Source organism: Lolium perenne, unplaced genomic scaffold (assembly GCF_019359855.2).
Source record: "Lolium perenne isolate Kyuss_39 unplaced genomic scaffold, Kyuss_2.0 unplaced28, whole genome shotgun sequence".
NCBI lineage: Eukaryota > Viridiplantae > Streptophyta > Magnoliopsida > Poales > Poaceae > Lolium > Lolium perenne.
In genome coordinates, this window is record NW_027248986.1 from 139,334 (window position 1) to 211,422 (window position 72,089).

At 43.0% G+C, this 72,089-nt stretch overlaps 1 protein-coding gene across 1 annotated transcript; it reads right to left on the reverse strand.

The window, feature by feature from the left end:
- Positions 1–40,927: 40,927 nt before the first annotated feature.
- Positions 40,928–59,786, reverse strand: LOC139834313 (uncharacterized). Its single transcript, XM_071824799.1, has 4 exons — positions 59,765–59,786; positions 59,403–59,651; positions 41,539–41,592; positions 40,928–41,452 (listed from the first exon to the last, which is right to left on the reverse strand). Exons 1-4 carry the CDS (start codon positions 59,784–59,786, stop codon positions 41,106–41,108), a joined length of 672 nt encoding a protein of 223 aa, XP_071680900.1. The 3' UTR covers positions 40,928–41,105.
- Between the last annotated feature and the right edge of the window lie 12,303 nt (positions 59,787–72,089).

The window sequence follows — 72,089 nt, forward strand, 5'->3', positions numbered from 1 at the left end:
GATTTGTCCTCGATCAATTTGTTCATTTGCGTGGGCATATAGAGTCAGTTCTGCACTCGATCCGTTAATTTGCTGAAATGCCATGGCAGAGATTTGTACACGATCTGTTTGCTAAAATGTCGATGGGCATTTTTTGTTTTGTACTCGACATGATTGCTAAAATGCATAATCATGTACTAGTATAGTTTTGTACTCGATGGATATACATTTCCTACTTCGCCTTAAATTAATCACCAACCATTGTATCTCATAATTCAACAGATGGACAAAACTTGGATACTGCATGGACACTTATGTTCCCCTTCATATATAAATGGTGTTCAACCCTTTATGGGGTTTATTAGAGCTCATGAAGGTCACGACCTGGACGTGTATTGCCCGCGCTGCACATGTATGAATGGTGAGAAGAGGCCTCACCATGTAGTGGAAGATCATTTACACATTTTTGGGATGGACCACACATATGTTAGGTGGGTTTATCATGGTGAACCACATAATGATCCTTCAGCGGGAGAAGCAGATCTTGCTCACACTGTATGTGTGCTGGCATATGTAGTTAATTATTTATATTGATGCTGCCGCTGTTTCGATCAATAGTTTGCATTGCTGTGCAAGTTCTGTACTCAAATTTAACTTGTTGCAGATGGATGGACGGGAAGGAGAGAAAAAGCGCTTGCTTCAGGAACCGGGTTTCAGCTCTGGGACATGTGATGTGCCAGATGAGAAGGTAAATATGTAAAACGACATTTGTTCAGGTTGCATCCCTTAGATGTTTGTCTAATCTGTTGATGTACTAATTGCAGAAGCATAGAGTTGAAGAGGTCTCTCAGTTTGATGGGAGATTTGAAGATGAATCTCAGTTTGATGCACCTGTGGATGGTACTGATGACGGGCCTTTCATAGACGAAGGTCCTGCACCTGAGATTATCCAACCTACAGAAGGAGGCCGTGGACCGAGTACACAGCTTTGCGTTGAAGTGGATGCATGCCCAGAGATCATCAGTTGCGTCCGGGTAGTCTCAAGACCACCCAGCCCTGATGCACTTGTGGATGGTACTGATGACGAGCCTTTCATAGACGAAGGTCCTGCACCTGAGATTATCCAGCCTACAGAAGGAGGCCGTGGACCGAGTACACAGCTTTGCGTTGAAGTGGATGCACGCCCGGAGATCATCAGGGGCCTCCCGGTAGTCTCAGGACCACCTAGCCCTGATGCAAAATGTTGAGCTACTTTATGATTCGTACTTTTATGTTCTGGTGCTGTAGTATGTACTATCTTTGTTATGATTTGTACGCCTTTGGCGCTAGAACTATAATTAAGTACTCAGTGGATGATCGCGTTGCAAAATTTGACACCCACACAATCAGTTCATCGTATGAGTAGTAGCACAATTACTTCTACAAACAGTCCCCGCCAGCATTAATTGGTAGCATGAAACACTTTCAGGCACTCCCCTCTGATTCATATTAATTGACTCAATTTTGTCTAGATATGGATGTATCTAGATGCATTTGTTAACTAGACTAACAAACTTGAGTCAGTTAATATGAATCGGTGTAAACCGCCCAAGTCCTCCAGCAGCTAGTTTATTGACTCTGGACTCCAAGCCTCTCGCAGCAAGCCATCGATGAAGCTTTGACCAGATCTTGGAACGCTTTTTTTTTGGCGAATAGCAAAGCTTTGACCAGTTCCTCTCGGGATACAGCACGCCGGTGAGCTTGCACGGTTGCCATGAGCACTTTCCGGTGGAACTTCCTCTGCAGCGCCCTCAAGCCGCCGCTGCGAGACAGCACGCAGTGCCTCGAGGTGGACAGAACAGACGAACTCGGGATCTCAGGGCAGGGGGTCCGCCTCGTCCGGGAACGATCTCCAGCGGGTTAACGAGGACATGCATGGCGGCCAGGGGATTTGGTTTTTTTTTTGTTGTTGTTTGAGCTTGGGATTTGGGGTTTTCTCGGATAGGGGAGGAGGAACCGAGGAAGAGGAAGGAACAACCCGCGTGCTTGGCGCGTGGCAGTGTGCTTGAATTTTGATTTTTTGTGAAATGTTTCATTTCCCCGCTACAATTCGGGGGTTTTCTTGACGCGCCAATGCGTCCCGCCGTGCAGGTTCAAGTGAATTTGGGGTGCCACACTATGGGCCCCAGTTTCAGTGAGACATGTAATGACTAGTCACAGCAGTAAGTTCACTGTGTAATAAAATATGTTACCCCTCCCCTTTATGTAGCCCCCTTTGTCTCTCCCGATCGAGTGCCGACAGCCGACGGATGCAAGCCGCTAGCTCGATCCCCTCCTTTCGCCTCTACCGTCCAGGCATCCAGCTTGGAGGGGCAAGCTGCATCTAGACCAAGCGGATTAGGTAGTACTAGTAATGCTCTTTCCTTTCTCGAGATCGGTTCTTTTTTCCTCACCTCGATATCTTGCGCATCTACTATTTCCTATTCTGGGCGAAGGGGTGTCTTTCTGGTCACCCTCGCGCTGGGAGTGATTGATGGGGGTGGGGGGCGGGGGCTACCTTTGCTTGGATTGGGGTGTTCTTCCTTTATTTGTCGACATTTGCAACCTTTGTAGTTTCTGCAGATCCTCAATGTATCTTTTGTCAGCTTGTACAGGAAAGGAAATACCTCGGTGGTGGTGGTGGGGGCAATGGAGCGTAAGGCCACCACGCATGTGGGCGATTGGCTGAGCCTCGAGCTGCGTCCCCACCTGCAAAGCGGTACTCCGTTTGCTTATCCACTATGTCCGTCTGCATCCTCAATCTGCTCCTGTTCGGAAGATGCTTAAATTAGCACATGTCTTCAGCTGTTTGTGCATAAAGCCTCTGTGACACCATGCTCTATATTCTCTGTATCAGGTTGGTACCTCCAGGTTCCGTGCTGAGGCTATGGGGAATGAGAATAGCGCCCCACCTGCTGCAGGAGCATGGCCCGATCTGCAGCACAAGAAGCGAAATGCCACTGCCGAGCTGGGCATGGACCGCCGAGGGGTAATTTTTTTTAACCAACTTACCATGATGTAGTCTGAATCTGATACTCCCTCAGATCCAAATTAATTGACTCAACTATCTGTAGATACGGATGTATCTAGATGTGTTTTTAGCTCTAGATACTACTACCTCCATCCCAAAGCTTAGGGATTATATTATTTTTAGAAAGTCAAACTATATCATGTTTGACTAAGCTTTTACCAAAAATCATTAACATGCAAAATACAAAATTAATATCATTAAATAGGTTGTGAAATATATTTTCCTACGGTATCTACACAATATTATATTTGTTGATAGAATGTTCTAAAATTTTGGTCAAACTTTACTTGTTTTGATTTATCAAAAATAAATAAGCCTTAAGCTTTGGGATGGAGGTATCTAGACAAAGCTGAGTCAACTGGAGTAGTTTTTTTTGTCTGTCCATAGCTAGTGTTCATGGTGCAAAAGGCTAAGAGCATCCACTATATGCATCAGTCTATCTCATACAGTAATTCAATATCACTGCTGAGGTCTGCCTTTTGTTTTGCTATTCATATGCAGATCGAAACTTTAGGGCCTTTACTCAAAAGGAAGATCAAAATCGCGGCTGATCAAAGCCGGTATGTTGATGCCGCCCCCATCTTCTAAATGCCTCCACAAGCACAAGGCCACGCGCCCGCTGGGTGGTGATCTTTTAATGAATATGGTATATTTTCTTAATCCACAAAACATGCCTTGATATTTGTCTGTTTATTGTCGGTTTTTTCTAATGCTTGCCAAAAGTTTACAACAACAACAACAACCAAGCCCTTTCAGTCCCAAACAAGTTGGGGTAGGCTATAGTTGAAGCCCATAAGATCTCGAAGCCAAAAGTTTAGAAACACCAAATTCGTTTGCTTACAATCATCATACAGTAATGTTCATCTACTCTCCAGTTCCCCTAACCCAACAAAAAATGATGTTAATTACGATTTTTAGATTAAAAGAGCACCATTAGGCATTGTTAATTACGATTTTGAGATTAAATGTCATTTGCAATTGCTAATTACAATTTTGAGGCAAATGATTAGTTTAACCTTGATCTGTTCCGCTCTCCATTTTTCCCAACCGAAAAAATGTAACCATTCCATTCCTCTGAAATGGAACCATTCCATTCCATTCCACGCTGTTTCAGAACTGAACACACCCTTGCATTGTTGTGAACTGTTGTCCATACACAGCCATACCCTTCCACTTACATCCAGCACTATATGCATCAGTCTGTCTCAGAGTCATTCAATATCACTGCTGAGATCTGTTCCCATTCTTATGCAGGCTAAAACTGCTGCGCCTTTACTCAAGTGGATGCAAAATGAGGCTGATGAGGCTGCTGTGAGGACGATGGTGCCGGCACCATCATCCGAAAACCTCTACAAGCACGAGGCCATGGGCCAGCTGGGTGGTGACCTTTTAATGAATCTGGTATATTTTCTTAATCCACATACATGATTTTATTATTATCTGTTTAATTACTGTTGGCTTTGCCTAATGCTTACCAAAAGTTCAGAAACACTGCGTTTGCTTACAATCATCATACACTAATTTTTCACTTTTCATTGTCTCATCCAAAGATATAAACCGTTGAGTTCCGTTGGCTTCTTTTGTAATCATTTGCATTGTTGTCAACTCGTTGTCTATGCACAACCCTATTCTTCCACTTACATCCCGCACTTTTTGCATCAGTCCATCTCATAGATTTATTAAATATCAATGATGAGTTCTGTTGCTATTCATATGCAGGATGAAGCTTCGTGCCTCTACTCAAATGGATAAAAAATGATCCCGATGAGGCTGCCGTGAAGATGATGGTGCCGCCACCATCTTCGAAAACCTCCTCAAGCACAAGGCCACGGGCCACTGGGTGGTATCCTTTTTAAGCAGGTATATTTTCTTAATCCTCATACATGATTTGATTTGTCTGCTTATTGCCGGCTTTGTCTAATTATGCTTACCAATAGTTCGTAAACACACACAAGCCTATTCTTCCACTTACATCCAGCACTATATGCATCGTTGTCTCATAGATTCATTTTATATATCATCATGATGTCTGTTGCTCATCAATTTTCATATGCAGATCGAAACCGCTAAGCCTTCATTGGTCAAAAGGATTGCAATCGCTGCCGATGAGGCATCTACAGAGGCTGCCACCAAGTTACCGCCAGCCCCACCTTCCTGGATGCTTATATAAGCTCAAGTCCAAGGACCAGCCGGGCCGTAACCATCCAAGGGTTCGGGTATATTTTCTTAAGCCACATATACATGCCATGATTTATTTCTCGATATTATCACCGGCTCTGTCTCATCGCTTCTTGGAATTCGGAAACGCCAAATTAGCATGCTTATATTCATCATACACTAAATTTTGACTGCTCAGCTTTGTAACATAGTGTTATGCACTCGCTTGTCAACATTTGCATTGCTCTGAACTATGCACTTTACACAACCTAATTCTTCCACTTACATTCAGCGCTGCGCACCAGTAGTACCTCCCATGTTTCCTTCACCATCCCGATGCCGAGCTTGCGGGAATATGGCGGGCCCATGTACATACCCCGCATATAACACCTCCTATGGCTCTATCTACCTTTCTAATAACTACTTCACGTAGTTACAGGTATGTATTCTCAGTGGTTTAGCATGAATTGGCATATAGTAAAGTCTTGTTTTTAGTCTTCCCGCTTCTTACATTAGTATCAATTTTCACCGCAGACCGTACCTTGTGAACTTCGTCCAATGATTAACCAGATGTGTCCGCATGAAGGGTCTTTCACTATGCAAGGCAAAGGCAAATTGATTAACACCTAAACGGTCTATGAGGTGTATGTCAACAAGACGCACGCCAACAAATAATTGTATCAACAAGATTGGAGAAAGTTTGCTTTTGACTACGGTCTGAAGAAGGGCGACGAGCCGAGGATCGAAACTCAAACGGGCAGATATACGTAATCGCTGCGTAGTTGGAGACACTTCCAAATATATAATATGTAACTCTTTTGTACTCATATCCTTTGATTACCGCATTCTCGAGCAGCTTGTTCTAAACCATTCCCTCTGTTCTAGCTTGCTGGGTTTAACATGATCAAAGCTGCAGATCCCCGATGGAACAGAGCGGATGTCACAAAGGGCACCCACACCAAGACCGGCACCGGCTTCCCACTCTCCTGCATCAGCACCGGTTCCTGTACCAGCACCGTTTATTGCATCTACCCAGAAGGCCCCTACATCAGCATTGGTTCCTGTAGAGGCCCCATATACTACACCTGCCCAGCAGGCTCCTGCATTAGCACTGGTTCCTCTAGCTGCACCGTTTACTGCACCTGCCCAACAATCTCCTGCATCAGCACCGGTTCCTCTAGAGGCACCGTTTATTGCACCTGCCCAGCAGTCTCCTGCATCAGCACCAGCTCGTGTACCAGCCTGTGCTCCCGCACCTGCCCCACCGGATCACCGAGGTCTCAGCTCATTGCCGTGGCCACCCGTGTGGTGACCAGGACGCATTTGAAGGCTATGTTCGTGAGTATATGACAGCATAACCGCTCTTATCTTGATGTCTTCTCTGCTCAAAGTCTCACATGGTTCAGTCTTCAGTGCATTGGTGCCATTGACTAATTTTTGTTGGTATCTCTTGCTTTGAATCAGAAATTGCCTAAAAGTATCGCCAAGGATCTCAATGCTGGCTGAAGGGGCAAGATTTCCCTCGTCATGGAGAGTGAAGGTCTCACCGTGGAGGGACGGTACTCCATCAGTCCCACAGATGGCCGCTTGGCTGTTACTTCCAGGTGGAAAAAGTTCATTGACGGTGCCAAACTTCGCATTGTATCAAAGTTGAAGGTCAAGATCTTTCGATGCCACTGTGACATGCTGGTCATCAAGTTTGCGGTTGTCTAGTTCTATTGTCCCATGAGCCCTTAGCAAATGCATTTGTAGTTATACTTATATAAGGTTATCTTATCTCGAATCGCTAATTAATTGTATGGGTGGTAAAACTCGGCAAGCTTTTGCTCTTAGCAAGTATGTATGTATGATCAGCTATTATGATAACTAATGTTTGTGTTCATCTTAATTTGCATTTCCGTTTTAGAAAAAAACTTAATTTCTATTTTGGCTGACCTGTTAGAGAACTATCAGATTGAATCCACAACATGATTCAAATAGATTCATTACACCAAGCCACATGTCTTGACCTTGCTATACACTAGTTCCATTAATCAGTGCAAGAAGGCTTACCTGAGCTACCTGAACCACGGCAGATTCGAATCCACCTTAGCTATCTAGCTAGAAATACAACCTTTGCAGAAAGAGGATTTGCAGTACGGGGAGGCTGACATTGGGGACCCATGAGCCAGAAATCGTCAACGTTTTAAAGGCGGCAGGAGATCGAAACAAAAAAATCCAAAAATCAGTTGGTAAACAAAATCCAAGAAATGAAACTTTTACCTTTCTCGAGAGGATGACATGCGGGACCCATGAGGCAAAGATCCTCAACTATTCCAAGGCGGCAGGGATCAAAATAAAAATAGGAAATAGCCAGAAATTAATTAGGGTAAAAAATAAATCTATCAAAGGAAACCTTTATTGTTCATAGAGGATGACATGTGGGACCGACCTGCCACCGCGTCGTCATGGTTTCAAAGGGGGCAGTGGGATCAAAAGAAAAAGGCAAATAACCAGAAATTAGGGGTAAAAAATAAATCCAACAAAGGAAACTTTTATTGTTCATAGAGGATGACATGCGGGACCCATGAGCCACAGCTTCCTCAACGTTTCAAAGTCGGCATGAGATTGAAAGAAAAAGGCAAGTGACCAAATATCGAGCCAAAAATAATCCAAGAAAAGAAATTTTATTGTACATAGAGGATGACATGCGGGTCCCATTTTGCAGCAGCGGTCTCAACATTTCCAAGGCGGCACAGACCAAAAGAAAAATGAAGTAGCCGTAAATCAGGGGTGAAAAAATCCAAGAAAAGAAAGATTTCAATTGGGCTGCATCTGGACATCTGGGCCTTCGAACTATCCCGCCGGGCCTTTTGACTCGTACAATTTCAGCCCACTCCAAAACAGGAAAGTTCGGATTTTTCTAAAAAACAGAAAGTCCTATGCTTCGCAAAAACATAAAACAAGGAGATTCAACATATAAGTTTGTTTATGTAAAAATAAAGATTTAATTTATCCGTTTGCGTAGCTCGCAGCGAAATACACTGTTTATTGTCTGCAAAATAATCAAGATATCATATGTTTCTTGTTCGGGGAGGCTGACATCGGGGACCCATGAGCCAGCAGCGTCGTCAACGTTTTAAAGGCGGCAGGGATGGAAAGAAAAAATAAACCAAAAATCTGTTGGTAAAAAATACAAGAAAAGAAACATTTTCGTTCTGAGAGGATGACATGCGGGACCCATGAGGCGAAAGCATCCTCGGCGTTTATTGTTCATAGAGGTTGACATGTGGGACCCGTGAGCCAGCCGCCACTGAACGTTTTAAAGGCTGCAGGAGATCGAAAGAAAAAATAAGCCAAAAATCGTTTGGTCAACAAAATCCAAGAAAAGAAACATTTACCGTTCTGAGAGGATGACATGCGGGACCCATGAGGCAGCAGCATCCTCAACGATTCCAAGGCGGCAGGGGATCAAAGGAAAAAAGGAAATATCCCGAAATTAATTAGGGGTTCAAAATAAATCCATCAAAGGAAACTTTTATTGTTCACAGAGGATGACATGTGGGACCGACCTGCCAGCTGCGTCGTCATCGTTTCAAAGGGGGCAGGAGATCAAAAGAAAAAGGCAAATAGCCAGAAATTAGGGGTCAAAAATAACTCCAAGAAAGGAAACTTTTATTGTTCGTAGAGGATGACATGCGGGACCCATGAGCCAGCAGCTTACTCAACGTTTCAAAGGCGGCATGAGATCGAAAGAAAAAGGCAAGTGACAAAATATCAGGAGCCAAAGATAATCCAAGAAAAAAACTTTATTGTACATAGAGGATGACATGCGGGTCCCAATTAGCAGCAGCGGTCTCAACGTTTCAAATGCGGCTTGAGATCAAAAGAAAAAGAAACTTGATTGTACATAGAGGATGACATGCGGGTCCCATGAGTCAGCAGCTTACTCAACGTTTCCAAGGCGGCAGGGGATCAAAAGAAAAAGGAAATAGCCAAAAATCAGAGGGTGAAAAAACCCCAAGAAAATAAATTTTTATAGCACATAGAGGATGACATGCGGGTCCCATGAGCCAGCAGGTTCCTCAACGTTTCAAACGTGGCATGAGATCGAAAGAAAAAGGCAAGTGACCAAATATCCGGAGCCAAAAATAATTCAAGAAAAGAAACTTGAGTGTACGTAGAGGATGACATGCGGGTCCCATTTAGCAGCAGTGGTATCACCGTTTGAGAGGCTGCACGGGATCGAAAGAAAAAGGCAAGTGACCAAATATCAGGAGCCAAAAATAATCCAAGAAAAGAAATTTTATTGTACATAGAGGATGACATGCGGGTCCCATTTTGCAGCAGCGGTCTCAACGTTTCCAAGGCGGCACAGGACCAAAAGAAAAATGAAGTAGCCAGAAATCAGGGGGTGAAAAAAAATCCAAGAAGAAAGATTTCAATTGGGTTGCATCTGGACATCTTGGCCTTCGAACTATCCTGCTTGGCCTTTTGACTCGTACAATTTCAGCCCACTCCAAAACAGGAAAGTTCGGAATTTTCTAAAAAAAACAGGAAAGTCCTATGCTTCGCAAAAACAAAAAAAACAAGGAGATTCAACATATAAGTTTGTTTATGTAAAAATAAAGATTTATTTTATTCGTTTGAAATAGCTCAGAGCGCAATACACTGTTTATTGTCTGCAAAATAATCAAGATATCACATGTTTGTTGTACGGGGAGGCTGACATCGGGGACCCATGAGCTAGCAGCGTCGTCAACGTTTTAAAGGCGGCAGGGGATGGAAAGAAAAAATAAACCAAAAATCTGTTGGTAAAAAATCCAAGAAAAGAAAAAAATTCGTTCTAAGAGGATGACATGCGGGGCCCATGAGGCAGCAGCATCCTCAGCGTTTATTGTTCATAGAGGCTGACATATGGGACCCGTGAGCCAGCAGCGTCCTCAACGTTTTAAAGGCTGCAGGAGATCGAAAGAAAAAATAAGCCAAAAATTGTTTGGTCAACAAAATCCAAGAAAAGAAAACATTTACCGTTCTGAGAGGATGACATGCGGGACCCATGAGGCAGCAGCATCCTCAGCGATTTCAAGGCGGCAGGGGATCAAAAGAAAAAAAGGAAATATCCAGAAATTGATTAGGGGTTCAAAATAAATCCATCAAAGGAAACTTTTATTGTTCATAGAGGATGATATGTGGGACCGACCTGCCAACAGCGTCCTCATCGTTGCAGAGGGGGCAGGAGATCAAAAGAAAAAGGCAAATAGCCAGAAATTAGGGGTAAAAAATAACTCCAAGAAAGAAAACTTTTATTGTCGTAGAACATGACATGCGGGACCCATGAGCTAGCAGCTTAGTCAACGTTTCAAAGGCGGCATGAGATCGGAAGAAAAAGGCAAGTGACCAAATATGAGGTGCAAAAAAGAATCCAAGAAAAGAAAGTTTTATAGTACATAGAGGATGACATGCGGGTCCCATGAGCCTGCAGGGTCCTCAACGTGGCATGAGATCGAAAGAAAAATGCAAGTGACCAAATATCAGGAGCCAAAAATAATTCAAGAAAAGAAACTTGATTGTACATAGAGGATGACATGCGGGCCCCATTTAGCAGCAGCGGTATCACCGTTTGAGAGGCTGCACGGGATCGAAAGAAAAAGGCAAGTGACCAAATATGAGGTTCCAAAAAAATTCCAAGAAAAGAAAGTTTTATAGTACATAGAGGATGACATGCGGGTCCCATTTAGCAGCAGCGGTATCACCGTTTGAGAGGCTGCACGGGATCGAAAGAAAAAGGCAAGTGACCAAATATGAGGTGCCAAAAAAAAATCCAAGAAAAGAAAGTTTTATAGTACATAGAGGATGACATGCGGGTCCCATTTAGCAGCAGCGGTATCACCGTTTGAGAGGCGGCAGGGGATCGAAAGAAAAAGGCAAGTGACCAAATATGAGGTGCAAAAAAAAACTCCAAGAAAAGAAAGTTGATTGCACATAGAGGATGACATGCGGGTCCCATTTAGCAGCAGCGGTGTCAACGTTTCCAAGGCGGCAAGGGATCAAAAGAAAAAGGAAGTAGCCGTAAATCGTGGTGTCAAAAATCCAAGAATAGAAAGAATTTTGGTTCATAGAGGATGACATGCGGGACCCATGATCCTGCATCGTAAACGGCTCGATCGGAGAGCGTTGAACGAGATGGCGCGATCGAGAAAAAAAACAATGCCAGAGAGGCTGCCATCTGGGCCCTACATCCCTCGGCGGTGCGGATTTGCGTTGACTCGGCCGGCGAACCCGAGAATTCGAGATGCACCACGTCCCGGGCCACCATACGCAACGTTTTGGCCGGTTTCGTCGGGCTAGGTGGCCTCAAAAACGAGAAAAAAAACATTTTGACATGCACAACGGACAGACCCAAAATCGTTGGCCATGGTACACCAGCAACCACGGCGCGACTTCAACTTCGTCGGCGATGGCAACTTTTCTTGTAGTGACATTCGATGTTCGTATTTAAATAACCTTAGAGTGCATGATAGACCAACGCAATTATACCAAGTACTAACATAGCATGCACACTGTTACCATCATACTATGAAAGGAGGAATAGATCACATCAATACCATCATAGTAATAGTTAACTTCATAATCTACAAGAGATCACAATCATAGCTTATACCAAGTACTTCATGATGCACACACTGTCAACATTACATCATGGAGGAGGAATAGACTACTTTAATAACATCACTAGAGTAGCACATAGATGATATTCAACTAGATCACAAAGAGAGAGAGAGATGAACCACATAGCTACAGCGGAGCCCTCAGCCCCGGGGGTGAATTACTCCCTCCTCATCATGGAGACAGCGATGGCGGTGAAGATAGCGGTGGAGACGGCGGTGGAGATGACTTCGGGGGCAATTCCCCGTCCCGGCGGGGTGCCGGAACAGAGACTTTTGTCCCCCGAATTGGAGTTTCGTGATGGCGGCGGCTCTGGAAGGTTTTCTCGGGTTTCGTCAATGGGTTAGTTCCGGAAAACGCATAAAAACGATATAAAGTGTGAACAAAACATGTAGGTATTGTCATAAAACAAGCATGGAACATCAGAAATTATAGATACGTTGGAGACGTATCAGCATCCCCAAGCTTAGTTCCTACTCGTCCTCGAGTAGGTAAATGATAAAAGAATAATTTCTGAAGTGACATGCTACCAACATAATCTTGATCATACTATTGTAAAGCATATAAGATGAATGCAGCGATTCAAAGCAATGGTAAATACAATGGTTAAACAATTGAATCATATAGCAAAGACTTTTCATGAATAGTACTTTCAAGACAAGCATCAATAAGTCTTGCATAAGAGTTAACTCATAAAGCAATAGATTCAAGGTAAAGGCATTGAAACAACACAAAGGAAGATATAAGTTTCAGCGGTTGCTTTCAACTTCAACATATTTATCTCATGGATAGTTGTCAATGCAAAGCAATATAACAAGTGCAATAAGCAAGCATGTAAGAATCAATGCACAGTTAACACAAGTGTTTGCTTCTAAGATAGAGAGAAATGGGTAAACTGACTCAACATAAAAGTAAAAGAATGGCCCTTCAAAGAGGGAAGCATCGATTGCTATATTTGTGCTAGAGCTTTTATTTTGAAAGCATAAAGAGAACATAAAAGTGAATTTTGAGAGGTGTTTGTTGTTGTCAACGAATGGTAGCGGGTACTCTACCCCCCTTGCCAGACAAACCTTCAAAGAGCGGCTCCCATGAAACATTTTTATTTTTGGGTGGCACTCCTTCCAACCTTTGCTTTCACAAACCATGGCTAACCGAATCCTCGGGTGCCTGCCAACAATCTCATACCATGAAGGAGTGCCCTTTTATTTTAGATTTATTTAGATGACACTCCTCCCCACCTTTGCTTTCTCAAGCCATGGCTAACCGAATCCTCTGGTGCCGTCCAACAATGACATACCATGGAGGAGTGTCTATTTTTGTAAAATTATGAAGGTTAATTAATTTGGGACTGGGAATCCCATTGCCAGCTCTTTTTGCAAAATTATTGGATAAGCGGATGAAGCCACTAGTCCATTGGTGAAAGTTGCCCAACAAGATTGAAAGATAAACACCACATACTTCCTCATGAGCTATAAAACATTGACACAAATAAGAGGTAATAACTTTTGAAGTGTTTAATGATAGCACTCAAGCAATTTACTTTGGAATGGCAGAGAAATACCATGTAGTAGGTAGGTATGGTGGACACAAATGGCATAGGTTTTGGCTCAAGGTTTTTGGATGCATGAGAAGTAATCCCTCTCAATACAAGGCTTAGGCTAGCAAGGTTGTTTGAAGCAAACACAAGTATGAACCGGTACAGCAAAACTCACATAAAAACATATTGCAAGCATTATAAGACTCTACACTGTCTTCCTTATTGTTCAAACCCTTACTAGAAAATATCTAGACCTTAGAGAGACCAATCATGCAAACCAAATTTTAGAAAGCTCTATGTATTTCTTCACTAATAGGTGTAAAGTATATGATGCAAGGGCTTAAACATGATCTATATGAGCACAACAATTGCCAAGTATCAAATTATTCAAGACATCATACCAATTACCACATGTAGCATTTTCTGTTTCCAACCACATAACAACTAACGAAGCAGTTTTCAATCTTCGCCATGAACATTAAAAGCTAAGAACACATGTGTTCATATGAACCAGCAGAGCGTGTCTCTCTCCCACACAAGGATGCTAGGATCCAACTTTATTCAAACAAAACAAAAACAAAAACAAACAGACGCTCCAAGTAAAGCACATAAGATGTGACGGAATAAAAATATAGTTTCACTAGAGGAACCTGATAATGTTGTCGATGAAGAAGGGGATGCCTTGGGCATCCCCAAGATTAGATGCTTGAGTCTTCTTGAAATATGCAGGGATGAACCACCGGGGCATCCCCAAGCTTAGAGCTTTCACTCTCCTTGATCATATTGTATCATCCTCCTCTCTTGATCCTTGAAAACTTCCTCCACACCAAACTCAAAACAACTCATTAGAGGGTTAGTGCATAATCAAAATTCACATGTTCAGAGGTGACATAATCATTCTTAACACTTCTGGACATTGCACAAAGCTACTGAAAGTTAATGGAACAAAGAAATCCATCAAGCATAGCAAAACAGGCAATGTGAAATAAAAGGCAGAATCTGTCAAAACAGAACAGTCCGTAAAGACGAATTTTTAAGAGGCACCAGACTTGCTCAGATGAAAATGCTCAAATTGAATGAAAGTTGCGTACATATCTGAGGATCACTCACGTAAATTGGCAGAATTTTATGAGTTAACTACAGAGAATTCAACCCAGATTCGTGACAGCAAGAAATCTGTTTCTGTGCAGTAATCCAAATCTAGTATGAACCTTACTATCAAAGACTTCACTTGGCACAACGATGCAATAAAGTAAGATAAGGAGTGGTTGCTACAGTAGTAACAACTTACAAGACACAAATATAAAACAAAAGTACTGTAGCAAAATAAACACATGGGTTATCTCCCAAGAAGTGCTTTCTTTATAGCCATTAAGATGGGCTCAGTAATTTCAATGATGCACTCCCAAGAAGTAAGAGTTGAAGCAAAAGAGAGCATCAAGAAGCAAATTCAAAACAAATTTAAGTCTAACCCACTTCCTACGCAAAGGAATCTTGTACACAAATGAATTCATGAAGAACAAAGTGACAAGCATAGGAAGATAAAACACAAGTAACTTCAAGATTTTCAACATAAAGAGGGGAAACTTAATATTATTAAGATGCATATAACCATGTTTCCCTCTCTCATAATAACTTTCAGTAACATCATTGATGAAATCCACAATATACCCATCACTTAAAACATTCTTATCATGGTTCATATGCATAGAAGTATCATTAATTTTGGCATAAGAAGAGTTCTTCTCATTAATAGTAACTGGAGCAAGATTATTATCAAGAATTTGAACATGGTAAACAAGTTGCATATTAAGGGAATTGTTTTTGGCAATCCAGTCATAACTATGACATGTTTCATAAGGATAGTTATAACCTATATCATAGCATTCTTTATAATAATCATCAAAGGTCGGAGGCATAGTGTCATCATAAGAAATAGAATAGTTATCTTTCACAGTCGGTTTATCTGTGACCATACCATCATTGTTATTAGAAGGAGATGTATCAAACACATAATGATCAGTAGCAAAAGGATTTTCAAACACCTCTTCCCCAAGCTTAGAGCTTTCTATATCATTATGGGAGGAAGCATGGATAATACTGATACTATGGCAATTATTAACATCATCATTTTCAGAATTAGTTTCCCAGAGATTTGCAATATCAAAAGTAGTGTGCTCTTTCAAATCATGATCACTAATGTAGGTAAAGGGCATAGGAAGATCATTGTACTCAGATTCATTATCATAATAATCATTAGGAGCAACATACTTACGGTTACCTAGCGTTATCTCATTCACGCGGGGATATGCCGTTACCCCTTTCTCTTTATTCTCCTTCTTCTTCTTCGTTCCCTTCTTCTTCTTCTTCTCTTCCTTCTCCTCGTTCCCTTCTTTAGGAGGAAGAGGCTTGAAGGGAGGCTTGTCCACATAACCTGATTTACTTTCAGAAACAATAGAAGAAACTTGGGAGGATTCCTCCTTTTCATTAATAAGTTCAAAACACACAGCGGTCCTATCATATTTTGGCAAGGTGTCATCTTCTAAAATATTTTGTATGTAAGTATTTGTATGGCTATTATCAATGCAATAAGAAAAACACCCATGCAGGACATCATCAATATCAAGATCACTCATATGTAACAAAGAGATTTTTCTTGATAGCTCTTCACACCATAAAAATAAAGTAAGTTCATCATGCTGATTAAGAGTAATTTCATCATCACAATGCAAATTTGCAGCACTCATGGGGTTCAAATTATCATTGGAGGAGCATTGAAAATTAAAATGACCCACTCTATGGCAAACTTCACAAATAAAAGGATAGAGGGCACAAACTTTTTTACCAAGATCATCTAGAGCCCTAGACCACTTTCTAGTTTTTTCATTAATATGATGGATACAATATTCATTTTCGATTTGATTAATTCCACAAGGTCTATGCATTCCACAAAAATTAACATGCTTATAGGAAATAGCAGTCTTAGGAGTTTGAGCATGTTTATTGCAATCATTAACAAAAATTTCATCCTTCATGCAAGCATCTTTAAAAGGTTCATTATACTTATCAAAATTCTTCTTAGGCAATTCAAAATGAGAGGCAAAAGCTTTATAAAGATTTGCAGCAACTTGAGAGTCAAGACCATAAGTAGCACTCATATTTCGAAATTTACCAGTATCCATAAAAGTTTCAATGCATTCATAATCATAATTTATACCTGACTCTTTACCTTCGTTGTTCTCCCATCCTTCAGCGTTCTCCTCAATCCGATCAAGAAGATCCCACCTAGCTTCAACCTCCTTGCTTGTGAAAGATCCCTCTGAACAGGCATCTAGATAGTCCTTGTGATGTCCTGAAAGCCTTGCATAAAAATTAGTAATAATAACATTACGGGGGAGCTCATGAATGGGACATTTGAACATTAGTGACTTCAATCTCCCCCATGCTTGAGAAATACTCTCTCCATCACGAGGATAAAAGTTATAAATGTAATTCCTATCAATATGCACTTCATGAGGAGGATAAAATTTAGAATAAAAGAGAGATACAATTTCCTCCCAACCAAGAGAATGACTATTCTTCAGCAATTTATACCAATGCGCCGCTTTACCGCATACAGAAATAGAGAATAGTTTCTTCCTCACTTCATCCATAGAGATACCTGCACACTTGAATAACCCGCATAATTCATGCAAAAATAGTAAATGATCTCCAGGATGGACAGTTCCATCCCCTTCATAGCGGTTATCCATAACACGTTCAATAATTTTCATGGGTATCTCGAAAGCAGTACTTGCAGTAGGTGGATTTAAAATATCACGAGCACCATTAGAGTTATCGCATATGGGAGATAAAGTATTATCAGAGCAAATTTTCTCCCCTAAAGGTGGGAAGCTAAAAAGATCATAAAAACTAGCTTCCCCAAGCTTAGACTTCTCCATAGCATTAGCAGTGATTGCGTTCATACTAATAACATTGTTACTAGCATGCAAATAAGGTTCCATAGGTTTTTTAATTTTCGCATCACACAATTCATGTCTTAACTTAGGAAATAAATTAAAAAGCTCACAGTTGTTTTCCATTATGCCTTACTAGTGTAAAACAAGAAACAAAAAGATGTAATTGCAGGATCTAAAGGAAATAGCTTCGAGCACTTACAACGGCACCAGAAAATAACTTAGTTACCTGGGACCGGAGTGTGAGTGCCTTTTACCTTTCCTCCCCGGCAACGGCGCCAGAAAATAGCTTGATGTCTACTCACGCTTCTTTTCCTGTAGACAGTGTTGGGCCTCCAAGAGCAGAGGTTTGTAGAACAGCAGCAAGTTTTCCCTTAAGTGGATCACCCAAGGTTTATCGAACTCAGGGAGGAAGAGGTCAAAGATATCCCTCTCAAGCAACCCTGTGATCACAATGCAAGAAGTCTCTTGTGTCCCCAACACACCCAATACACTTGTCAGATATATAGGTGCATTAGTTCGGCGAAGAGATAGTGAGATGCAAGTAATATGGATGAGTATGATTGGTAATAGTAATCTGAATAAAATATGGCAGCGAGTAAACATGCAACAAAACAGTAAACAAACGGAGATTCGATGTGTGGAAACAAGGCCTAGGGATCCTGCTTTCACTAGTGGACACTCTCAACATTGATCACATAATAAAACTACTCTACACTCTCTTGTTGGATGATGAACACCACTAATTGTGTAGGGCTACAAGAGCACCTCAATGCCGGAGTTAACAAGCTCCACAACATTCGATGTTCGTATTTAAATAACCTTAGAGTGCATGATAGACCAACGCAATTATACCAAGTACTAACATAGCATGCACACTGTTACCATCATACTATGAAAGGAGGAATAGATCACATCAATACCATCATAGTAATAGTTAACTTCATAATCTACTAGAGATCAAAATCATAGCTTATACCAAGTACTTCATGATGCACACACTGTCAACATTGCATCGTGGAGGAGGAATAGACTACTTTAATAACATCACTAGAGTAGCACATAGATGATATTCAACTAGATCACAAAGAGAGAGAGAGATGAACCACATAGCTATAGCGGAGCCCTCAGCCCCGGGGGTGAATTACTCCCTCCTCATCATGGAGACAGCGATGGCGGTGAAGATGGCGGTGGAGACGGCGGTGGAGATGACTCCGGGGGCAATTCCCCATCCCGGCAGGGTGCCGGAACAGAGACTTCTGTCCCCCGAATTGGAGTTTCGCGATGGCGGCGGCTCTGGAAGGTTTTCTCGGGTTTCGTCAATGGGTTAGTTCCGGAAAACGCATAAAAACGATATAAAGTGTGAACAAAACATGTAGGTATTGTCATAAAACAAGCATGGAACATCAGAAATTATAGATACGTTGGAGACGTATCATGGCCTTCATCTCCTACTGATTCGACAACCTTGGTTTCTTACTGAGGGAAAACTTGCTGCTGTATGCATCACACCTTCCTCTTGGGGTTCCCAACGGACGTGTGCTTCACGCGTCATCAAGCTATTTTTCTGGCGCCGTTGCCAGGGAGATCAAGACACGCTGCAAGGGGAGTCTCTCACACCCAATCTCTTTACTTTGTTTATTGTCTTGCTTTATTTTATTTTCTATCTTGTTTGCTTTCTTTATATCAAAAACACAAAAAAATTAGTTTCTTGTTTTACTTTACTTAATTCGGTTTGCTTTACTTATTTTTATTATTGCTAAAATGAATACTCCTGAGAACACTAAGTTGTGTGACTTCACTAGCACCAATAATAATGATTTTATATGCACTCCTATTGCTCCACCTGCTGCTACAGCAGAATTTTATGAAATTAAACCTGCTTTACTAAATCTTGTTATGAGAGAGCAATTTTCTGGTGTTAATACTGATGATGTTGCTGCCGATCTTAATAATTTTGTTGAACTTTGTGAAATGCAAAAGTATAAGGATGTAGATGGGGACATTATAAAACTGAAATTGTTTCCTTTCTCCTTAAGAGGAAGAGCTAAAGATTGGTTGCTATCTTTGCCTAAGAATAGTATTGATTCATGGACTAAATGTAAAGATGCTTTCATTGGAAGATATTATCCTCCTGCTAAAATTATATCTTTGAGAAGTAGCATTATGAATTTTAAGCAATTGGATAATGAACATGTTGCCCAAGCATGGGAAAGAATGAAATCTTTGGTCAAGAATTGCCCTACTTATGGACTAACTACTTGGATGATCATCCAAACCTTTTTATGCAGGATTTAATTTTTCTTCAAGGAATCTATTGGATTCAGCTGCTGGAGGTACTTTTATGTCCATCACTTTAGGTGCTGCAACAAAGCTTCTTGATGATATGATGATCAACTACTCTGAATGGCACACTGAAAGGACTCCTCAAGGTAAGAAGGTAAATTCTGTTGAAGAAACCTCCTCCTTGAGTGATAAGATAGATGTTATTATGTCTATGCTTGTTAATGGTAGATCTAATGTTGATCCTAATAACATTCTTTTAGCTTCATTGGTTGCTCAAGAAGAGCATGTTGATGTGAACTTCATTAAAAATAGTAATTTCAACAACAATGCTTATAGGAATAATTTTGGTAACAACAACTATAGGCCATATCCTTCTAATAATGGTAATGGTTATGGTAATTCTTATGGTAGATCTGTTTTGCCTAGTGAGGAAAAGATGCTAGAAATTGAAAGAGCTACTAAAAGCTTTATGCAATCACAATATGAGCAAAATCAATTGTTTACTAAAACTATGAATGAACAATCTGCCTTGTTGAAAAATATAGGGAATTGATACGTCGCAAACGTATGATGTTCCGTGCTTGTTTTACACCAATTACTATATGTTTTAAGGGACTAACCTATTAATAGTTTCAAAGTGCACAAGTTCTTGGTTTCAACTTTGTTGTGTAGGAAATAGGCAAATATGGAAGGAAATAGCTCATTATGGTGAAATCTGAAATTTCCCGGAATCTGTCCCTGCTGAACACTTTTCAAAGATCGCATCGAAACTCCATCAAAATGACGTCCAATGGAAAAGTCGTAAGCTACAAAGTTGTAGAGAATTTCAAACCAAACAATTTGGACATCTTATTGGTCTAGAACGGACAACGGATGCATCCGGCAGAGCAGAATTACTGCGGAGGTTCGTGCAGTCTCGGGACTCCGAAAGTTGGTGACGTATTTGACACAAACTCTTCCCATACCTGGATATTTCGGCCCAGCCACGAGTTGTGAGGCTCATGAAGGACAGAGAGGAGTCCTAGGAAGGTTATAGAGGTGCCCAAGAGCCCTTGGATCAAAGGGGCATCCATCTCATGGCCTAGATTGCATCTCTAACACTATATATTGATGGGAAACCCTATTTTTGGAGCCCCCAAAGCATTGTCACGAAAATCCTCCTCCTTGGCAGCCAAGGAGGGGAAAACACTCATCTACACCAGCACCAACTCAAGGAAGAAGAAGGCTAAGGGGCGGCGCTCCCCCATGATGTTGGCGGCGGGGAAGGAGTCCCCCGCGCCGCCGCCGGCGCCGCCCACGCCTCCGCCTCCCGGCGCTCCTCGCTGAGCCCCTCTCCGACTTCTTCACCGCCATCTCCATAACCAACTCCTCATTGTATTCAGTGGTCCATCCTCTCACAAACCTCTGTACCGCCCTATGTAAACATGGTGTTTGATGCTATAAGTTATAATCCTATGATCTATGTCATGTTGCCATAGTTTATTTGTTCATTGATTGATTGGTTGTTTCTCTTTGGTTCATTAGAGTTGTATGTTGATATGTTACTGTCCTTGGTGCCCATTATATTTGTGCGCGCATGGATCAAGCACCATAGGGTTGGTAGTACTTGTATACTAGAAGGGGGAAGTTCTGCCGGAGTGACAGAAACCTGAGGACGCGAACCGGATAGTTGCATGTATGGGAGTAAGCGGACCATTTACTTAAGGCTATGGTTGGGGAAACCTTAATGCTTGCTAGTATTTACGGATGTTTGCTAGCAAGCCAATCATATAGTACTTGTAATCCCGGAGGGAGAGCATGTACATTTAGCCTCTCCTACATAGAAAGCTGCATCGAAGATATTGAACCCAAGATCCTCACTAATTGATCTTGGACAAAGCCACCACTATTATCACTGCCTTTCCACACTCATGGTACTATTAGTTTAGTTTGTTTTATTGTTGCAGCATTAACATTTATTCCGTGTATTTTATTGTTCTGCAAAGTCACCTCTCATACCCGTTATCGCTCTAGTTTTATTTCCTAGATATTGCAAACGCTTAGTGTGCGTAGAGTTGTATCAGTGGTTGATAGAACTTGAGATAATGTTTATACTACCTTTAGCTCCTCGTTGGGTTCGACACTCTTACTTATCGAAAAGGGTACAAACGATCCCCTATACTTGTGGGATATCAAGACCTTTTCTGGCGCCGTTGCCGGGAAGCCATAGCGTACGTGAATATTTTCGTGTGCACTTGTTTGCTTTATCTCTAAGTAGTTTTACTTCCTGTACCTAGTTGTTCTCTATCTCTTGTATGGATAGGGAATGCGAATTACAAAAAAAATTAGTTGTACTTCTTATATAAAAAAATAAAAAAATGTTTTCAGAAAAGAAAAGTGATTGGAAAGATGAGTAATGGTGAAGTGGGGGTCGACTTTGAACACTTGTGTTCATGTCTGCGAAACCAAAACAATTCTTTCCATGGAAGCTTTTCATTAAAAACTTGTAAATAGTGTATATAGTGTATATAGTGTACATATCCCGCTGTAAATAGAATGTATAGATAACCCCTAGTTTGTTATGCAAGTTTGTCACTATGCTGTCTAGAAAACAGATTTCATGTGCTCCACTGTAGAAAATTTTAAAAATCACCAGAACATGATCTTGATCTGAAATTTCTTGAGTGCATAGTACTGCTTGCTATCTAACTTTCGTTAGTTCTGAATTTTCTGATTTGAGGTACGTAGACAGATCTAATAATTCAATCTTTACGGACTGATTCTGTTGAGACGAATTTCCTGTGTTGTGCTGCAAAAATTCGTGAAAAATCTCAGAATGACATTTTGATCTGAAATTTTTTTGTGCATAGACCTGAGGTTATGATCTGTCTTTCATTAATCATGAGTTTTTCGATTTGAGATACGTAACTATCTCATTGAGTGAAATCTTTACAGAGTGCTCAGTTTTGACAGATTTCTATTCTCTTTGTTTAAATATTGTACTTAGGATTCAAAAGTTTCCTTCGTTTTTGACGTACGATTGAAATAATAAGAAACCTCAGTATTACAGTGGCTAAATATTTGATAGATTTTATATAAATTAGGGATACTTGAACACTTGTGGATTTTATTTAATGAGTACTAACCTACTAATGAGTTTTGTGAAGCTTTATGTGGATGCAGTTTTTAAGTTCCAATCAATATGGTGATATGAGATGAGCAAGAGGATGCAAGAGCTCAAGCTTGGGGATGTGTAGATGGATCCCAAGAGAATATTCAAAAAGATGCAAATATCTAAGCTTGGGGATGCCCAATGCACCCCCCTATTCATCAACCAACATGAGGTTGTCTCCTTCAAACTCAATATTACCCATCCACATGTAAGCATTGTATATAGTTGCTTTTATTATCTTTGGTTTTATCCTATTTAGTTTTATTAGGTTATTTATTTGGTTCTTGTTTCTTTGTCAGTTTCACTTATAATTGGAAAACAACAAAAAAAGGGGGTTTGAGAGCTCCAACAAATAATCATGCCCATCTTAAATGGCTATAAAGAAACAGCTTTATGGGAGACAACCCAATATGTTTATATTTCTGTTATTTACTGCTTTGTTGAGTCTTGGAAGTCATTACTACTGTAATGACCTCTCCTTATCATGTTTGTTTTGTTTTTGTGCCAAGAATTGCCTCTAATGGTAAGAAAGTGGTATTTGGGGGATTTGCAATCTTGTTTACTGTTTCTGGTTCGTCACGAGAAAAAATCGCCAAAAAATCACCAGAACGTAAGTTTGAGCTGCCAATTTATGAGCATCTTCCCCAGGTATTTATCTAACTTTCATTAGTTCAGAGTTTTTGGAGTTACGCAGCGTAACTATTTTTTAAAAATCAATTTTTACGAACTATTCTGTTTTGACAGATTCTTGCACTGTTTTGCATTTGCATCTTTTTGCCCACCTTTTTGAATTCTCTTGATCAAAGAACCTTATTGAAGTTGTGCTACAGTAGCTAATGCTTATTAAAATGCTTTTCATATGTCATACTGAACTTTATAGATTTGATTAATATCATTGCACTAACGCTGCTAATGAGATTTGTCATGAGTTTTGTATGAAGGAAGTTTTCAAGTGTAGGAAAGAAGAATGATGAGATGAGATGAAGAATGGACAAAAGCTCAAGCTTGTGGATGCCCATTTCACCCCAAGATATATTCAAGAAGTACAAGCATCAAAGCTTGGGGATGCCCAAGGAATCCCCTTCTTCATCAATAAAAATATCAGGTCCTGTTTATGTTCACTATATTTTTATTGCTTCATATACTATGTGTTATTCTTGGAGCATCTTTATTTTCTGTTGTGTATTTTATTTTCAATAAAGTGGGCACCATCATACCATGTTTGTTTGGGAGAGAGACACGCTCCGTTTTAATTGTATGAACGCTCTAGTTTTCACTCTTATTGTTCAACGAGCGTTTTATTTTTGCTAGTACTGCGTTTAGCTCTGGTTTTTCACTCCTATTTTGTTCAGAGCTTGTTAGTATGCTTCAGTTATATATGATTAGCTCTCCGATCTTTAATGAATATTATAAATGAGAGTTGTTTCAAATAAGTTGATTGGTGTTGGATACGAGTAAAAAGGTTTCATATTAATAGTGATGCAAATGGAAGATCTACTCTGATGTTTCAATTGGGTTGAATTGATCATTTAGTTTAGACTTTTAATATCACCATATGCTTTAATTAATAAGTTTTGTCGCTATGCATGATTATGACCATTATTGCTCTCTTAGTTGGTCGCTATCTTTCTTTTTACTAGCCTTCATTCTGTACTGAGTATGATCTCTACTCGTGCATCCAACCACCAAAAACCAAAATATGTCAAAAGTGTCCACCATACCTACCTATATGTGGTATTTCACCGCCACTCCAAATAAATTTACATGTGCTACCTTTAAAACCTTTAAAATAATTCCTTGTTCTTGCAATACATAGTTCATGGGAAAGTAGCCTAAAAAAATATTGTGGTGAGGAATATGTCACTTATGTATCTTAGTTCTTATAAGTTGCTTGCTGTGTGGCAACCATGCTGACATGGGGACACCATCATCATATTTTTGATAAATATCATGTGAGTTACTATGCATGTCCGTCTTGTCTGAAGTAAAGGAGATAACCATAATAAAAGGTTAGAGTATGCATATTGTTAGAGAAGAACATTGGGCCGCTAACCAAAGCCATGTTTACATGGTGGAAGTTTCAGCATGGACATTAAAACCTCAAAAATCTCTTATGAGAAATTTATGTTGCCAAAAGCTTTAAGCTTAAAGAGGAGTCCATTTGTCTGTTGTCCGTGTTGTCCCGGTATGGATGTCTAAGTTGAGAATAATCAAAAGCGAGAAATCCAATGCGAACTTTCTCCTTAGACCTTTGTACAGGTGGCATGGAGGTACCCCTTTGTGAAACTTGGTTGAAACATATGTAATGCGATGATAATCCATGGAAATCCGAGCTAATTAGGACAAGGTGCGGGCACTATTAGTATTCGATGCATGAGGCTTGCAACTTATAGGAAGTTTTATAAATAACCTATATTACTTATTGCTACCATTGACATTTGCCTCTCTTAAAATTTTATATCTCTATGTTTTCAAAATAAAAAGCTCTAGCACATGTTTAATCTCTGCTTCCCTTTGCGAAGGGCCATTCTTTTACTTTTATGTTGAGTCTTCATCTTCTAAGTTATATGCACCGTCTTATGAGAGCATAGTTGTCATTCTTAGTTCTATGTGCATGGTCCCAAAATTATTATTGATTGAATCATGAATGTGTTATTACTTGTTCTTAAATTATTTGTATCTAGTCATCCTTTGAACTTTGAAGGTGCATGTCACCGCAAAAATTATTCTTTTTATCACTTACCTACTCGAGGACGAGCAGGAGTTAAGCTTGGGGATGTTGATACGTCGCAAATGTATCTATAATTTTTGATGTTCCATGTTTGTTTTACACCAATTACTATATGTTTTAAGGGACTAACCTATTAATAGTTGCAAAAGTGCACAAGTTCTTGATTTCAACTTTGTTGTGCAGAAAATAGGAAAATATGGAAGGAAATAGCTCATTATGGTGAAATCTGGAATTTCTCGGGAATCTGTCCCTGCTGAACACTTTTCAAAGATCGCTTCGAAACTCATTCAAAAAGACGTCCAATGGAAAAGTTGTAAGCTACAAAGTTGTATAGAATTTTAAACCGAACAATTTGGACATCTTATTCATCCAGAACGGACAACGGATGCATCCGGCAGAGCAGAATTACTGCGGAGGTTTGTGTAGTCTCGGGACTCCCAAATTTGGTGACATATTTGACATAAACTCTTTCCATACCTGGATATTTCGGCCCAGCCACGAGTTGTGAGGCTCATGAAGGACAGAGGGGAGTCCTAGGAAGGTTCTAGAGGTGCCGAAGAGCCCTTGGATCAAAGGGGCATCCATCCCATGGCCTAGATTGCATCTCCAACACTATATATTGATGGGAAACCCTATTTTTGGAGGTCCCCAAGCATTGTCACGAAAATCCTCCTCCTTGGTAGCAGCCAAGGAGGGAGAAACACTCATCTACACCAGCACCAACTCAAGGAAGAATAAGGCTAAGGGGCGGCGCTCCCCCATGATGCCGGCGGCGGGGAAGGAGTCCCTCGCGCCGCCGCCGGCGCCGCCCACGCCTCCGCCTCCCGGCGCTCCTCGCTGAGCCCCTCTCCGACGTCTTCACCGCCATCTCCATCACCAACTCCTCATTGTATTCAGTGGTCCGTCCTCTCACAAACCTCTGTACCGCCCTATGTAAACATGGTGTTTGATGCTATAAGTTATAATCCTATGATCTTTGTCATGTTGCCTGATACGTCTCCAACGTATCTATAATTTCTTATGTCCCATGCTACTTTTATGATGATACACACATGTTTTATACACACTTTATGTGATTATTATGCATTTTCCGGAACTAACCAATTGACGAGATGCCGAAGTGCCATTTCCTGTTTTCTACTATTTTTGGTTTCAGAAATCCTAGTAAGGAAATATTCTCGGAATTGGACGAAATCAACGCCCAGCATCTTATATTTCAAGGAAGCTTCCAGAGCACCGAAGAGGGACCAGAGGGGAGCCCTGGTGGCCCCACACGTGGTGGCGGCGCGGCCAAGAGGGGGGCCGCGCCCCCTTGTTGTGTGGCTCCCCCGTAGCCCTTCTGACTCCGACTCTTCGCCTATAAAAGCCTCCCTGACCTAAATCTTCGATAAGAAGAAGCCACGGTATGAGAAAAGTTCCAGAGCCGCCGCCATCGCGAAGCCAAGATCTGGGGGACAGGAGTCTCTGTTCCGGCACCCTGCCGGGACGGGGAAGTGCCCCCGGAAGGCATCTCCATCGACACCACCGCCATCTTCATCACCGCTGCTGTCTCCCATGAGGTGGGAGTAGTTCTCCCTCGAGGCTAAGGGCTGTACCGGTAGCTATGTGGTAATCTCTCTCTCCCATGTACTTCAATACAATGATCTCATGAGCTGCCTTACATGATTGAGATTCATATGATGAGCTTTGTATCACTATTAATCTATGTGCTACTCTAGTGATGTTATTAAAGTACTCTATTCCTCCTCCATGATGTAATGGTGATAGTGTGTGCATCATGTAGTACTTGGCGTAGTTTATGATTGTAATCTCTTGTAGATTACGGAGTTAACTATTACTATGATAGTATTGATGTGATCTATTCCTCCTTTCATAGTCTGTCGGTGACGGTGTGCATGCTATGTTAGTACTTGGTATAATTGCGTTGGTCTATCATGCACTCTAAGGTTATTTAAATATGAACATCGAATGTTGTGGAGCTTGTTAACTCCGGCATTGAGGTGCTCTTGTAGCCCTACACAATTAATGTTGTTCATCATCCAACAAGAGAGTGTAGAGTGGTTTTAATATGTGATCAATGTTGAGAGTGTCCACTAGTGAAAGTATGATCCCTAGGCCTTGTTTCCAAATACTGCAATCATCGCTTATTTACTGTTCTACTGCATCTTTACTTCCTGCAATATTACTACCATCAACTGCACGCCAGCAAGCTATTTTCTGGCGCTGTTACTACTGCTCATATACATTCATACTACTTGTATTTCACTATCTCTTCGCCGAACTAGTGCACTGATGACGCGTAAAGCACACGCCCGTTGGGAACCCCAAGAGGAAGGTGTGATGCGTACAACGGCAAGTTTTTCCCTCAGTAAGAAACCAAGGTTATCGAACCAGTAGGAGTCAAGAAGCACGTTAAAGGTTGATGGCGGCAGAGTGTAGTGCGGCGCAACACCAGGGATTCCGGCGCCAACGTGGAACCTGCACAACACAACCAAAGTACTTTGCCCCAACTTAACAGTGAGGTTGTCAATCTCACCGGCTTGCTGTAACAAAGGATTAGATGTATAGTGTGGATGATGATGTTTGCAGAAAACAGTAGAACGAGTATTGCAGTAGACTGTATTCGATGTAAAAGAATGGACCGGGGTCCACAGTTCACTAGTGGTGTCTCTCCCATAAGATAAATAGCATGTTGGGTGAACAAATTACAGTTGGGCAATTGACAAATAAAGATGGCATGACAATGCACATACATGTTATGATGAGTAGTGTGAGATTCAATTGGGCATTACGACAAAGTACATAGACCGCTATCCAGCATGCATCTATGCCTAAAAAGTCCACCTTCAGGTTATCATCCGAACCCCTTCCAGTATTAAGTTGCAAACAACAGACAATTGCATTAAGTATGGTGTGTAATGTAATCAACAAATACATCCTTAGACATAGCATTGATGTTTTATCCCTAGTGGCAACAGCACATCCACAACCTTAGAACTTTCTGTCACTATCCCAGATTTAATGGAGGCATGAACCCACTATCGAGCATAAATACTCCCTCTTGGAGTTACAAGTAACGACTTGGCCAGAGCCTCTACTAATAACGGAGAGCATGCAAGATCATAAACAACACATAGATGATAGATTGATAATCAACATAACATAGCATTCAATATTCATCGGATCCCAACAAACGCAACATGTAGCATTACAAATAGATGATGTTGATCATGTTAGGCAGCTCACAAGATCCAACAATGATATCACAATTAGGAAAAGACGACCATCTAACTACTGCTATGGACCCATAGTCCAGGGGTGAACTACTCACACATCACTCCGGAGGTGACCATGGCGGTGAAGAGTCCTCCGGGAGATGATTCCCCTCTCCGACAGGGTGCCGGAGGTGATCTCCTGAATCCCCCGAGATGGGATTGGCGGCGGCGGCGTCTCTAGAAGGTTTTCCGTATCGTGGCCCTCGGTACTGGAGTTATTCTCGACGAAGGCTTATGTAGGCGGAAGGGTAGGTCAGGGGGCGCCACGAGGGCCCCACACGCTAGGGCCGCGCGGCCCAAGCCCTGGCCGCGCCGCCCTGTTGTGTGGGCGCCTCGTCGCCCCACTTCGTTTCCCTTTCGGATTTCTGGAAGCTTCGTGGAAAAATAAGATCCTGGGCGTTGATTTCGTCCAATTCCGAGAATATTTCCTTAGTAGGATTTCTGAAACCAAAAACAGCAGAAAACAACAACTGGCTCTTCGGCATCTCGTTAATAGGTTAGTGCCGGAAAATGCATAAATATAACATAAAGTATGTATAAAACATGTAGGTATTGTCATAAAACAAGCATGGAACATAAGAATTATCGATACGTTGGAGACGTATCAACATCCCCAAGCTTAGTTCCTACTCGTCCCGAGTAGGTAAACGATAACAAAGATAATTTCTGAAGTGACATGCTATCATAATCTTGATCAATACTATTGTAAGCACATGTAATGAATGCAGCAATTCGAAGCAATGGTAAAGACAATGGTTAAACAATTGAATCATATAGCAAAGACTTTTCATGAATAGTACTTTTGAGACAAGCATCAATAAGTCTTGCATAAGAGTTAACTCATAAAGCAATAAATTCAAAGTAAAGGCATTGAAGCAACACAAAGGAAGATTAAGTTTCAGCGGTTGCTTTCAACTTGTAACATGTATATCTCATGGATAGTTGTCACATGCAGAGTAATATGATGAATGCAAATATGCAAGTATGTAAGAATCAATGCACAGTTAACACAAGTGTTTGCTTCTTAAGATGGAAGGAAATGGGTAAACTGAATCAACATAAAGTAGAAGAATGGCCCTTCAAAGAGGGAAGCATGGATTGCTATATTTGTGCTAGAGCTTTTATTTTGAAAACAAGAAACAATTTTGTCAACGGTAGTAATAAAGCATATGAGTTATGTATAAGATATCCTACAAGTTGCAAGTCTCATGCATAGTATACCAATAGTGCCCGCACCTTGTCCTAATTAGCTTGGATCTACATGGATTATCATCGCATAACATATGTTTTAACCAAGTATCACAAAGGGGTACCTCTATGCCGCTTGTACAAAGGTCTAAGGAGAAAGCTCGCATTGGATTTCTCGCTTTTGATTATTCTCAACTTAGACATCCATACCGGGACAACATAGACAACAGATAATGGACTCCTCTTTAATGCATAAGCATTCAACAACAAATAATATTCTCATAAGAGATTGAGGATTGTTGTCCAAAACTGAAACTTCCACCATGGATCATGGCTTTAGTTAGCGGCCCAATGTTCTTCTCTAACAATATGCATGCTCTAACCATTCAACTCATGATAAATCACCCTTACTTCAGACAAGACGAACATGCATAGCAACTCACATGATATTCAACAAAGATAGTTGATGGCGTCCCCAGGGACATGGTTATCGCACAACAAGCAACTTAATAAGAAATAAGATACATAAGTACATATTCAATACCACAATAGTTTTGAGGCTATTTGTCCCATGAGCTATATATTGCAAAGACAAAGAATAGAAATTTAAAGGTAGCACTCAAGCAATTTACTTTGGAATGGCAGAGAAATACCATGTAGTAGGTAGGTATGGTGGACACAAATGGCATAGTTCTTGGATCAAGGATTTTGGATGCATGAGAAGTAATCCCTCTCAATACAAGACTTAGGCTAGCAAGGTTATTTGAAGCAACCACAAGTATGAACCGGTACAGCAAAACTCACATAAAAACATATTGCAAGCATTATAAGACTCTACACTGTCTTCCTTGTTGTTCAAACCCTTACTAGAAAATATCTAGACCTTAGAGAGACCAATCATGCAAACCAAATTTTAGCAAGCTCTATGTATTTCTTCACTAATAGGTGCAAAGTATATGATGCAAGAGCTTAAACATGAGCACAACAATTGCCAAGTATCAAATTATTCAAAACATTCTACCAATTACTACATGTAGCATTTCCCGTTTCCAACCATATAACAATTAACGAAGCAGTTTCAACCTTCGCCATGAACATTATGAGTAAAGCTAAGGACATATTTGTCCATATGCAACAGCGGAGCGTGTCTCTCTCCCACACAATGAATGCTAGGATCCAACTTTATTCAAACAAAACAAAACAAAAACATACAGACGCTCCAAGTAAAGCACATAAGATGTGATGGAATAAAAATGTAGTTTCACTAGAGGAACCTGATAATGTTGTCGATGAAGAAGGAAATGCCTTGGGCATCCCCAAGCTTAGATGCTTGAGTCCTCTTGAAATATGCAGGGATGAACCACCGGGGCATCCCCAAGCTTAGAGCTTTCACTCTCCTTGATCATATTGTATCATCCTCCTCTCTTGATCCTTGAAAACTTCCTCCACACCAAACTCAAAACAACTCATTAGAGGGTTAGTGCATAATCAAAATTCACATGTTCAGAGGTGACATAATAATTCTTAAAACTTCTGGACATTGCACAAAGCTACTGAAAGTTAATGGAATAAAGAAATCCATCAAACATAGTAAAACAGGCAATGCGAAATAAAAGGCAGAATCTGTCAAAACAGAACAGTCCGTAAAGACTAATTTTTTAGGTGCACCAGACTTGCTCAAATGAAAATTCTCAAATTGAATGAAAGTTGCGTACATATCTGAGGATTACTCACGTAAATTGGCAGATTTTTCTGAGTTACCTACAGAGACTACTGCTCAAATTTGTGACAGCAAGAAATCTGTTTCTGCGCAGTAATCCAAATCTAGTATGAATCTTACTATCAAAGACTTTACTTGGCACAACTATGCAACAAAATTAAGATAAGGAGAGGTTGCTACAGTAGTAACAACTTCCAAGACTCAAATATAAAACAAAAGTGCAGAAGTAAAATCATGGGTTGTCTCCCATAAGCGCTTTTCTTTAACGCCTTTCAGCTAGGCGCAGAAAGTGTGTATCAAGTAACATCAAGAGACGAAGCATCAACATCATAATTTTCACAACTTGTCCCATTAGGTATCTTAGATGCTCCCTTATCTATAGTGGTATTAAGAGCTTTATCAATTTTAGGCCTATAATGGTTTTTTGGTTTAGGCACCTTAGAGACATACATGAACTTTTGCTCCTTACCCACATAAGCTTTCTCTTTAAACTTAATAGACGAAAAAGTTGAACCCAAGGTTCCCATTGTTGGGGGGATAACCCCCGGTATGCCAAAGGCATGCCAAACCGGATGGTTTGAGCCATCAGGATACCGGTTAGATGTTCATGCCGGAGTCTAAGATAGGCGTTTGGCTGAACAAGCTAAACCGGTATCCTCATAAGAGGGATACCGGAACCGGATAGAAAAGGTACCGGGCCACCGGTAGGAAGGGCTTGTCGGCAAAGCTGGTCAAAGATCCTCTCCAGAGCTAGAAGACAAAGATGAGCTAAGCAAAGTAGCTTTAAACGAAGGGCTGACGATAAAGAAGAAGGTGACGAAGAAAGAAGCCGGAGAACGTCAGCCTCCCTGATTAAAGAAGACCCCGGTGTCATCTATGATTAAAGTAGCTTTGTACAGTAGCCCGGTAAAGTAGTTTGTCCAGTCAAAGATGCCATTAGGGTTTCTTGCAATGTAAGCCACCCTCTCCCCTATATAAGGAGAGGGGGCAGCCCTTCTTCACGGGCACGCGTGTACGAGTGTAGGCAAGAGCACAGAACTTGTGTGAATCAATGAACATGGTGATCTAGAGGGAGTTCTTCCTTGTGCCTTTCTTCTTCAACCTCTGGCCTTGGCCAAGTTCTTGAGGAAACCATCCGGAATCTCTTCCCACCTGATCGCAAACCCTCCCCCGAATCCTCTTGCGTCCATTCGGCCCCAATCTAAGCCATCCTATGGCATCTGCTCGTTCACCACGACGACAGTTGGCGCCCACCGTGGGGCACAGAGTGGCGCTTGATGGAGTTCACATTCGGGCGGGCGTCCTCGAGATCTCCGGCGAACGTACGGTGTCCGCGTTGGTGCAGCGCATCTACGCCATGGACTTCATCAACGACAACGCGGGCTGCTTCGCCAACGGCGGCGTCTTCCCCAAGAACGGCCGCATCATCGAGTTCGGCAGCCACCGCATCTACTTCGGCACCGTCCCCGTGCGCCAGCACCTCTCGCCGGTGCTGGTGGCACCGGACCCGCCAAGATGGCTCTGTGCTGGTCGCGCCGCCGGCAGCGTCGAGGTAATGATGACCGGTGTGGCTGGTGCAGGAAAGGAGGTTGCGGCTGAAGGTGCTGGTCGCGCGGTTTCGACCCGTGCGGCTAAGCCACCGCTGGAGCGCGGCGCAGACGCAGCGGGAGCATCATCCGCGCCACCGGAAACACCGCTCCAGGCGGCGATGAACGTCCTCGCCACCCCCATCGCGCAGAACATCGACCCGGCAGCGGCTCAGGCGGAGCTGGAGGCGCAGCGCCAGAGGATGCTGGAGAGCGGCAAGGACATCGTCAGGGCGCAGCGCGAGCTGAACCTAACCGTACGTGAGTATAACGCTGCCCATGGCTTTGCTTCTGTTAGCGTGCATGCTGCTAGGATGCCGGAAAACCGGCTAAAAGAACGCAACCTAGATCAAGATTTGCGCAAAGAGATTCTTACCGGCAAGAGTGCCTCTGCATCTGTTAGCATCGTGGAAAAGCCTAAGTATAGCAGCCCGGATAAAACTATAAAAGCTGCTAAGGCTGCAGTAGAGCTATGCGAGTCGCTTTCCGGAGAGGCTCTGGTAAAGCAGCAAGAGCGTGTTAGAGAGCTGCTGGAAACCATAGAGCAGCAAAATGCTGAGCAGCTGGCTAAGCTGAACAAGGCAGCGGCCTCAAAATCCGCGCGTTCGACAAAGAATGCCGGTAGCAAGTCCCATGGGCAGGCATCGTCCCCCCATCCGGATAGAAGAAGAGAAAAAGAAGTGAATGCACAGCAGATGACTGTGTACGATCCGGTTCTTGCCGGAAAGCAACAAGCCGGGCAACATGATGCCGGTAGAAAAAGCCAAGGGGCAGAGCGAGGCTACGCCAGAGGCTATGCCGGAAACAATCATGCCGGTAGATATGAGACCGGGCAAAACTATCGAGCTGCAAGGGCAGCATACGATGAGGAGGAAATAGATCCCCCAAGGTACCGGCAGGCAAGGGCCGCGGTACCGGAATGTTATGATGAAGCCGATTCTACAAGACCGGCAGCGTACCGGAACCCATTGGGAGAACGCCTGGGAGAGAGATACCTACCGGAACGAGATGCGAGGCACCGTCTGGATAGAGTGTACTTGTCAGAAATGATCGAGGAGGAAGGTCCTCCAGGTCCAAAGTGCTTTGGCCCAAGGATCATGAAAGAAAAACCACCAGTTCGCAACTTTATGTTGCCCCGTGATACAAAGACATACGATGGCACCACGAAGTCGGAAGATTGGCTCGCGGATTACGTGACCGCGGTATACGTTGCAGGCGGTGGAGGAACCGTAGCAGGAGGAGGAAACCGGCGTTTGGCCGTGAGGATCATACCATCGTTTTTGGTTGGACCGGCAAGAATCTGGCTAAACAACTTGCCGGCAGGAAGTATAAATGGCTGGCTGGATTTTGAGGAGGCTTTTGTGAGCAATTTCAGCAGCACCTATCAGAGGCCAAACAGGCCGCAGCAACTTGCTCTGTGCGTGCAGCGCCCGAATGAAACAGACCGGGATTATCTGGCCCGGTGGAACACTACAAGGAACTCCTGTGAAGGGGTAATCGAGGCACAAGCCATTGCTTGGTTTAGCAGTGGATGCAGAAGAGGTTCACCGTTGTGGCAAAAGTTGCAGCGCAACATGCCGACAACGCTGGCAGAGATGATACGTGTGGCTGATAGCTATGCATTGGGAGACCCAACGCAGCCGGCAGTGCAACCGGAGCCGGAACAGCTGCGCCACGAGCAACACCGGGATAACCGGAATAACAAAAGAAGAGAAGATTTTCCGGATCGAAGGTACGGTCCGCAGCAAGTTGCTGCTGTGCAAGAAAACTTTGAGGCCAGCGACAGCCAGAGGCAAAAAACCGGATCGCAGCCATGGGCAGGTCCTAAGAAACAATGGGTGGAAAAGAAACCCTGGGTCCAGAAAAGGAACTGGCAAGAACCCGCAAAATACACCATGGAAGCTGCCATGGATCAACCTTGCCGGTGGCACACACCGAATCCGGCACACCCGTCAAACCATCTGACGAAGGATTGTACCTGGACCAAGTACTTGATGCAAAAGGGAACGGTAAAAGACGCACAGCCACCACAAGACATGCCGCGGCAGCAGCAACAGCTACCGCCACCACCGCCACTTACCGGGGCAAACGCCTTACCGGTGCAGCCAAACCGGCAGCAGTACCAGCAAGTTAACCGGGTGGAGCAAAACGATAACCAACCACCTCCACCGGCACCTTTAGGCCGGAATGTTTATGAAGATCCGCATCTGTGCTGTGTTGTCTTTGTCACTGAGCCAACAGACAGGCAAAGTGTGCACCGCCGCTCCATGGAGGTCAATGCTGTGATGCCGGCAGTTCCCAAATACATGATGTGGTCCAATCAGGAAATTACCTGGTCATCTAAGGATCACCCAAAGATCATGCCGAATCCGGGTGGATATGCTCTTGTTGTGGACCCAATTATGAAAGGGCCGCAAACTCGAGTGAAGTTCAGCAAGTTGTTGATAGACAATGGCAGTAGCATCAACATCATGTACAAGCACACCATGCATACGCTGGGCATAACAGAAAACATGCTTCAGCCAACGAGCACAACGTTCCACGGGATCGTTCCTGGCTTGTCCTGTGCCCCGATAGGAAAAGTTCGGGTGGACGTGGCATTTGGAGGACGTGACAACTGCCGGGTGGAAAATCTGGAGTTTGAGGTGGTGGATCTAGACAGTCCCTACCATGCATTGCTGGGGAGACCGGCATTGGCAGCCTTCATGGCCACAACTCATACGGCTTACCTCAAGATGAAGATGCCGGCACCTCGTGGACCATTGACTGTGGTGGGAAACTATAAGATCTCACTGGAAACTGCATCTGCCGGATCGAACCTAGCGGAATCGCTGGTGATCGCGGAGGAAAAGAAAAGAATGCAAACAGCTGTTGCGCTGGCTCAGTCCTCACAATTGAGCTTAGCGGCAATGAGTGAAAACATGGGCTCACCGGCATTCAAGCCGACAAATGAAACAAAGGACATCGTGCTGGATCCGGCTTACCCAGAGCGCACCGTTCGTATCGGTGCCGGCCTCGACCAAGCATAGGAAAGCGCGCTCGTCAGCTTCCTCCGTGAGAATCGGAATATCTTTGCCTGGTCAACTGATGATTTGGTAGGTGTTCCGAGGGAGCTGGCTGAGCACTCTCTAAACGTCCGGAAAGATGCCAAGCCGGTGCGGCAACCACTACGCCGGTTCGCTGAAGACAGAAGAAAGATCATAGGAGAAGAGGTGACAAAGCTGCTTGTTGCCGGATTCATCGTGGAGGTCACGCACACAGAGTGGCTGGCCAATCCGGTAATGGTTGAAAAGAAGAAAGATGAGAACCTGGAAGCAAAGGCTCCGAAGGTGTGGCGCATGTGCATCGACTACACCAACCTGAACAAGGCTTGCCCAAGAGATCCTTTTCCTTTGCCACGAATCGATCAAGTGATTGATTCAACTGCTGGGTGTGAGTTGTTGTCCTTCCTGGATGCCTATTCCGGTTTCCACCAGATTCCCTTGAAAAAGGAAGATCAAATAAAAACTGCGTTCATTACCCCGCACGGGGCTTATTGCTATGTTACTATGCCTTTTGGTTTGCGCAACGCTGGTGCAACGTACCAGCGCTGTATGCAAAAATGCTTGTTTGATCAAATCGGAAAGAATGTGCAAGTCTATGTGGATGACATTGTGATAAAAACTAAGGTAAAGAACACCTTAATCGATGACATCAGGCAAACGTTCGATAACCTAAGACGGTTCCGGATGAAACTCAATCCGGCAAAATGTACCTTCGGTGTCCCTGCCGGCAAGCTGCTCGGTTTCCTGGTATCAAGCCGGGGCATAGAAGTTAATCCGGTAAAGATCCGGGCAATAGAAAGAATGGCTATCCCTCGATAGTTAAAAGATGTGCAGAAGTTTACCGGAAGCTTGGCATCGCTAAGCCGGTTCGTGAGCAGGTTGGGAGAAAAAGCTCTACCACTCTATGCTCTGATGAAAAAATCTGACACGTTCGTCTGGACCCCTCAGGCAGACGCAGCGTTTAAAGAGCTAAAGACAATGCTAGCCACAGCACCCATACTGGCTTCACCTCTAGAAAGGGAGCCTATGCTGTTATACATAGCGGCAACAAACCGGGTTGTGAGTGTAGTGGTTGTAGTTGAAAGAGAAGAGGAAGAAAAAACCGTCCAGAGGCCGGTATACTACCTGAGCGAGGTGCTCTCCCTCTCAAAACAAAACTACCCTCACTTCCAAAAAATGACTTATGGCGTGTACATGGCCGCCACAAAACTCAAGCACTACTTTGAGGAGCACCCCATGAAGGTGGTGAGTGAAGCACCAATTTCCGACATCATGTGCAACAAAGACGCCAGCGGCCGGATTGCAAAATGGGCAATCCAGATATCACCGTACGTGCCGGTATATGAAAGAAGAGATGCCATAAAATCACAGGCTTTGGCTGATTTCCTTGTTGATTGGGCGGAGATGCAATACAAACCGCCGGATCAGAGGATAGAGTACTGGAAGATGCACTTTGATGGATCCAAGCTCAAGGAGGGTCTAGGTGCCGGTGTGGTGCTTACTTCACCAAAAGGAGACCACCTCCGGTATGTTTTGCAAGTACATTTCAGGGCATCGAACAATGTCGCTGAATATGAAGCTTTGATCCATGGGCTTAAGGTCGCAAAAGAAATCGGTGCACACCGGATCATTTGCTATGGAGATTCAGACCTTGTGGTACAGCAGTGTTCCGGAGATTGGGATGCAAAAGATGCCAACATGGCCTTGTACCGGTTTCACGTGCAAAAGATTGCCGGATTCTTCGAAGGTTGTGAGTTTCACCATGTGCCGCGAGCAGAAAATGAAGCCGCGGATGCTTTGTCCAAGCTGGGCTCATCTAGGCAGGAAATTCCTCCCGGAATAGCTTTGGCTCACTTAAGAGTGCCATCGATCAAACCAAGCCCGGAATCGGAATCAATTTTTGTACCGGAATCACACGTAGTACCCATGGATATCGATGAAGGGAACCCGGGGACTGTTCCGGCAAGCTCGGGGACTGCTCCGGTAGGCTCGGGGACTGCTGTACCCGTACCGGAAGAGATGATGCTGGTGGATAGCATGGAGATAGATGCGCCGGTGTTTTTGGTTCGAGAGATACCGTCATGGGTTAAACCTATTAAGGAATTCCTGATCAACGGCACCTTGCCGGCTGATGAAAATGAATCAAGGAGGATACAAAGAAGGTCCAAAGCTTACACATTCATCAATGGGGAGGTGTACAAGAGAAGCGTTACCGGTGTCCTTCAAAGATGTGTGGAACCGGAGGAAGGAAAAGAAATGCTTGAGGAAATTCACCAAGGAGAATGTGGGCATCATGCTTCATCAAGGGCGCTAGTAGCAAAAGTATTCCGGCATGGGTTTTATTGGCCCACTGCTTTGGAAAATGCTGAGGATTTGGTAAGAAAATGCAACGGCTGCCAGAGGTACGCCAAACAAAATCATACCCCAGCATCCGGTTTAAAGACAATACCGCTAACATGGCCATTTGCCGTTTGGTGCCTTGACATGGTTGGACCATTCAAAACTGCAAGAAGCAGCATGACTCACATCTTGGTCATGGTGGACAAGTTCACTAAATGGCTAGAAGTAAAACCTATCGCAAAGTGTGATGGGCATACAGCGGTAAAATTCCTAAAAGATGTCATTTTGCGGTATGGGTACCCGCATAGCATCATTACTGATAATGGAACCAACTTTGCTCAAGGTGAGTTCAAAAGGTTCTGTGAAGACAACAACATCCGGTTGGATTTGTGCTCAGTGGCACACCCACAAGGCAATGGCCAAGTGGAAAGAATGAATGCCTTGGTGCTTTCCGGTATCAAGCCTAGACTCATTGATGCGGTGGAAAAGTCACCGGGATGTTGGCTCGATGAGCTACCGTCAGTACTGTGGAGTATAAGAACAACCCCAAACCGGTCTACCGGATACACTCCCTTCTTCATGGTTTATGGAGCAGAAGCGGTGATACCAACCGACATCATTTATGATTCACCAAGGGTACAGCTCTATACTGAGCAAGAGGTCAAAGAGGCCAGAGAAAATGATGTCGACTTGCTGGAAGAAGCAAGAGAGCTGGCTTTGGCAAGAACAGCCATTTACCAGCAAAACCTAAGACGCTATCATAACCGGAAGGTTAACCCAAGAGTTTTCCGGGAAGGAGATCTTGTACTTCGCCTGGTGCAGCGCACTGAAGGCCGGCATAAGCTCTTGCCACCATGGGAAGGTCCCTTCATTGTAAGCAAGGTGCTTCACAATGATGCATACTACTTGATCGATGCACAGGAGTGGGAGAAAGGAAAGGCGGACAGGTCCGGAGAGGAAAGCAAACGTCCATGGAACGTAGCTCTGTTGCGTCCTTTCTACTCTTGAAGTGGTGATGTAAGAAGTTCCTTTTTGTACCTTATATGCTATGAATAAAAGATGCCGGAACCTTGAATGAATCTCGGGGACTACCTCAACTTAAGTTGCATGTAACTTGTTTATTTTTTCAGTTTACCGGTTGCTTATTGAATGTTTTTTCTTTCCGGTTTAGTAGTGTGCTAAATCCTACCGGAGTCTTTGACTCTGCTGCTGTCCGCAAACCGGCTTCATGGCAAGCAAGATAAACCGGTAGGAGATAAGCACATGAACTGCGAAAAGGGGGAGCAGGAAAGAACAATCCGGAAAATTTAACTAACCCCGGTTAAACCGGTTTTTTGCAAAATTTCAAAGTTATTTCTAAGTTCAAGAAGATGCTTGTTTGGTGAAAGAACCTTGTGCTCATACGCCAAAGAACGCCCAGAGAAGGCAGGCAGAGCCAAGGCAAAAGAACCAAGTATGCATCAAATTGGATGCGGAAACAATTGGGAAATCTTTGCAGTACAGGATAAAATCAAAACCAAAAGCAAAATATGCTAAGGCAAACTTATAAATACTTAGCTACCGGTATAACTTACCGGCAGGAAATGTTGTACCACAACCACAAGCAAACTTAAGTTTTACATCATAGACCCCGGCATACCGGGGCAGAATTTAACGGACATTGTTTTAAGTTAACCAGGACAAAGAAACACATCACAGGCAAACATTGCATAAGAGCAGGTAATCAGATAGCAGGGGCATCGGGTGCAGCGTCGCCAGCCTCAACATCTTCCGGGGGAGCAGCGCCGGCTTCGGGAGCTTCCGGCAGCACGTCCTCGGCAGCTTCACCTTCATCTCCCTCGTCTTCTTCTTCCTCATCGCTGAGGTAGTCCTTGACACCAGGAGGGGGTGGGATGAAGGTGCGGACCTCGGCATACTCAGCAAGCCGGTATGCCCGGTCCCGCCGCTTCGCGGCAAGCGCCGGATCCGTGTCTGTAGGAGCATCTGCGCGAACGCCTTGGAGAGCATCCAGGTTGAGGTCAGGGTACCAAGAACACGCGGAGCGCAGCGCCGTGTCAGCTCCGGCACGAGCCGCGGAGCATTGCCACTCGCGGATCCGGTGCCCGGCATCTTTAAGCCGCGCGGCGGTGAGCGTGATGTTCCCCGGCAGCTCCTCCTCAGGCCACAGGACCTTGAAGACTTGGATGGCGGCGGCTGGCAGGTCAGCAAGAAGCCGGTCGACGGAGCGCATATGTTGGACACGCGCGGAGAGGGCGACAAGATAGTCGTACCCATCCCAGTGCGCATCCAGATTGGGGAATTCCCGCGCAATCCGGTCCTCCCTCACTTTCTTCAAGGCATAAACCTGGGATTCCGGGAAGTGCTCTACAGAAAGAAAGAAAAAAGCATAAAAACGAGACACCGAAAAAAGCATGTCGGAAGAAGCAAGGAACAAAGATACATCTTCGAAGGAAAAAGCTTATAAGCAAAAGAAGGGGCAAGGCAAGAACTTACGGAGAGCTAGCGCATCTATCTTCATAACCAACCGATCGTACTCCCGGTGATCGGTGGTCATGGTGTCAATAAGGCGCTCCGCTGCCTTCCGCGACTTCCTTTCCTCCTCCAGTTCTGCCGTCAAGACAGTGTTGGCGTTCGTGGAGTCCTCCACGACCTCCGCCAGCCTGGCCTCCACTGCTACCCGGGCGTCCTTCAAGGCCTGATCATGCCGGAGCGCGGCTTGTATAGCCTGCTCCTTGAGCTCCCCCAGGGCGGTCTTCTGGGCCTCCAGCGCCTCGTTGTGCTCCTTGAGAAGCTGCTCCTTCTCGCCTAAGTACCGGAAAGAAAAGTCTTAGCAAGCAACAACAGATGAAATGAAAAAAGAAACGGGTTAGCAGAAAAAGCAAGGATGATACCTTGAAGCTTGGCGACCTGGGCCTTCAGGGCCTCGATGGTAGCTTCCGGAACAGCTGTTAAGCAAAAGAGTGTGTGAGTGTCAAAGAAGGAAACATTCCGGTAAAAAGACGCCGGAGGAAAAAGAAACAAACCTTGGCAGTGGCTGTGGGCCTCAGCAAGGTCCCGGTGCTCCCACAGAAGCTCCTCGAAGAGTTGCTTCCGGGCGTCGGCAGTGCTCTGTTCAAGGGAAGATGGATGTGAGAAAGAAAGAAACAAGTTTTCAACCCGAAACTCGGGGACTGGCTGTGCCGGTTTCACATGCCTCTAGTTAAAGTTTCGCGCTGGAAACTGCGTTTTCACCACGAAACTCGGGGACTGGGAGAATAGATAAGATCCGGAAAGAAAAGAAACCGGCATCAACAAAAACATAAGAGGTTTAGCAGAACTTACCACAACATTGTTGGTAGCATCGTACCAGGCGCTATCGAACTCTTTCACGGCGCGTTTAAGCCGCGAAAAGTGTTCTTCGGTGCACCGAGCCCCGGCAGGATCTGGTGCCGGAAGGCGATCCTTCCCCAGGCCGCGGGTAGAAGCGGAGATATCCGCCTCATTCCATTTCTGGGCATAGGGGAGAAGGTGCCCCAGGTCTTTGCCCGCGCGCTTCAGATTGACAATCCGGCCCAGGAGGCCGGTAGGCTTGTCCTGGGCAGCGATGGCAGCGGGGCCGACGTGCAGCACCACGTCCCCTGAGCCGCTGGAGGCGGCGCCCTCCACAGCCTTGCCGCGGGAAGCCCCGGGCTTGAGGAAGTTGGTGATCTTGGGGGTCCCCGACGGCGCCGGTTGCTTGGCCGCGGAAGGTCCTTGGCTGGGCGGCGGTGTCGGCGTGGCCTTGGGAGGAGAAGGTACCGGCGCGGAAGTATCCGGCGCGGTAGGGGAAGAGCTTGGTTGTTTCTTCTTCTTCTTCGGGGGAGGAGGAACCAGAGGTTCCGCCTGCCCGGCATCAGTCTGGCCGGCGCCGATGTTGCTGGCGCCGGTGTCTTGGGTCTCTGGAGGGGAGGTAAAGTCCTCCTCCGCGCGGTGATCTGGAGGTGTTGGGGCCGCGCGCCCCGAACTTGTAGTGCCTCCCGAAAGGGAGGCAGAGCTGTTGCCGGCACCAGATGGTACCGGACTTGACTGAGGAGGAGGAGTTGAGGTCCTCGCGGAGCCGGCAGAGCCAAGCTCAAGCGCAGGGCTGAAAGAAAGGAAAAAGAGAGCAAGTTGGAAAAAAGCAACCGGAAAAGAACTCGGTGGAAATAAAGAGAGCATAAAAGAGATAGAAACTTACCCGGAAGACATCGGCATCCGCTTCTGCTTATAGCGCTTGGTGCCCACCTGCTTCCCTCCAATGACCTCAGTCCGAGGGCGTTTGCCAGAGGAGGCATGGCTGGGGCCGGCGCCGGCAGCTGGAGGATCGCTCTTCTGGCCCTCGGCCATGAGCTTGTCCAGAAACTCGTCGCCAACCTCGGCCTTGATGGCGTGTATTTCACACGTTCGTTGGGCAACCCCAAGAGGAAGGTATGATGCGCACAGCAGCAAGTTTTCCCTCAGAAAGAAACCAAGGTTTATCGAACCAGGAGGAGCCAAGAAGCACGTTGAAGATTGATGGCGGCGGGATGTAGTGCGGCGCAATGATACGTCTCCGACGTATCGATAATTTCTTATGTTCCATGCCACATTATTGATGTTATCTACATGTTTTATGCACACTTTATGTCATATTCGTGCATTTTCTGGAACTAACCTATTAACAAGATGCCAAAGTGCCAGTTGCTGTTTTCTGCTGTTTTTGGTTTCAGAAATCCTAGTAAGGAAATATTCTCGGAATTGGACGAAATCAAAGCCCAGGGGCCTATTTTTCCACGGAGCTTCCAGAAGACCGAAGAACACACGAAGTGGGGCCACGAGGTGGCGACACCACAAGGCGGCGCGGCCCAGGGGGGCCCGCGCCGCCCTATGGTGTGGCGCCCTCGTCTGGCCCCCGACTCTGCCCTTCCGCCTACAAATAGCCTCCGTGACGAAAACCCCAGTACCGAGAACCACGATACGGAAAACCTTCCAGAGACGCCGCCGCCGCCGATCCCATCTCGGGGGATCCAGGAGATCGCCTCCGGCACCCTGCCGGAGAGGGGAATCATCTCCCGGAGGACTCTACGCCGCCATGGTCGCCTCCGGTGTGATGTGTGAGTAGTCTACCCCTGGACTATGGGTCCATAGCAGTAGCTAGATGGTTGTCTTCTCCCCATTGTGCTATCATTGTCGGATCTTGTGAGCTGCCTAACATGATCAAGATCATCTATCTGTAATCCTATATGTTGCGTTTGTTGGGATCCGATGAATAGAGAATACTTGTTATGTTGATTATCAAAGTTATGCTTATGTGTTGTTTATGATCTTGCATGCTCTCCGTTACTAGTAGATGCTCTGGCCAAGTAGATGCTTGTAACTCCAAGAGGGAGTACTTATGCTCGATAGTGGGTTCATGCCTCGCATTGACACCTCGGGACAAGTGATGAAAGTTCTAAGGTTGTGTTGTGCTGTTGCCACTAGGGATAAAACATTGATGCTATGTCTAAGGATGTAGTTGTTGATTACATTACGCACCATACTTAATGCAATTGTCTGTTGCTTTGCAACTTAATACTGGAGGGGGTTCGGATGATAACCTGAAGGTGGACTTTTTAGGCATAGATGCAGTTGGATGGCGGTCTATGTACTTTGTCGTAATGCCCAATTAAATCTCACTATACTCATCATGATATGTATGTGCATGGTCATGCTCTCTTTATTTGTCAATTGCCCAACTGTAATTTGTTCACCCAACATGCTGTTCGTCTTATGGGAGAGACACCTCTAGTGAACTGTGGACCCCGGTCCAATTCTCTTTACTGAAATACAATCTACTGCAATACTTGTTCTACTGTTTTCTGCAAACAATCATCTTCCACACAATACGGTTAATCCTTTGTTACAGCAAGCCGGTGAGATTGACAACCTCACTGTTTCGTTGGGGCAAAGTACTTTGGTTGTGTTGTGCAGGTTCCACGTTGGCGCCGGAATCCCTGGTGTTGCGCCGCACTACATCCCGCCGCCATCAACCTTCAACGTGCTTCTTGGCTCCTCCTGGTTCGATAAACCTTGGTTTCTTTCTGAGGGAAACTTGCTGCTGTGCGCATCATACCTTCCTCTTGGGGTTGCCCAACGAACGTGTGAAATACACGCCATCAAGCTCTTTTTCTGGCGCCGTTGCCGGGGAGATCAAGACACGCTGCAAGGGGAGTCTCCACTTCTCAATCTCTTTACTTTGTTTTTGTCTTGCTTAGTTTTATTTACTACTTTGTTTGCTGCACTAAATCAAAATACAAAAAAAAATTAGTTGCTAGTTTTACTTTATTTGCTATCTTGTTTGCTATATCGAAAACACAAAAAAATTAGTTTACTTGCATTTACTTTATTCATCATGTTTCCTTTTAATTTTACCACAAAAAGCATACCGGTAGGACATGGGTCTATAGTTGGGAGAAATAATATAGAAGAATTTTTCAATCATGTTAGCACAATTGAAAATTTTGAAGATAGACACTTGGTAGACCTTGCGCCTACTTATGAAATTGCTGCCGCGCATTTAGTTCGCTTGTTGGAAACTAAATTTGTTAATCTTAATCCTATAATCCAACACATGTTCTTCACACTTGGTGATATGGAAGAAGGGGAAAAGAAAGATTTTGTGTTAGAAACCCTTCTTAGAGAATTTGGTGGTCTAGCAAGAGAAGCTAGAAAGGTGTTTGCTAAATTTAATATGCTTGGTTCTCCAACTAATTTTGTTAGTCTCCTTGAAAAGATGGATATGGATAGAATAAGATTCACTAATAATATTGATGATGGAGGGGAGATCAAAGCACCAATACCATGTAAGCTCCTAGCTATGAATGATGCACTAGAAAATAACTATGCTTGGCTTGTTCCTGAAAATTTGTTTGATGAGAGTAGCACGCCTAAGACTAATGAAAAGGGAGATGCTGAAACTTATGTATCCAATATACTATGCCTAGTTGAGAAAAGTCCACACCCCGCTGTAGAAGTACCACCCTTCGATAATACTTGATACACACTTTCTGCACCTAGCTGAAAGGCGTTAAAGAAAAGCGCTTATGGGAGACAACCCATGTTTTTACCTACAGTACTTTGTTTTTATTTTGTGTCTTGGAAGTTGTTTACTACTGTAGCAACCTCTCCTTATCTTAGTTTTGTGTTTTGTTGTGCCAAGTTAAGCCGTTGATAGAAAAGTAAGTACTAGATTTGGATTACTGCACAGTTCCAGATTTCTTTGCTGTCACGAATCTGGGTCCACCTCCCTGTAGGTAACTCAGAAAATTAAGCCAATTTACGTGCATGATCCTCAGATATGTATGCAACTTTCATTCAATTTGAGCATTTTCATTTGAGCAAGTCTGGTGCCATTTTAAAATTCGTCAATACGAACTGTTCTGTTTTGACAGATTCTGCCTTTTATTTCGCATTGCCTCTTTCGCTATGTTGGATGAATTTCTTTGATCCACTAATGTCCAGTAGCATTATGCAATGTCCAGAAGTGTTAAGAATGATTGTGTCACCTCTGAATATGTCAATTTATATTGTGCACTAACCCTCTAATGAGTTGTTTCGAGTTTGGTGTGGAGGAAGTTTTCAAGGATCAAGAGAGGAGTATGATGCAACATGATCAAGGAGAGTGAAAGCTCTAAGCTTGGGGATGCACCCGGTGGTTCACCCCTGCATATATCAAGAAGACTCAAGCGTCTAAGCTTGGGGATGCCCAAGGCATCCCCTTCTTCATCGACAACATTATCAGGTTCCTCCCATGAAACTATATTTTTATTCCATCACATCTTATGTGCTTTTTCTTGGAGCGTCGGTTTGTTTTTGTTTTTGTTTTGTTTGAATAAAATGGATCCTAGCATTCACTTTATGGGAGAGAGACACGCTCCGCTGTAGCATATGGACAAGTATGTCCTTGGTTTCTACTCATAGTATTCATGGCGAAGTTTCTTCTTCGTTAAATTGTTATATGGTTGGAATTGGAAAATGATACATGTAGTAATTGCTATAAATGTTTTGGGTAATGTGATACTTGGCAATTGTTGTGCTCATGATTAAGCTCTTGCATCATATGCTTTGCACCCATTAATGAAGAAATACATAGAGCATGCTAAAATTTGGTTTGCATATTTGGTTTCTCTAAGGTCTAGATAATTTCTAGTATTGAGTTTGAACAACAAGGAAGACGGTGTAGAGTCTTATAATGTTTTCAATATGTCTTTTATGTGAGTTTTGCTACACCGGTTCATCCTTGTGTTTGTTTCAAATAAGCCTTGCTAGCCTAAACCTTGTATCGAGAGGGAATACTTCTCATGCATCCAAAATACTTGAGCCAACCACTATGCCATTTGTGTCCACCATACCTACCTATGCTACATGGTATTTTCCCGCCATTCCAAAGTAAATTGCTTGAGTGCTACCTTTAAAATTCCATCATTCACCTTTGCAATATATAGCTCATGGGACAAATAGCTTAAAAACTATTGTGGTATTGAATATGTAATTATGCACTTTATCTCTTATTAAGTTGCTTGTTGTGCGATAACCATGTTTATCGGGGACGCCATCAACTGCTCATTGTTGAATTTCATGTGAGTTGCTATGCATGTTCGTCTTGACTGATGTAAGGGCGATCTACACTGAGTTGAATGGTTTGAGCATGCATATTGTGAGAGAAGAACATCGGGCCGCTAACCGAAGCCATGTTCCATGGTGGAAGTTTCAGTTTTGGACAACAATCCTCAAATCTCTAATGAGAAAAGAATTAATTGTTGTTGAATGCTTTAAGCATTAAAAGAGGAGTCCATTATCTGTTGTCTATGTTGTCCCGGTATGGATGTCTAAGTTGAGAATAATCAATAGCGAGAAATCCAATGCGAGCTTTCTCCTTAGACCTTTGTACAAAGCGGCATAGAGGTACCCCTTTGTGATACTTGGTTAAAGCATATGTATTGCGGTGATAATCCAGGTAGTCCAAGCTAATTAGGACAAGGTGCGGGCACTATTAGTATACTATGCATGAGGCTTGCAACTTATAAGATATAATTTACATGATGCATATGCTTTATTACTACCGTTGACAAAATTGTTTCATGTTTTCAAAATCAAAGCTCTAGCACAAATATAGCAATCAATGCTTTTCCTCTATGAGGACCATTCTTTTACTTTCAATGTTGAGTCAGTTCACCTATTTCTCTCCACCTCAAGAAGCAAACACTTGTGTGAACTATGCATTGATTCCTACATACTTGCTTATTGCACTTATTATATTACTCTATGTTGACAATATCCATGAGATATACATGTTACAAGTTGAAAGCAACCGCTGAAACTTAATCTTCTTTTGTGTTGCTTCTATACCTTTACTTTGAATTATTGCTTTATGAGTTAACTCTTATGCAAGACTTATTGATGCTTGTCTTGAAGTGCTATTCATGAAAAGTCTTTGCTATATGATTCACTTGTTTACTCATGTCATATACATTGTTTTGATCGCTGCATTCACTACATATGCTTTACAAATAGTATGATCAAGATTATGATGGCATGTCACTCCAGAAATTATCGTGTTATCGCTTTTACTGCTGGACGAGCAGAACTAAGTTTGGGATGCATATACGTCTCCGACGTATCGATAATTTCTTATGTTCCATGCCACATTATTGATGTTATCTACATGTTTTATGCACACTTTATGTCATATTCGTGCATTTTCTGGAACTAACCTATTAACAAGATGCCGAAGTGCCAGTTGCTGTTTTCTGCTGTTTTTGGTTTCAGAAATCCTAGTAAGGAAATATTCTCGGAATTGGACGAAATCAAAGCCCTGGGGCCTATTTTTCCACGGAGCTTCCAGAAGACCGAAGAACACACGAAGTGGGGCCACGAGGTGGCGACACCACAAGGCGGCGCGCCTGTGGGGGCCCGCGCCGCCCTATGGTGTGGCGCCCTGCCGTCCCCGACTCGCCCCTTCCGCCTACAAATAGCCTCCGTGACGAAACCCCAAGATCGAGAACCACGATACGGAAAACCTTCCCGAGAGACGCCGCCGCCGCCGATCCCATCTCGGGATCCAGAGATCGCCTCCGGCACCCTGCCGAGAGGGGAATCATCTCCCCGGAGGACTCTACGCCGCCATGGTCGCCTCTCCGTGTGATGTGTGAGTAGTCTACCCCTGGACGATGGGTCCAGAGCAGTAGCTAGATGGTTGTCTCCTCCCCATTGTGCTATCATTGTCGGATCTTGTGAGCTCCCTAACATGATCAAGATCATCTAACTCTAATCCTATATGTTGCGTTTGTTGGGATCCGATGAATTGAGCATACTTGTTATGTTGATTATCAAAGTTATGCTTATGTGTTGTTTATGATCTTGCATGCTCTCCGTTACTAGTAGATGCTCGCCAAGTAGATGCTTGTAACTCCAAGAGGGAGTACTTATGCTCGATAGTGGGTTCATGCTCGCATTGACACCGGTGACAGAAAGTTCTAAGGGTGTGTTGTGCTGTTGCCACTAGGGATAAAACATTGATGCTATGTCTAAGGATGTAGTTGTTGATTACATTACGCACCATACTTAATGCAATTGTCTGTTGCTTTGCAACTTAATACTGGAGGGTTCGATGATAACCTGAAGGTGGACTTTTTAGGCATAGATGCGGTTGGATGGCGGTCTATGTACTTTGTCGTAATGCCCAATTAAATCTCACTATACTCATCATGATATGTATGTGCATGGTCATGCTCTCTTTATTTGTCAATTGCCCAACCGTAATTTGTTCACCCAACATGTCGTTCGTCTTATGGGAGAGACACCTCTAGTGAACTGTGGACCCCGGTCCAATTCTCTTTACTGAAATACAATCTACTGCAATACTTGTTCTACTGTTTTCTGCAAACAATCATCTTCCACACAATACGGTTAATCCTTTGTTACAGCAAGCCGGTGAGATTGACAACCTCACTGCTTCGTTGGGGCAAAGTACTTTGGTTGTGTTGTGCAGGTTCCACGTTGGCGCCGGAATCTCTCGGTGTTGCGCCGCACTACATCCCGCCGCCATCAACCTTCAACGTGCTTCTTGGCTCCTCCTGGTTCGATAAACCTTGGTTTCTTTCTGAGGGAAAACTTGCTGCTGTGCGCATCATACCTTCCTCTTGGGGTTGCCCAACGAACGTGTGAAATACACGCCATCACGCAACACCAGGGATTCCGGCGCCAACGTGGAACCTGCACAACACAACCAAAGTACTTTGCCCCAACGAAACAGTGAGGTTGTCAATCTCACCGGCTTGCTGTAACAAAGGATTAACCGTATTGTGTGGAAGATGATTGTTTGCAGAAAACAAGAGAACAAGTATTGCAAGAGATTGTATTTCAAGAAAGAGAATTGGACCGGGTCCACAGTTCACTAGAGGTGTCTCTCCCATAAGACGAACAGCTTGTTGGGTGAACAAATTACAGTTGGGCAATTGACAAATAAAGAGAGCATGACCATGCACATACATATCATGATGAGTATAGTGAGATTTAATTGGGCATTACGACAAAGTACATAGACCGCCATCCAACTGCATCTATGCCTAAAAAGTCCACCTTCAGGTTATCATCCGAACCCCTCCAAGATTAAGTTGCAAAGCAACAGACAATTGCATTAAGTATGGTGCGTAATGTAATCAACAACTACATCCTTAGACATAGCATCAATGTTTTATCCCTAGTGGCAACAAAGCACAACACAACCTTAGAACTTTCTCACATCGTCCTGTGTCAATGCGTGCATGAACCCACTATCGAGCATAAGTACTCCTCTTGGAGTTACAAGCATCTACTTGGCCAGAGCATCTACTAGTAACGGAGAGCATGCAAGATCATAAACAACACATAAGCATAACTTTGATAATCAACATAACAAGTATTCTCTATTCATCGGATCCCAACAAACGCAACATATAGAATTACAGATAGATGATCTTGATCATGTTAGGCAGCTCACAAGATCCGACAATGATAGCACAATGGGGAGAAGACAACCATCTAGCTACTGCTATGGACCCATAGTCCAGGGGTAGACTACTCACACATCACACCGGAGGCGACCATGGCGGCGTAGAGTCCTCCGGGGAGATGATTCCCCTCTCCGGCAGGGTGCCGGAGGCGATCTCCGGATCCCCCGAGATGGGATCGGCGGCGGCGGCGTCTCCGGGAAGGTTTTCCGTATCGTGGTTCTCGTGATCGGGGTTTTCGCCACGGAGGCTATTTGTAGGCGAAAGGGCAGAGTCGGGGCCGACGAGGGCACCACACCATAGGGCGGCGCGGCCCCCGGGCCGCGCCGCCTGTGGTGTCGCCACCTCGTGGCCCCACTTCGTGTGTTCTTCGGTCTTCTGGAAGCTCCGTGGAAAAATAGGCCCCTGGGCTTTGATTTCGTCCAATTCCGAGAATATTTCCTTACTAGGATTTCTGAAACCAAAAACAGCGTAAAACAAAGAATCGGCACTTCGGCATCTTGTTAATAGGTTAGTTCCAGAAAATGCACGAATATGACATAAAGTGTGCATAAAACATGTAGATAACATCAATAATGTGGCATGGAACATAAGAAATTATCGATACGTCGAGACGTATCAGCATCCCTGCTTAGTTCTGCTCGTCCCGAGGTGTAAAACGATAAATACGTATAATTTCTGGAGTGACATGCCATCATAATCTTGATCATACTATTTGTAAAGCATATGTAGTGAATGCAGCGATCAAAACAATGTATATGACATGAGTAAACAAGTGAATCATAAAGCAAAGACTTTTCATGAATAGCACTTCAAGACAAGCATAAATAAGTCTTGCATAAGAGTTAACTCATAAAGCAATAATTCAAAGTAGAGATATTGAAGCAACACAAAAGAAGATTAAGTTTCAGCGGTTGCTTTCAACTTGTAACATGTATATCTCATGGATATTGTCAACATAGAGTAATATAATAAGTGCAATAAGCAAGTATGTAGGAATCAATGCATAGTTCACACAAGTGTTTGCTTCTTGAGGTGGAGAGAAATAGGTGAACTGACTCAACATTGAAAGTAAAAGAATGGTCCTCATAGAGGAAAAGCATCGATTGCTATATTTGTGCTAGAGCTTTGATTTTGAAAACATGAAACAATTTTGTCAACGGTAGTAATAAAGCATATGCATCATGTAAATTATATCTTATAAGTTGCAAGCCTCATGCATAGTGTACTAATAGTGCCCGCACCTTGTCCTAATTAGCTTGGACTACCTGGATTATCATCGCAATACATATGCTTTAACCAAGTATCACAAAGGGGTACCTCTATGCCGCCTGTACAAAGGTCTAAGGAGAAAGCTCGCATTGGATTTCTCGCTATTGATTATTCTCAACTTAGACATCCATACCGGGACAACATAGACAACAGATAATGGACTCCTCTTTTAATGCTTAAGCATTCAACAACAATTAATTCTTTTCTCATTAGAGATTTGAGGATGTTTGTCCAAAACTGAAACTTCCACCATGGAACATGGCTTCGGTTAGCGGCCCGATGTTCTTCTCTCACAATATGCATGCTCAAACCATTCAACTCAGTGTAGATCGCCCTTACTTCAGACAAGACGAACATGCATAGCAACTCACATGAAATTCAACAATGAAAAGTTGATGGCGTCCCCAGTAAACATGGTTATCGCACAACAAGCAACTTAATAAGAGATAAAGTGCATAATTACATATTCAATACCACAATAGTTTTTAAGCTATTTGTCCCATGAGCTATATATTGCAAAGGTGAATGATGGAATTTTAAAGGTAGCACTCAAGCAATTTACTTTGGAATGGCGGGAAAATACCATGTAGCATAGGTAGGTATGGTGGACACAAATGGCATAGTGGTTGGCTCAAGTATTTTGGATGCATGAGAAGTATTCCCTCTCGATACAAGGTTTAGGCTAGCAAGGCTTATTTGAAACAAACACAAGGATGAACTGGTGCAGCAAAACTCACATAAAAGACATATTGAAAACATTATAAGACTCTACACCGTCTTCCTTGTTGTTCAAACTCAATACCAGAAATTATCTAGACCTTAGAGAAACCAAATATGCAAACCAAATTTTAGCATGCTCTATGTATTTCTTCATTAATGGGTGCAAAGCATATGATGCAAGGGCTTAATCATGAGCACAACAATTGCTAAGTATCACATTACCCAAGACATTTATAGCAATTACTACATGTATCATTTTCCAATTCCAACCATATAACAATTTAACGAAGAAGAAACTTCGCCATGAATACTATGAGTAGAAACCAAGGACATACTTGTCCATATGCTACAGCGGAGCGTGTCTCTCTCCCATAAAGTGAATGCTAGGATCCATTTTATTCAAACAAAACAAAAACAAAAACAAACCGATGCTCCAAGAAAAAGCACATAAGATGTGATGGAATAAAAATATAGTTTCAGGGGAGGAACCTGATAATGTTGTCGATGAAGAAGGGGATGCCTTGGGCATCCCCAAGCTTAGACGCTTGAGTCTTCTTGATATATGCAGGGGTGAACCACCGGGTGCATCCCCAAGCTTAGAGCTTTCACTCTCCTTGATCATGTTGCATCATACTCCTCTCTTGATCCTTGAAAACTTCCTCCACACCAAACTCGAAACAACTCATTAGAGGGTTAGTGCACAATATAAATTGACATATTCAGAGGTGACACAATCATTCTTAACACTTCTGGACATTGCATAATGCTACTGGACATTAGTGGATCAAAGAAATTCATCCAACATAGCGAAAGAGGCAATGCGAAATAAAAGGCAGAATCTGTCAAAACAGAACAGTTCGTATTGACGAATTTTAAAATGGCACCAGACTTGCTCAGATGAAAATGCTCAAATTGAATGAAAGTTGCATACATATCTGAGGATCATGCACGTAAATTGGCTTAATTTTCTGAGTTACCTACAGGGAGGTGGACCCAGATTCATGACAGCAAAGAAATCTGGAACTGTGCAGTAATCCAAATCTAGTACTTACTTTTCTATCAACGGCTTAACTTGGCACAACAAAACACAAAACTAAGATAAGGAGAGGTTGCTACAGTAGTAAACAACTTCCAAGACATAAAATAAAAACAAAGTACTGTAGGTAAAAACATGGGTTGTCTCCCATAAGCGCTTTTCTTTAACGCCTTTCAGCTAGGCGCAGAAAGTGTGTATCAAGTATTATCGAGAGATGAAGTGTCAACATCATAATTTGTTCTCATAATAGAGTCAAAAGGTACCTTCATTCTCTTTCTAGGGAAGTGTTCCATACCTTTCTTGAGAGGAAATTGATATTTTATATTACCTTCCTTCATATCAATGATAGCACCAACAGTTCGAAGAAAAGGTCTTCCCAATATAATGGGACAAGATGCATTGCATTCAATATCCAAGACAACAAAATCAACTGGAACCAGGTTATTGTTAATGGTAATGCGAACATTATCAACTTTACCCAAAGGTTTCTTTGTAGAATGATCAGCAAGATTAACATCCAAATAACAATTTTTCAAATGTGGCAAGTCAAGCATATTATAAATTTTCTTAGGCATAACGGAAATACTTGCACCAAGATCACATAAAGCATTACAATCAAAATCTTTAACTTTCATCTTAATGATGGGCTCCCAACCATCCTCTAGCTTTTTAGGAATAGAGGCTTCACGCTCTAGTTTCTCTTCTATAGCTTTTATGAGAGCATTTGTAATATGATGCGTGAAAGCCAAATTTATAGCACTAGCATTAGGACTTTTAGCAAGTTTTTGCAAGAACTTTATAACTTCAGAGATGTGGCAATCATCAAAATTCAAACCATTATAATCTAAAGTAATGGGATCATCATCCCCAATGTTGGAAAAAATTTCAGCAGCTTTATCACAGGCAGTTTTAGCAGTTTTAGCAGCTTTCAGCAGTTTTCGCGCTTTGCATTCGAAGTGGAAACATTGCTAACACCAATTCTTTTATTAGTATTAGTAGGAGGTGCAGCAACATGTGTAGCATTAGCATTACTAGTGGTGGTAATAGTCCAAACTTTAGCTATATTCTTCTCTTCAGCTAGTTTTTCATTTTCTTCTCTATCCCACCTAGCACGCAGTTCAGCCATTAATCTTATATTCTCATTAATTCTAACTTGAATGGCATTTGCTGTAGTAGTAATTTTATTATGATGATTCTCATTAGGCAAAACTTTTGATTTCAAAAGATCAACATCAGCAACAAGACTATCGACTTTAGAAGCAAGTATATCAATTTTCCCAAGCTTTTCTTCAACAGATTTGTTAAAAGCAGTTTGTGTACTAATAAATTCTTTAAGCATGGCTTCAAGTCCAGGGGGTGAACTCCTATTATTGTTGTAAGAATTCCCATAAGAATTAGCATAGCCGTTGCCATTATTATAAGGATATGGCCTATAGTTGTTACTAGAATTGTTCCGGTAAGCATTGTTGTTGAAATTATTATTTTTAATGAAGTTTACATCAACATGTTCTTCTTGTGCAACCAATGAAGCTAATGGAACATTATTAGGATCAATATTAGTCCTATCATTCACAAGCATAGACATAATAGCATCAATCTTATCACTCAAGGAAGAGGTTTCTTCGACAGAATTTACCTTCTTACCTTGTGGAGCTCTTTCCGTGTGCCATTCAGAGTAGTTGATCATCATATTATCAAGAAGTTTTGTTGCTTCACCAAGAGTGATGGACATAAAGGTACCTCCAGCAGCTGAATCCAATAAATTCCGTGAAGAAAAATTTAGTCCTGCATAGAAGGTTTGGATGATCATCCAAGTAGTCAGTCCATGGGTTGGGCAATTTTTAACCAGAGATTTCATTCTTTCCCAAGCTTGAGCAACATGTTCAGTATCTAATTGTTTAAAATTCATTATGCTACTCCTCAAAGATATAATTTTAGCAGGGGGATAATATCTACCAATAAAAGCATCCTTGCATTTAGTCCATGAATCAATACTATTCTTAGGCAGAGATAGCAACCAATCTTTAGCTCTTCCTCTTAATGAGAAAGGGAACAATTTTAGTTTAATAATATCACCATCTACATCTTTATATTTTTGCATTTCACATAGTTCAACAAAATTATTAAGATGGGCAGCAGCATCATCAGAACTAATTCCAGAAAATTGATCTTTCATGACAAGATTCAAGAAAGGTGTTTAATTTCAAAGAATTCTGCTGTAGTAGCAGGTGGAGCAATAGGTGTGCATAAGAAATCATTATTATTTGTGGTTGTGAAGTCACACAACTTAGTATTTTCAGCGTTGGCCATTTTAGCAACAGTAAATAAAACAAACTAGATAAAGTAAATGCAAGTAAACTAATTTTTTTGTGTTTTTGATATAGTGAACAAGATAGCAAATAAAGTAAAACTAGCAACTAATTTTTTTGTATTTTGATTTAGTGCAGCAAACAAAGTAGTAAATAAAACTAAGCAAGACAAAAACAAAGTAAAGAGATTGAGAAGTGGAGACTCCCCTTGCAGCGTGTCTTGATCTCCCGCAACGGCGCCGTAAAAAGAGCTTGATGGCGTGTATTTCACACGTTCGTTGGGCAACCCCAAGAGGAAGGTATGATGCGCACAGCAGCAAGTTTTCCCTCAGAAAGAAACCAAGGTTTATCGAACCAGGAGGAGCCAAGAAGCACGTTGAAGGTTGATGGCGGCGGGATGTAGTGCGGCGCAACACCAGGGATTCCGGCGCCAACGTGGAACCTGCACAACACAACCAAAGTACTTTGCCCCAACGAAACAGTGAGGTTGTCAATCTCACCGGCTTGCTGTAACAAAGGATTAACCGTATTGTGTGGAAGATGATTGTTTGCGTAAAAACAGTAGAACAAGTATTGCAAGAGATTGTATTTCAAGTAAAGAGAATTGGACCGGGGTCCACAGTTCACTAGAGGTGTCTCTCCCATAAGACGAACAGCATGTTGGGTGAACAAATTACAGTTGGGCAATTGACAAATAAAGAGAGCATGACCATGCACATACATATCATGATGAGTATAGTGAGATTTAATTGGGCATTACGACAAAGTACATAGACCGCCATCCAACTGCATCTATGCCTAAAAAGTCCACCTTCAGGTTATCATCCGAACCCCCTCCAGTATTAAGTTGCAAAGCAACAGACAATTGCATTAAGTATGGTGCGTAATGTAATCAACAACTACATCCTTAGACATAGCATCAATGTTTTATCCCTAGTGGCAACAGCACAACACAACCTTAGAACTTTCTCACATCGTCCCTGTGTGTCAATGCAGGCATGAACCCACTATCGAGCATAAGTACTCCCTCTTGGAGTTACAAGCATCTACTTGGCCAGAGCATCTACTAGTAACGGAGAGCATGCAAGATCATAAACAACACATAAGCATAACTTTGATAATCAACATAACAAGTATTCTCTATTCATCGGATCCCAACAAACGCAACATATAGAATTACAGATAGATGATCTTGATCATGTTAGGCAGCTCACAAGATCCGACAATGATAGCACAATGGGGAGAAGACAACCATCTAGCTACTGCTATGGACCCATAGTCCAGGGGTAGACTACTCACACATCACACCGGAGGCGACCATGGCGGCGTAGAGTCCTCCGGGAGATGATTCCCCTCTCCGGCAGGGTGCCGGAGGCGATCTCCTGGATCCCCCGAGATGGGATCGGCGGCGACGGCGTCTCTGGAAGGTTTTCCGTATCGTGGTTCTCGGTACTAGGGTTTTCGTCACGGAGGCTATTTGTAGGCGAAAGGGCAGAGTCGGGGGCCAGACGAGGGCGCCACACCATAGGGCGGCGCGGGCCCCCCCTGGGCCGCGCCGCCTTGTGGTGTCGCCACCTCGTGGCCCCACTTCGTGTGTTCTTCGGTCTTCTGGAAGCTCCGTGGAAAAATAGGCCCCTGGGCTTTGATTTCGTCCAATTCCGAGAATATTTCCTTACTAGGATTTCTGAAACCAAAAACAGCAGAAACAAAGAATCGGCACTTCGGCATCTTGTTAATAGGTTAGTTCCAGAAAATGCACGAATATGACATAAAGTGTGCATAAAACATGTAGATAACATCAATAATGTGGCATGGAACATAAGAAATTATCGATACGTCGGAGACGTATCAGGCCTGCAGCGGAGGCTTGTGCTCGTGGACCTGTGGGTTGTTGCTGGCTGAGGGAGTGTCTACAGAATAGCAATAACAAAAAGAGTATAAGAAAACGAACAGAAAGGCTACCTCAAGAATGGTCAAGTCATCAGACGAACCGGCAGGTTCCGGCGGAGACTTGCCGAGGCGAGAGGATGCAGTCCGGCCCATCCTCAGATCTAGCCAATGGATGACGGGATCCGGATCGTACTTGTCCAGGGGCCTCTTCCGGCAAGGGCCTCGCCGGTCAGAATCAATCCGGGGGAAGCGGGCCTTGGCCTGGAAACAAAGGAAAAAAGAAAGGTTAGACGCAAGTGCAAAAGCTACCGGTGATACGACCTAAGCCGCATATCTTCTTACTTCTTTGGACGGAGGGTTCCTGGCGCTAAGAGGGCAAAGGCCCCACTCCCAGTCCTCCGGCATGTCCGTTTGGCAGATCTGGCTAGCCTTAAGGACCACGTCCTCTTTGCTCAAGGCCAGGCCGGTGATCTTGGTGGGATCACCGGGGCCGTACATCTCACTAATCTTGTGAGCACGCTGCTGGAGGGGAAGCACCCGGCGGCTGATGAAGGCGCGGATGATATCGTCGGAGCAGATGTTGGTGTCCTTCATCAGCTTCATCATGAAGCGCACCACCCGGTTCGTCTCGGCGTGCTCCGTACCGGGGTTGTACTGCCAGTTGGTCTTGGCTGGCGGCGCCGGATTGAACGCCGGCAGGTTGATAAGGTCGTCGTCGCCCGCGTTCTTCACATAGAAGAACGTCGTCTGCCACAAACGGCAAGACTCGAGGCCATTGAACTTAAAAAAGGGGCTCCCTTGGCGGGAGCCGATGATGGAAGACCCGCATTGAACGGGGGGTTTGGGCGCAGGAATGTCCTTGCCCTGGACCGAATTGATCTGAAGGGAGAAAAAGCGGGCAAACGTCTCGCGAGCGGGACGGATGCCAATGTAGCCCTCCATGAAGGCCACAAAACAAGAAAGGTAAAAAACGGCGTTGCCGGGAAGATGGTGAGGTTGGAGGCGATAGAAGTCGAGGAATTGACGAAAGAAATCTGAGGCAGGAAGGCCGAAGCCACGCTCAAAGTGAGCAAGGAAAACAACGGCCTCACCGGGTTTGAGCACCGGTTGGATCTCGTTGCCTGGAAGCCGGCAGATGACTCCTTCCGGAATCCTCCTAGACCGGTACAGCCAGTCGATCTCGAACTGGGTCACGTCGGAACCTCTCCAGGCTCCGCGTGTCTTGTCCTTTCCGGAGGCCCGGCTAGATGTGCCGGCCTCTTGTTTCCGGCTGGATGCCAGATCCATCCCGTCGGAAGCGCTGCTATCTTGGGTGCTAGAGGTGGCAGCAGGGAGAGACCCTTCGCTAGACATGGGGATCTAGGAGATGCCGAAATCTACCGAGAAACAGTTTTCCCCAAACAGACCCTCGCGCGAAGATCTACGAGTAAGAAGAAAAGCAAAACAAAGAACGGATAAATACTCTACCGCCCCCAAGATCCAAAGTGCAAGAGAGTAAGGGGTAAAGGCGCATCGGGCCTAACCTGAGGCGGCGGAGTCGCGAAGGAAGAAGTTCACCGGAGGAACGGCGAGCCCGCGGCCGGCGAGGAAGTCCGTCGACGGCGAGGCGAAGAAGTGCTTGAGGAAACGCGAATGCTGCGGGCGCGGTGAAGTTGCTGCTGAGGATCTCCGCGCGGCGAGGTCCGGCGAAGCGAAGGAGTGAGTTCGCCGGGCGACGGGCCCGAACGAGCGGCGGCGGACGGAAAACGGCAAAGGCACGGAGGCGAAGAGCTCTGCGCGCAGGGGAGTGGAGAATGCGAAGAAGAGGAAGAAGGAGCGGCGGTTGCGCTTATAAAGGAGAAGGGTAATGGGCTGGAAACCGCTGGGCCGCGGCGGTTCGCCTCACGGCCCGCGGCGGTTCGCGCCATGGGCCACCACGTGTCAAGGAGATACACGCGAAAGACAGGAGGCCACACGGAGGTACACAGAAGATCCAGAACGGCTAGTGGGATCCGCTGCGATGCATTAAATGGGCGCGCGGGAGTCGAAGCGAATTGACAACTGACACTGGCGCGTCAGTTACAGTGCGCATGTCTGTCAGGCGCGGGGCCCGAGATATTCTCGACTTCGCCGAGGAAGCGTTTAATGGTTAAGATACCGGAAGACAAGATACCGGAGAATGACTTGTAAAGAAAAGATAAGGAGGATCTGGGCAAAGATGCCGGATCCGAGCGTGATGCCGGATGAATCAAACCGGTATCCAAAGACATAAGAACCTGGCATGGTCTGTTGGATAGGATCCGCCAGACTATACCAGCTTCGGGGACTAATGTTGGGGGGATAACCCCCGGTATGCCAAAGGCATGCCAAACCGGATGGTTTGAGCCATCAGGATACCGGTTAGATGTTCATGCCGGAGTCTAAGATAGGCGTTTGGCTGAACAAGCTAAACCGGTATCCTCATAAGAGGGATACCGGAACCGGATAGAAAAGGTACCGGGCCACCGGTAGGAAGGGCTTGTCGGCAAAGCTGGTCAAAGATCCTCTCCAGAGCTAGAAGACAAAGATGAGCTAAGCAAAGTAGCTTTAAACGAAGGGCTGACGATAAAGAAGAAGGTGACGAAGAAAGAAGCCGGAGAACGTCAGCCTCCCTGATTAAAGAAGACCCCGGTGTCATCTATGATTAAAGTAGCTTTGTACAGTAGCCCGGTAAAGTAGTTTGTCCAGTCAAAGAAGCCATTAGGGTTTCTTGCAATGTAAGCCACCCTCTCCCCTATATAAGGAGAGGGGGCAGCCCTTCTTCACGGGCACGCGTGTACGAGTGTAGGCAGAGCCTGTAACTTGTGTGAATCAATGAACATGGTGATCTAGAGGGAGTTCTTCCTTGTGCCTTTCTTCTTCAACCTCTGGCCTTGGCCAAGTTCTTGAGGAAACCATCCGGAATCTCTTCCCACCTGATCGCAAACCCTCCCCCGAATCCTCTTGCGTCCATTCGGCCCCAATCTAAGCCATCCTATGGCATCTGCTTGTTCACCACGACGACACCCATAGCTTCTTCAAGTTCTCTAATCCTTTGGGTTTGATTATCATGAATAGCACAAGCTTCTAAGATGGCGATCCTCTCATTAATTCCACCTAGAGATTTGTCAAGTTTATCAGTGCTATTAAGTAATTCTCCCAATTTAGTCTCAATACTTGGAAGATTTTGCTCTATGGTCTCCAACTTTTTCATGACATCTTCAAGAGAGATTTCAATTTTAACTTCATTAACATGTGGTATTCCAAATAAACTTTCAATAATGCAACTGGCTTCTAGAGCAGGAGTGCCTAGGAAGTTACCTCCCGCAAGACAATCAAGAACATACCTATTCCAGCTAGAGATACCAACATAAAAATTCCTGAGTAGGATAGTGGTGGAGTGTTTCTTACTGCACCTATTATGAGCATCACTAATTCTATACAAGGCATCTTTTAAACATTCTCCCCCTTGTTGCTTAAACGAACGAACTTCAACTTCAGGATTACTCATTTTAGCAGAAGTAAATAAAGCAAACTAAATAAAGTAAATGCCAGTAACTATTTTTTTTTGTGTTTTTAATCTGGAGAACGCAAACAAGATAGTAAATAAAGTAAAGCTAGCAACTAATTTTTTTGTGTTTTGATATAATGCAGCAAACAAAGAAGTAAATAAAAATAAAGCAAGACAAAAACAAAGTAAAGAGATTGGAAGTGGAGACTCCCCTTGCAGCGTGTCTTGATCTCCCCGGCAACGGCGCCAGAAAAACAGTCTTGATGACGTGTAAAGCACACGCCTGTTGGGAACCCCAAGAGGAAGGTGTGATGCGTACAGCGGCAAGTTTTTCCCTCGGTAAGAAACCAAGGTTATCGAACCAGTAGGAGTCAAGAAGCACGTTGAAGGTTGATGGCGGCGGAGTGTAGTGCAGCGCAACACCAGGGATTCCGGCGCCAACGTGGAACCTGCACAACACAACCAAAGTACTTTGCCCCAACTTAACAGTGAGGTTGTCAATCTCACCGGCTTGCTGTAACAGAGGATTAGATGTATAGTGTGGATGATGATGTTTGCAGAAAACAGTAGAACGAGTATTGCAGTAGATTGTATTCGATGTAAAAGAATGGACCGAGGTCCACAGTTCACTAGTGGTGTCTCTCCCATAAGATAAATAGCATGTTGGGTGAACAAATTACAGTTGGGCAATTGACAAATAAAGATGGCATGACAATGCACATACATGTTATGATGAGTAGTGTGAGATTCAATTGGGCATTACGACAAAGTACATAGACCGCTATCGAGCATGCATCTATGCCTAAAAAGTCCACCTTCAGGTTATCATCCGAACCCCTTCCAGTATTAAGTTGCAAACAACAGACAATTGCATTAAGTATGGTGCGTAATGTAATCAACAAATACATCCTTAGACATAGCATTGATGTTTTATCCCTAGTGGCAACAGCACATCCACAGCCTTAGAACTTTCTGTCACTATCCCAGATTTAATGGAGGCATGAACCCACTATCGAGCATAAATACTCCCTCTTGGAGTTACAAGTAACGACTTGGCCAGAGCCTCTACTAATAACAGAGAGCATGCAAGATCATAAACAACACATAGATGATAGATTGATAATCAACATAACATAGCATTCAATATTCATCGGATCCCAACAAACGCAACATGTAGCATTACAAATAGATGATCTTGATCATGTTAGGCAGCTCACAAGATCCAACAATGATATCACAATTAGGAAAAGACGACCATCTAACTACTGCTATGGACCCATAGTCCAGGGGTGAACTACTCACACATCACTCCGGAGGCGACCATGGCGGTGAAGAGTCCTCCGGGAGATGATTCCCCTCTCCGGCAGGGTGCCGGAGGCGATCTCCTGAATCCCCCGAGATGGGATTGGCGGCGGCGGCGTCTCTGGAAGGTTTTCCGTATCGTGGCTCTCGGTACTGGAGTTATTCTCGATGAAGGCTTATGTAGGCGGAAGGGTAGGTCAGGGGGCGCCACGAGGGCCCCACACGCTAGGGCCGTGCGGCCCAAGCCCTGGCCGCGCCGCCCTGTTGTGTGGGCGCCTCGTCGCCCCACTTCGTTTCCCTTTCGGACTTCTGGAAGCTTCGTGGAAAAATAAGATCCTGGGCGTTGATTTCGTCCAATTCCAAGAATATTTCCTTACTAGGATTTCTGAAACCAAAAACAGCAGAAAACAGCAACTGGCTCTTCGGCATCTCGTTAATAGGTTAGTGCCGGAAAATGCATAAATATAACATAAAGTATGTATAAAACATGTGGGTATTGTCATAAAACAAGCATGGAACATAAGAAATTATCGATACGTTGGAGACGTATCATGCACCTATACATCTGACAAGTGTATTGGGTGTGTTGGGGGCACAAGAGACTTCTTGTATCGTGATTGCAGGGTTGCTTGAGAGGGATATCTTTGACCTCTTCCTCCCTGAGTTCGATAAACCTTGGGTGATCCACTTAAGGGAAAACTTGCTGCTGTTCTACAAACCTCTGCTCTTGGAGGCCCAACACTGTCTACAGGAAAATAAGCGTGAGTAGACATCAAGCTAAATTTCTGGCGCCGTTGCCGGGGAGGAAAGGTAAAAAGGCACTCACACTCCGGTCCCAGGTAACTAAGTTATTTTCTGGTACCGTTGTAAGTGCTCGAAGCTATTTCCTTTAGATCCTGCAATTGCATCTTTTTGTTTCTTGTTTTTCACTAGCTAGGCATAATGGAAAGTAACAGTGAGCTTTTTAAGCTATTTTCTGAGTTAAGACATGGATTGTTTGATGCGAAAATTAAAAAACCTATGGAATATATTAGTATGAACACTTTGAACACCATTGTTGCTAAAGATATGGAAAATTCTAAGCTTGGGGAAGCTGGTTTTGATGAGCATGATATTTTTAGTCCCCCAAGCATTGAGGAGAAAATTTACTTTGATGATACTTTGCCTCCCATTTATGATGATTATAATGATGGTGGTCTTTTGGTGCCGCCTACTATGGAGGATAAAGTTTATTATGATTATGCTATGCCTCCTATATTTGATAATAATGATAGCTACTTTGTTGAAATTTCTCCCACTACAATTAATAAGAATGACTATGCTTATGTTGGGAGTAGTAACAATTTTATGCATGTAGCTCATGATAAGAATGTTTAATTTGATAGTTATATTGTTGAGTTTGTTCATGATGCTACTGAAAATCTTTATGAGAGAGGAAAATATGGTTGTAGAAATTTTCATGTTACTAAAACACCTCTCTATATGCTGAAATTTTTGAAGTTACACTTGTTTTATCTTCCTATGCTTGTCACTTTGCTCTTCATGAATTTGTTTATTTACAAGATTCCTTTTCATAGAAAGTGGGTTAGGCTTAAATTTGTTTTGAATTTTCTTTTTGATGCTATCTTTTGCTTCAACTCTTATTTCTTGGGAGTGCATCATTGAAATTGTTGAGCCCATCTTAATGGCTATAAAGAAAGAACTTCTTGGGAGATAACCCATGTCTTTATTTTGCTACTGTTTTGTTGAGTCTTGGAAGTTGTTACTACTGTAGAAAATTCTCCTTATCTTAATTTTGTTGCATTGTTGTGCCAAGTAAAGTCTTTGATAGTAAGGTTCATACTAGATTTGGATTACTGTGCAGAAACAGATTTCTTGCTGTCACGAATTTGAGCAGTGTTCTCTGTAGGCAACTCAGAAAAATCTGCCAATTTACGTGAGTGATCCTCAGATATGTACGCAACTTTCATTCAATTTGAGCATTTTCATCTGAGCAAGTCTGGTGCACCTAAAAATTCATCTTTATAGACTGTTCTGTTTTGAAAGATTATGCCTTTTATTTCGCATTGCCTGTTTTGCTATGCTTGATGGATTTCTTTATTGCATTAACTTTCAGTAGCTTTGGGCAATGTCCAGAAGTGTTAAGAATGATTGTGTCACCTCTGAACATGTGAATTTTTGATTATGCACTAACCCTCTAATGAGTTTGTTTTGAGTTTGGTGTGGAGGAAGTTTTCAAGGATCAAGAGAGGAGGATGATATATGATTAAGAAGAGTGAAAAGTCTAAGCTTGGGGATGCCCCGTGGTTCATCCCTGCATATTTCAATAAGACTCAAGCATCTAAGCTTGGGGATGCCCAAGGCATCCCCTTCTTCATCAACAAATTATCAGGTTTCTTTTATTGAAACTATATTTTTGTTCCGTCACATCTTATGTACTTTACTTGGAGCGTCTGTGTGTTTTATTTTTGTTTTGTTATTTTCATTCTCTGAATAAATGCTTGTGTGGGAGAGAGACACGCTCCGCTGGTTCATATGAACACATGTGTTCTTAGCTTTTAATGTTCATGGCGAAGGTTGAAACTGCTTCGTTCATTGTTATATGGTTGGAAACAAAAAATGCTACATGTGGTAATTGGTATAATGTCTTGAATAATTTGATACTTGGCAATTGTTGTGCTCATGTTTAAGCTCTTGCATCATATACTTTGCACCTATTAGTGAAGAAATACTGTAGAGCTTGCTAAAATTTGGGTTGCATGATTGGTCTCTCTAAGGTCTAGATATTTTCTAGTAAGGGTTTGAACAACAAGGAAGACATTGTAGAGTCTTATAATGCTTGCAATATTTTCTTATGTAAGTTTTGCTGTACCGGTTCATACTTGTGTTTGCTTCAAACAACCTTGCTAGCCTAAGCCTTGTATTGAGAGGGATTACTTCCCGTGCATCCAAAATCCTTGAGCCAAAAACTATGCCATTTGTGTCCACCATACCTACCTACTACATGGTATTTTCCGCCATTCCAAAGTAAATTGCTTGAGTGCTACCTTTGAAATTCCATTCTTTGTCTTTGCAATATATAGCTCATGGGAAAAATAGCTTAAAAACTATTGTGGTATTGAATATGTACTTATGTATCTTATTTCTTATAAGTTGCTTGTTGAGCGGTAACCATGTTTCTGGGGACGCCATCAACTATTACACTTTGTTGAATATCATGTGAGTTGTTATGCATGTTCGTCTTGTCTGAAGTAAGGGTGATTTATCATGAGTTGAATGGTTTGAGCATGCATATTGTTAGAGAAGAACATTGAGCCGCTAACTAAAGCCATGATCCATGGTGGAAGTTTCAGTTTTGGACAACAATCCTCAATCTCTTATGAGAATATTATTTGTTGTTGAATGCTTATGCATTAAAGAGGAGTCCATTATCTGTTGTCTATGTTGTCCCGGTATGGATGTCTAAGTTGAGAATAATCAAAAGCGAGAAATCCAATGCGAGCTTTCTCCTTAGACCTTTGTACAAAGTGCATAGAGGTACCCCTTTGTGATACTTGGTTAAAACATATGTTATGCAATGATAATCCATGTAAATCCGAGCTAATTAGGACAAGGTGCGGGCACTATTGGTATACTATGCATGAGGCTTGCAACTTATAGGATATCTTATACATAACACATATGCTTTATTACTACCGTTGACAAAATTGTTTCCTATTTTCAAAATAAAAGCTCCAGCACAAATATAGCAATCCATGCTTCCCTCTTCGAAGGGCCATTCTTTTACTTTTATGTTAAGTCAGTTTACCTACTTCTTTCTATCTTAGAAGCAAACACTTGTGTTAACTGTGCATTGATTCTTACATGTTTGCATATTTGCATTCATCATATTACTTTGCATTGACAATTATCCATGAGATATGCATGTTGAAGTTGAAAGCAACCGCTGAAACTTATATCTTCCTTTGTGTTGTCCCAATGCCTTTACTTTGAATTTATTGCTTTATGAGTTAACTCTTATGCAAGACTTATTGATGCTTGTCTTGAAAGTATTATTCATGAAAAGTCTTTGTTATATGATTCAGTTGTTTACTCATTGTCTTTGCCATTGCTTCGAATCACTTCGTTCATCTCATATGCTTTACAATAGTATGATCAAGATTATGATAGCATGTCACTTAAGAAATTGTCTTTGTTATCGTTTACCTACTAGAGGACGAGTAGGAACTAAGCTTGGGGATGCTGATACGTCTCCAACGTATCTATAATTTCTTATGTTCCATGCTACTTTTATGATGATACACACATGTTTTATACACACTTTATGTCATTATTATGCATTTTCCGGAACATACCTATTGACGAGATGCCGAAGTGCCAGTTCCTGTTTTCTGCTGTTTTTGGTTTCAGAAATCCTAGTAAGGAAATATTCTCGGAATTGGACGAAATCAACGCCCAGCATCTTATATTTCAAGGAAGCTTCCAGAGCACCGAAGAGGGACCAGAGGGGAGCCCTGGTGGCCCCACACGTGGTGGCGGCGCGGCCAAGAGGGGGGCCGCACCCCCTGTTGTGTGGCTCCCCTGTAGCCCTTCCGACTCCGACTCTTCGCCTATAAAAGCCTTCCTGACCTAAATCTTCGATAAGAAGAAGCCACGGTACGAGAAAAGTTCCAGAGCCGCCGCCATCGCGAAGCCAAGATCTGGGGGACAGGAGTCTCTGTTCCGGCACCCTGCCGGGACGGGGAAGTGCCCCCGGAAGGCATCTCCATTGACACCACCGCCATCTTCATCACCGCTGCTGTCTCCCATGAGGAGGGAGTAGTTCTCCCTCGAGGCTAAGGGCTGTACCGGTAGCTATGTGGTTAATCTCTCTCTCCCATGTACTTCAATACAATGATCTCATGAGCTGCCTTACATGATTGAGATTCATATGATGAGCTTTGTATCACTATTAATCTATGTGCTACTCCAGTGATGTTATTAAAGTACTCTATTCCTCCTCCATGATGTAATGGTGACAGTGTGTGCATCATGTAGTACTTGGCGTAGTTTATGATTGTAATCTCTTGTAGATTATGGAGTTAACTATTACTATGATAGTATTGATGTGATCTATTCCTCCTTTCATAGTCTGTCGGTGACGGTGTGCATGCTATGTTAGTACTTGGTATAATTGCGTTGGTCTATCATGCACTCTAAGGTTATTTAAATATGAACATCGAATGTTGTGGAGCTTGTTAACTCCGGCATTGAGGTGCTCTTGTAGCCCTACACAATTAATGGTGTTCAACATCCAACAAGAGAGTGTAGAGTGGTTTTATTATGTGATCAATGTTGAGAGTGTCCACTAGTGAAAGTATGATCCCTAGGCCTTGTTTTCAAATACTGCAATCATCGCTTATTTACTGTTCTACTGCATCTTTACTTCCTGCAATATTACTACCATCAACTGCATGCCAGCAAGCTATTTTCTGGCGCCGTTACTACTGCTCATATACATTCATACTACTTGTATTTCACTATCTCTTCGCCGAACTAGTGCACCTATACATCTGACAAGTGTATTGGGTGTGTTGGGGACACAAGATACTTCTTGTATCGTGATTGCAGGGTTGCTTGAGAGGGATATCTTTGACCTCTTCATCCCTGAGTTCGATAAACCTTGGGTGATCCACTTAAGGGAAAACTTGTTGTTGTTCTACAAACCTCTGCTCTTGGAGGCCCAACACTATCTACAGGAAAAGAAGCGTGAGTAGACATCATTGCCATAGTTTATTTGGTCATTGATTGATTGGTTGTTTCTCTTTGGTTCATTAGAGTTGTATGTTGATATGTTACCGTCCTTGGTGCCCATTATATTTGTGCGCGCATGGATCAAGCACCATAGGGTTGGTAGTACTTGTATACTAGAAGGGGGAAGTTCTGCCGGAGTGACAGAAGCCTGAGGACGCGAACCGCATAGTTGCATGTATGGGAGTAAGAGGACCATTTACTTAAGGCTATGGTTGGGGAAACCTTAATGCTTGCTAGTATTTACAGATGTTTGCTAGCAAGCCAATCATATAGTACTTGTAATCCCGGAGGGAGAGCATGTATATTTAGCCTCTCCTACATAGAAAGCTGCATCAAAGACATTGAACCCAAGATCCTCACTAATTGATCTTGGACAAAGCCACCACTATTACCACCACCTTTCCACACTCATGGTACTGTTAGTTTAGTTTGTTTTATTGCTGCAACATTAACATTTATTCCGTGTATTTTATTGTTCTGCAAAGTCACCTCTCATACCCGTTATCGCTCTAGTTTTATTTCCTAGCTATTGCAAACGCTTAGTGTGCGTAGAGTTGTATCAGTGGTTGATAGAACTTGAGATAATGTTTATCCTACCTTTAGCTCCTCGTTGGGTTCTACACTCTTACTTATCGAAAAGGCTACAAACGATCCCCTATGCTTGTGGGGTATCAGGAATCAACTTGAAAATTTGAATATGGAAATTTCTGGTTTGCAAACTAAGCTTTCAAATGCTGAAAATCGATTCTCATACATGTCTGAGTCACAAGCTTCTTTAATTAATAAAATGGCTGCTAAACCTGAGGATAATGATAACAAAATTCTTACTACAACAAACGCTATCCAAGTTCGAATTAATGACAATATTAGAATGATGGCTGAACTGCATGCTAGGTGGGAAAGAGAAGAAAAACTTGCTAAAGAGAGTAATGTAGCTAAAGTTTGGACTATTACCACCACTAGTAATGTTGATGATTCACATGTTGCTAAACCTCCTACTATCAATGGTAAAATAATTGGTGTTGGCAATGTTTCTACTTCTAATACAAATCATGCAAATTGCCTGAAACTGCTGAAACTATTTGTGATAAAAGTGTTGAAATTTTTCAGAGTATTGGGGACAATGATCCCATTGCTTTAGATCATAATGGTTTTGATTTTGATAATTATCATATTTCTGAAGTTATTAAGTTCTTGCAAAAACTTGCTAGAAGTCCTAATGCTAGTGCTATAAACTTGGCCTTTACAAAACATATTACAAATGCTCTCATAAAAGCTAGAGAAGAGGAATTAAAACTTGAAGCTTCTATTCCTAGGAAGTTGGAAGATGGTTGGGAGCCCATCATTAAAATGAAGGGCAATGATTTTGATTGTAATGCTTTATGTGATCTTGGTGCAAGTATTTCTGTTATGCCTAACAAACTCTATGATACGCTTGACTTGCCACCTTTGAAATATTGTTATTTGGATGTTAATCTTGCTGATAATTCTATAAAGAAACCTTTGGGGAGGATTGACAATGTTCACATTACGGTTAACAATAACCTTGTCCCGTTGATTTTGTTGTCTTGGATATTGAGTGCAATGCATCTTGTCCTATTATTTTGGGAAGACCCTTTCTTCGAACTGTTGGTGCTATTATTGATATTAAAGAAGGAAATATTAAATATCAATTCCCTCTTAAGAAAGGTATGGAACACTTCCCTAGAAAGAGAATGAAGTTGCCTTTTGATTCTATTATTACAACAAATTATGATGTTTATGCTTCTTCTCTTGATGTTACTTGATTTACACTTTCTGCGTCTAGCTGAAAGGCGTTTAAGAAAAGCGCTTATGGGAGACAACCCATTATTTTATTTTCTGCAATTTTTGTTTTATATTTGAATCAAGGTGCTTGTTACTACTGTAGCAATACCTTTGTATCTTTACTTTATTTCATTGTTGTGCCAAGTAAAGTCTTTGATAGAGAGTTGATACTAGATTTGGATTTCTACGCCGAAACATATTTTTAGCTGTCACGAATTTGAGTTGTTCTCTCTGTAGGAGAATCTAAAAATTCTGTAAAAATTCATGAGTAATCCTCAGATATGTACGCAACTTTCATTAAATTTGAGCTTCTTCATCTGAGCATGTTAAGTGCCTCGAAAAAATTCGTCTTTACGGACTGTTCTGTTTTGACAGATTCTGCCTTTTATTTCGCATTACCTCTTTTACTGTATTTGAGTGGATTTCTTTGCTCCATTAAATTTAAGTAGCCTTGGGTAATGTCCAGAAGTGTTGGGAATGATTGTGTCCTCGCTGAACATGTGAATTTTTGATTATGCACTAACCGTCTAATGAGATTGTTTTGAGTTTGGTGTGAAGGAAGTTTTCAAGGATCAAGAGAGGAGGATGATATAATATGATCAAGAAGAGTGAAAATTCTAAGCTTGGGGATGCCCCCGTGGTTCATCCCTGCATATTTCAAGAAGACTCAAGCATCTAAGCTTGGGGATGCCTAAGGCATCCCCTTCTTCACCAACCACTTATCAGGTCACCTCTAGTGGAACTATATTTTTATTCCGTCACATCTTATGTGCTTTACTTGGAGCGTCTGTGTGCTTTTATTTTTGTTTATGTTTGAATAAATTCGGATCCTAGCATTCCTTGTGTGGGAGAGAGACACGCTCCGCTTTTTCATATTGAACACTGGTGTTCTTAGTTTTACTTTTAATGTTCATGGCGAAAGTTGAAAGCTGCTTCATTTATTGCTATTTGGTTGGAAACAGAAAATGCTTCATGTGGTAATTGATATATTGTCTTGAATAATTTGATACTTGGCAATTGTTTGAGCTCTCAAGTAGATCATGTTTAAGCTCTTGCATCATGTGGTTTAAACCTATTAGTGGAGAACTACCGTAGAGCTTGTTGAAATTTGGTTTGCATGATTGGTCTCTATAAAGTCTAGATATTTTGTGGTAAAAGTGTTTGAGAAACAAGGAAGACAGTGTAGAGTCTTATAGTGCTTGCAATATGTTCTTATGTAAGTTTTGCTGTATCGGTTCATACTTGTGTTTGCTTCAAACAACCTTGCTAGCCAAAACCTTGTACTGAGAGGGAATGCTTCTCGTGCATCCAAAACCTTGAGCCAAAACTTATGCCATTTGTGTCCACCATAACTTCCTACTATGTGGTATTTTTCTGCCATTCCAAAGTAAATTGCTTGCGTGCTACCTTTAAAAAAATTAATTCCTTGTCTTTGCAATACATAGCTCATGAGAAAGTAGCCTAAAAAACTATTGTAGTAAAGAATATGTCGCTTATGTATCTTAGTTCTTATAAGTTGCTTGTTGAGCGGTAACCATGTTTCTGGGGACGCCATCAACCTGTCACACCTTTGTTGAATATCATGTGAGTTGCTATGCATGTTCGTCTTGTCTGAAGTAAGGGAGATTTGCCATGAGTTAAATGGTTTGAGTATGCATATTGTTAGAGAAGAACTTTGGGCCGCCAACCAAAGCCATGTATCATGGTGGAAGTTTTAGCTTGGACATTAATCCTCAAATCTCTTATGAGAATATTATCTGTTGTTGAATGCTTAAAGCATAAAAGAGGAGTCCATTATCTG

Excerpts from the sequence above, each read along its gene's own strand:
- LOC139834313 (XM_071824799.1), bottom strand. The coding sequence starts at position 59,786 with ATGGCGCGAACCGCCGCGGGCC. Across the intron at positions 59,652-59,764 it reads GGCGCGAACCGCCGCGGGCC|AGCTCTTCGCCTCCGTGCCT; the intron begins GTGAGGCGAACC and ends CCCTGCGCGCAG. Across the intron at positions 41,453-41,538 it reads CCAGGTCGCCAAGCTTCAAG|GCGAGAAGGAGCAGCTTCTC; the intron begins GTATCATCCTTG and ends TCCGGTACTTAG.